General features: G+C 38.2%; 3 protein-coding genes across 3 annotated transcripts; 2 read left to right on the top strand and 1 right to left on the bottom strand.

Moving 5' to 3' along the window:
* The first annotated feature begins 35,493 nt into the window (after positions 1–35,493).
* Positions 35,494–38,436, top strand: LOC127091770 (calcium-dependent protein kinase 11). Its single transcript, XM_051030471.1, has 7 exons — positions 35,494–36,303; positions 36,804–36,947; positions 37,075–37,227; positions 37,322–37,437; positions 37,529–37,696; positions 37,782–38,006; positions 38,099–38,436. Exons 1-7 carry the CDS (start codon positions 35,751–35,753, stop codon positions 38,234–38,236), a joined length of 1,497 nt encoding a protein of 498 aa, XP_050886428.1. The 5' UTR covers positions 35,494–35,750; the 3' UTR covers positions 38,237–38,436.
* Positions 38,437–53,594: 15,158 nt separating this feature from the next.
* On the top strand, positions 53,595–55,807 carry LOC127091769 (50S ribosomal protein L21, chloroplastic). The gene is made up of 5 exons (XM_051030470.1): positions 53,595–54,000; positions 54,734–54,814; positions 55,080–55,181; positions 55,275–55,349; positions 55,539–55,807. Exons 1-5 carry the CDS (start codon positions 53,695–53,697, stop codon positions 55,626–55,628), a joined length of 654 nt encoding a protein of 217 aa, XP_050886427.1. The 5' UTR covers positions 53,595–53,694; the 3' UTR covers positions 55,629–55,807.
* A 342-nt stretch (positions 55,808–56,149) lies between these two features.
* On the bottom strand, positions 56,150–60,116 carry LOC127091768 (uncharacterized membrane protein At4g09580). Its single transcript, XM_051030469.1, has 4 exons — positions 59,579–60,116; positions 59,191–59,461; positions 58,586–58,756; positions 56,150–56,688 (listed from the first exon to the last, which is right to left on the bottom strand). The coding sequence occupies exons 1-4, from the start codon at positions 59,824–59,826 to the stop codon at positions 56,557–56,559; spliced, it is 822 nt and encodes a 273-aa protein (XP_050886426.1). The 5' UTR covers positions 59,827–60,116; the 3' UTR covers positions 56,150–56,556.
* Positions 60,117–72,089: the final 11,973 nt, after the last annotated feature.

The raw sequence follows: 72,089 nt of genomic DNA, 5'->3' as shown, positions 1-72,089 counted from the left end.
ATAGTGGACGCCCACAAGGAGTCTTCCTTGTTGGGAAGATACGAAGACCCTGCCTAGAGGAGATTCTCTTGAGATATTATTGCCCGACGAGTTTTCCCCACGATGATAGTATTCTCAAGTTGGATCAATGAATCTAGGGACCTTTTAACCCACTTTATCCGGCGGTTATGTAGTATTAACCTATGAAGTTTCAGACTTGTTGGGTTAATACGAAAGCCCCAATCAGATGAGATCCCTTGGACGTGTTACTATCTTACAGTAATATTTCCAACCTCGATCTATGACTCTGAGAACCTTGTTAGAACCTTGGACTCGAGAGTTGTGTAGTAGAATCCCCATGGAGTTTTCCTTGTTGGGACAATACGAAGACCTCACCTAGACGAGATCTTCTTAAGGATATTATTGTCCGACGAGTCTTCATCACAACAATGACGTTCTCAAGAAATACCTGTGACTCTAGGAACCTACCAACTGTAGAGCCTACCCATGGGGTTCCATTAATCATAGATACTTGTCGTTTACCCGTTATGCTGATCCATCTGAGAACACTTTGAACCTGTGATCCTGAACATGTCACTACATTCATACACATATCATGGCATCTGCATTCATCACGCATTGCATATCATTTTTCGCAAAAAAATTATATAAAAAAACTCATCCATCCTTCGTCCATAACCTGCAGTTTATTTCCCAACACTTATATCAGACTTGAAGTAACTCTTGAAAGATTATGGATCCATTGGAGCAAAGCCATATTGCACTGAGAGGAGATGTGGACTCGACTAAAAACCAGATAGACCAACTTGTTGAGGCTATGATAGCTTTAGTAAAGAGAGAGGACAGCATTCAGCAGACTGCAGTGGTTGAGAATGTTATGTTGGCTCCAGTAAATGATCCTACCCAACCTCAGCCTGTGTGAACCCCAGTTGATAACTCTGTTGTACAGGAATGTCATATTGTTTGAGATGGGGGTTCCCCATATCATGATGCTTCTGAGTATCATAGCTTTGCATTCTATGTGCCAGATTCCCATGGGACAAGTCTTGTGGTTAATACTGAACAACCACAAGATGACGAGAGTGCTAAAAGATGTCGCATGCTAGAGAAAAGACTCAAGGCCATAGAAGGACAAGATATTGTTGACCTTAATGCCTTAGACATGTGTTTGGTACCTGGCTTGGTTGTACCCACAAAATTCAAAGTACCAGAATTTGAGATGTACAAAGGGGATAGTTGTCCAAAGCACCATTTGGTGATGTTTTTCCGCAAAATGACCTCTCATGCCCACAATGATAAGCTAATGATTCACTATTTTCAGGACAGTTTGACTGGGGCATCATTGAGTTGGTATATGAAGTTAGAAAGGAGTCACGTTCAGTCAAGGTTGGACCTAGCTAATGCCTTCTTGAAGCTGTACAAATATAATTTGGACATGGCTCCAGATCGCATGCAATTAAGAGCATTATCTCATGAAAGCAACGAATCCTTCAGAGGGTATGCCCAAAGATGGAGAGAGTTAGCGGGTCACGTTGAACCACCACTCTTAGACAAAGAAGTGATGGAATTATTCAGGGATACCTTGCAAAGTCCTTACTTCGAAAGGATGATCATCAGTGCAGCATCAGACTTCGCTCACTTGGTGTCAATTGGAGAACACATCGAGTATGGCCTCAAAAGTGGAAAAATCCAATGCGCCTCAAATAGCCAGAGCGTTGATGGTGAATCTATTCCCAGTTCCCAAAAGGAAGAAGAGGATGAAATTAATGTCGTCTGGGAAGCTCCACAAGCTTCACACCAGACATCATTCTCTCCACATGGTCAGTATCCCACAAATCAAGGATGTCCCCAATATCAACGACAAATTCCACCTCAGCAGTCATACAAACGGCAGGATGTTCCACGTCGACAACGCCAACATGCTCAACAAAGGCCAAGAAAGCTAGAGAGACACATCGATCCACTTCCAATGCCATACAGTCAAGTACTTCCATATTTGATTCAGAGAGGACTGATAGTTCCAAAGGAACTAAATCCAGTAAGTCCTCCATATCCATCAGGTTTTGATGCCAACGCCCAATGTGACTTCCATGTTGGGGCACATGGGCATTCAACTGAAGACTGCAAGGTGCTCAAGATCAAAGTACAAACCCTGCTTGATTCCAAGATGTTCTCATTTGCGCCTCGAGGCCTTCAAATCAATGATACTTCTTCACCTAGTTGTGTGGGTCCATCAACCCAAATTGTGGAAGAGATTTCTGAGAATAGATCTGAAGATGATTATCATGCTAGTCTCGATCAGCAGAGCTACCACTACTCTGAAGGAGGCTAGCCCAGCAGTGAACCAGACACGAGAGAGCTTCCTCTGCACTGGCAATCATTTGGCTATTTCTAGCATTTCATTTGTTTTGTTTTTTTGCATGTTAAAGTATTTATCTTCTTTCAAATATTGTTGATTTCCTTTAATGGTAATATTAATGAAATGATCATGCATGTTTTGAACGAATCCTTTCGTATTCATTCATCTTTTCCATCTACATCAAATATATATATATATATATATATATTTCTCCCATTCACTCATCAAAATTGTCGTTTTAGCAAAATTGAAGGGAGGATGACGAAAACAAAATACCCATAATTGCTGATTGTATGCTTTCGGATAAAATCCTACTGATGATGTACAGGCATTGTTTCAAATCCCCAAATACCGGAGAGATAAGAAGTTAATCCCTAGTCAACCACTTCGAGCCTAGAAGTAGGAGTTTCTTTCGGATCTACAAACCCTTACATTTAACCTGGGGCAGGGTAGTGTTCAGTTAATATAACGACACATTTGAATTACAAGACGAAGTATCCCATCTGTGGTTAACTACATGTCATTCTTCGCACACATCTTAAAGTATCGAGGGAACCTTGAAAAATCCCAACGTTATGTCGGTTGTTCTCCAAATGACCATTGACTTGGCAATCACAAATTTTCAAAAAAGAATCAAAGAAAAGCCCGCTAAGTCGAACACCTGATAAGGAGACTTAGGCAAAAATTAGGGTAATCCCGGTGGACTAAAAGCTTCAAAAAGCGGTCCAGGCAAAAGTTAGGGATCAAAACAAAAATCAAAAGAGGTCACGAAAACCCTATGCGAAACAAAACAAGTTTCAGTGACCACCATATCAAGAATCAAAGGGGCACCGACATCCATGAAGAGCAAAATAAGGTGACTGCCATTTCAAGTGAATCTTGGATCTTCATCTTTACACCATTGAACTCTGTTAAAAGTTGAATGTGTGTGTGTTGAGTTAACCGGATATAGGATTGGGGATCATCATGAAGAAGGGGTGGGTTAAAACAAAATTTGAGCCTTATATCCTTTTGTTCAAAAACCGTGAACCATGTCACGTTACAACCCTCAAAAGACCTAATTGAAGTAGGGTTTATTCTGAAAGCATACTACAACAAGGTTGCGTAAAGTGACTCCTAAATATTTGCTAATCACCTGTATTGGCATCATATTCTCACTGTATCTTTCACACACCAGCTAAATCAGCAATGCGTTTGAACTAATGGTTCATTCATCACACACTATCACATCACTTCAGTAAATGATTTTTCAAACCTGCATGAACGTTGCATTAAAATTACCATTGATTAAATATACAATTTTAAACTCTAAGTAAGTACTTGACATCAAAGAAATTCCAACAATAAGGAACAATCGGAAGAACTTGATCATTCGTCAATGCTGACCCAAATCAAGACTGCTTCTTAAACCCTATGGATTAGGGGAATGGTATCCAATGACCATGAATTGGTCAGTAAAAATCCCCAAGCATCAGTTGATTAAGAAGGCGAATCATTTCAAAATATCCAGTCCATCTGGGGCAAGCCTTCCAAAATCTCAATCAGGGGCAAACTACTGCAAGACCCATACACTAGGAAAAATTTGGGTCAAGCCATGGTATATTCATTTCCAGGGTTTCCTTTCAAAGGATAATTCCTTCAAAGACCCTACAGACTGTGGCATAGAAGTTGCAAATATCCTTGGGGCAGAGCAAGAGCACAATTATCATGCATTGCTTACGTCGCTATGCTCACAAAATTATTTACAAGTCATCAAGACATATCAGGCAAAGAGGTTGAGATTCTCTCAAGGAGAAGCACACAATTCATAAGCAAATGATCAAACTTGGGGCACCAAGAGCATCCATATTTATCACCCAATCATCATATCTTCAAAAGATCGAGTGTCGGGAAGTCAAAACCTTTCACTAACCAAAGTCCAATCCCTATTGGCATCTCCAAACCCGAAAGCCCACTCCATATTGGCCATCACTAGAAATAAAATCCCACTTCACTGGCATCTTCATAAACTCAAATCCAATCAACATTGGTACCCAGAAAGTCTCACCTCCCAAAAGGGAGATCAATCCAAAGACAATCAATAGTCATCTTGCATTACCATATGCACTGCATATAATAAACACACATGACTTTCCTTCCAAATAAGGAAGTTGCATATCAAAAAGCTCTCTCACAAAAATGAGAAATTCTCATTAACATGCACCATATGCATACATAACATAATAAATCCTTCCCATCAACCCTTTGATGAGGATATAACCTGGCTTTTTCTTTTCCGTCAACCCTTTGACGATGACAAATTCTTCTCCGTCAACCCTTTGACAATGACAATTTCTTTTCCGTCAACTCTTTGACGATGACAAACTCTTTTCCATCATCCCTCTGATGATGATATTCTACAAAATTCATTTTCCACCAACCCTTTGGTGATGCCACTCCCTAGTGAAGTTTCTGTTCCGTCAAACCTTTGACGGTAATAGATCTTTTCCATCAACCCTTTGATGATGCCACTCCCTATTGAAGTTTCTTTTCCGTCAACCCTTTGACGATGACATTACATATATACTTCCTTTTCCCCCAACCCTTTGGTGACGACATCATTTACCTTTCCGTCAACCCTTTGACGATGTCACTCCATAATGAATTTCCTTTCCGTCAACCCTTTGACGATGACAGTAGTCTTTTCCATCAGCCCACTAATGATGACAATCTTTTCCGTCAACCCTTTGACGATGTCACTCCATAATGAATTTCCTTTCCGTCAACCCTTTGACGATGACAGTAATCTTTTCCATCAGCCCTCTGATGATGAAAATCTTTTCCGTCAACCCTTTGACGATAACATTTACCTTTCCATCAGCCCTCTGATGATGATCCTTCCCACCAACCCTTTGGTGATGCCATCCTTTACTTCTTCCCGTCAACCCTTTGACGATGACATAGTCTTTTCCATTAGCCCTCTGATGATGACAATCTTTTCCGTCAACCCTTTGACGATGACATTTACCTTTCCATCATCCCTCTGATGATGATCCTTCCCACCAACTCTTTGGTGATGCCATTGTAGCAGAGTATTCGTTACCTTTAGATTTATTGACTAAATCAAAAGTAAATCATACAATTCGAGTCGCCACCGCACTTCTATTTATCCAAAGGAAAGGTTAGAAAGCGAACAAAAACCGAGAAGTTTTATCAAATCAAAAACTAATAAAAATATCAGAGATCTGGGTAAGGGGGTTGGTTATGCAATGGGAAGGTTTTAAGCACCCAAAACATCCTTAGTACTCTAAGGGAGCCCTTTTTGAAAATGGTGTATTGTAGGTTGGTATTTGTGAAAATATTTTTGCAAACATGATTGGGGAGATGAGAAAAGAATATACAAATTATTTAAAATTTTGTTGTTTGAATGGATAAACCCATTGCCTACGTACCGTCACAAAAGGTATGATCAAAACCTCGTAGTTCGGGGAAAAAATCTCAAAATAAGTTGGTGAATTGATTTGTCAAAAGCCTTAAGGTCTTTTGTTATCAAAGGGAGAAAACTCAACCTAAATTCACAATCCACCATGTGAGGAGAGCTTCAACATACTAGTGAGGGATCCATCCTATAATAAGTATGGAAGACTTATAGTCCAATCACTAAGGATAAGGAGAGGTTTACATCAACCACTATGATAACTCAAACCTATGGCTAATGTTTATAAAAAAAGTTTTAACAAAGGTGGCCATTGGAACCACAAAAATCACTTGAAGTGAGTTGTAATTACAAATTAGAAGTATTCACAAAATGAAGTCAAAGTTGACTTAAGGTTCAATTCAAAATGAGTATTAATGAAAAGAGTTTGTAAAATCAAAGGCATAAGGCCTAGCTTTCTAATTTTGAAAACAATGTCAATGTTTGCACAAAATGAATTTGGCTTGGTTAGAGTGGAGAGAAGAAGAGAAGGGCTAGTCCTAAACATGCAAAGATGAGGGAAGAGATAAAACCCTTGGAGTTCCTTTCTTGAGATCATAAATATGATTCAAAATGCTCCTTTCCTTTGGACTTAGCAGTTAACTCAAGCAATCAAACAAATATTCATTCAAGCTCTTAGGATATCCAATTGGCTTGTCTCTCTTAACTTGGATGCTCATGACAATGGTCCTTCTTACTATCTCAAGTTTGGAATCCCTATCACACAAGAACAAACAATCAAAAAGTTCACAATGCAATAAGAGGAATGGACAAAGAATGAGTTTAGATTAGAGGTCCTTTCAAGTCAACTTCAAGATTTAAGCATTCTAAAGGCATGAGGCCTAGTTGCTCTTCAACAAAATTAGCATTCTAAAGGCATGAGGCCTAGTTGCTCTTAAAATCCATTAAGCATAGGTGATGTCCTAATTCTAAGTCCTTTCTCCTTTTTGCATTGGGTTCACACAAACAAAGACAAAACAAGCACAAGGCAATAATATATTTACACAATAATGTGCTCAAATGAGCAAAAGGAAAATGGCATAAACATAAACATGAGCTCAAGTGAGCAAAAGAAAAAGTCAATATGAATAAATGATCAAGAAATTAAATTGCATTAAAGTAAATTGCAAGAATTAAATGCTTGAATTAAATTTAGTGTTAGTAGTTAATGTTAGTGTGCCATAAGGCAATTTAGCGTTATGTTAAGCAATCGTAAGTGGACTAATGTAGTAGTCACACCTATCTGAGGCCGGTCAATAAAATTATAGGTAAATAAACACAAGTTAGAGATCATGACTAGTAAGCCAAGCTCCTACAACTTGCCATGCCAAAAGAAAAGAAGAAAGACCTTGTATGAATTTCAGGTTCTTTGCTTGACCAAGAAGCAACCTATCTTGGACACAAAGCAATTCACTTGATCTTTGATCAAGTTGAATTTGATTTGAATCAAAGAAGGTTAAGCCTCTCATACGTCAAGGCTAACCACAAATCATTAACTCATTGGTCAAAATAAAAAGAAGAAGATGAAGAAGAAAAATGAAATGGACAAAATGAGAATCCAAATGACATAATCAAAACACAATGGCCAAATGTGAATGAAATCAACATCAATCAATGATAAACAAAAGTGAAATGAAGATTAGAAGTCAAGAAAGGTCAAACATATTTTTGGTATTTTTTGGAATTAAAATAATACATAAAATAAAATGAACAAAGTAAGGTCAAATTTCAAATCCAATTCAAATCAACTTGGATAAGTCCAATTGGATCATCATAAGTCTAACATGATCAAACAAGGTTTAACAAATTTTCTCAACAACTTTTGAAACCAGAAACTATTTAGAAATCAATTAAAAGCATTAAAATATAACACAAATGAATTAAAATCTCAAATAAATCCCAAATCAATTAAGAAATTAATGAGAATATTTTATAGAATTATCATGATCCAAATGTGTTAAGAAAATATTTTTGGCATTTTTGAATATCAAAAAGCATTTTAAATGAATTTAAAAACTATCAAAAATAAAATAATTCACAAAAAATATTAAATGGAATTACAAAAATAATTAAAAATCAGATTATGAAACTAGATTTAAAAAGAAAAATTTTGCAATTGGTCTCATATTTTTGTGATTCCAAATAAAAGAGTTATGAATTTTTGAAAATAAAAGGAATTAAAGAAAATAAAACAGAAATTAGAAAATTAGAAAAAATCAGGAGCGCATGATCAACATTCATTAATTGACGTGGACAATCAAGTGGTCTAGAAGCGCGCGCACGTGGTGATCCTCAGTCAAACGCATCACACCACGAATTAAAAAAAGTCAAATAAAAGCATGGCTAGGATTAGATGACTTAATCACCATCCAATGGCTCAGAGTGGTTCCACGTGGGGACGGTGGTGGAAACCACCGTCTTCTCCGGTGAGCAAACGAATTCCGGCCACCAGTTACAAGTTTTGCAACCTCAACCAAACTACACGTGCCTTATACCAAATTAAAGCTGGGGTGATGTACATCACCCCTGTAACCTTGGATTGTTCTCAAGATCTCTATGGAAGGAGAAATCTGAGATGGAAAATCCAGGTGTTCAATCTGAAATGCATCAATTCATGAAATTAAAGCCACCATTGGCTTGCCTCTCACACGAGGACTTCAGAGAACCAAACAAACATAAGCAAATCACATCATATAAGGAGATTCAGATCAAGACAGTTGAGATGTAAACCTTTGAAGTGCAGCTTTGATGAACACGATCCAACCAAACTCTTGCTTGCAGCTTGATCTTGAGGTATGGTATGAGTGCGAGGCTAAGGAATAAGTGTTGAAGATCAATTGATTTTGTTGAAATTCAAACATGAAAAGAGAAATGAAAATTCAAAATTCCTTTAGTGTGGCTGGGATTCAATTACTGCAGAGCTTCAGGTTGATTCAAGGATGAGAAATAAATGAAGTAAGCATGCTATTTATAGATGAAGTTGATGTCAAGAGGTGAAGAATTCGTGTGCGTGAAGCTTTGGGTCCTCCATGCATGGGCATGTACAGGCGCATGTGAGGCCTAAAAGCTAATGGTTTTGAAAGTTGAGAGCATGATGAATTGATTTGGACGTGTGGTTTGAGTGATAAATGCTTGTGCGTGAAGTTTCATCATGAATTCCATAATTGAGCATAAATGTTCCCCTCAAGTTTCAATATGACCTTACAAGTTTCAATATGAATAACTTAATGTATTTGATGAACATGAAAGTTATTCATATTGTTCTTAAGAATTTTTTTTATCTTGGGGTCATATTCATTTGACAAACACATCAAAAGTTATGTCTTAGTGGATTTCAATTTAGTCAGATGACTTGACTGGTCAACTTCTCAAGTCCAAACTTCAAATCTTGATGAATGAATGATTGAGAGGCCTCACATAGGCTCATATATGCGTAAAATGATGAATGAAAGAACTTCCCTTGATTGAATTTTATCACAAGTTAAGGTTGCTTCATGAGCAAGGCACAGTCAATGCACAGTTGAATTAGGGTTTCCTTGGGAAACACTCCTCAAGCCCTTTGGTTTATCTTGATCAAATTGACAAATTGAGATGCTTGGGAGACATATATGATGATTGAGACCTTTGGGAACCATTGTCATGCTTGCTTTCATCTTCATCTTGGCCACTTCTTTGAGCATATGAGCCTTCTAAGAGTAATGGATCACATGATTGCTTGAGCTTTAAAACAAAACAAGTTAGTGACATATTTTTGTGCTTTTGGGTAGAAAACAAAATAAGAAAAGCAATAATATACAATTCAAACATGCTTGGTGGTCTCAAACCAACTCACACAAGTCCCAACCCTAGGGTAAAGGAACCAAGATGCTATGATCCTTGAGGCAAATGCAATGAGCAATGACATGATGCAATGAGGGATCTTATGGTCAAAATTAGGGTCTTACAGATGCCCTTATTTAAGGTCATTCTAGTCGGAGATATGAAGGTTAAAATCTTCGTCTCGACGTGGTAGAATGGGCTTAAATAATATCAAAGAGACGAATTTTGGTCCCTAAGAGACCTCGTGATGCAAATGTATGCATGCAAAAGTTAACACTCTGTGGGGATATATGTCCACAAAGGAAAAAAGAAATCAGGAGAAACTGAAAATCCCTAAGAGTAATACACTCACTAGGGGGACAGAGACTCTGGGGAAAATAGGGTAAAAATGCGTGAGCAGGTTACGACTTGAAAACTTGCTGGGAGACACGAAGGGATTCCATGAAAATAAATCAATGGAAAGACTCGAGCTGACGCAAAGATGTATGTATTGGGGAATATGCCAATACTGCAAAACTATCCACAAAGGATACTTCGGATAAAAATCCGGACTCAGGTGGGGATGTCCACAAAGGACTCGGCTGAGGAAAACAAAATGAGATATTACCAACATCTAGGTAATAAACTCAAAGAGACATATGGTCAAAACACCGGTATAAGGGTGAGAGAACAACACGCTCGGGGAGAAAGAATATCTAAGACTGGTATAAGGGTGAGAGATATCAATCATCCAAACATCTGAGGAAAACCTAAAAGGTATATTTCAACTCAGGAAAACCTGACTCCACATGGGACAAAAAGTCATAATAGGGAGCAGAAGGAAGGAACACCAGGGATACCGGTTACTGGGCATATAATAGGTGACCAACCAGGCGTGAATTGGAGAATAATTCCAAGACACTCATCATCCGAAAGGAGGGCTGAAAAAGCAAACTCGATTACAGGATGGACATTTGATTCAATAAGGAAATACGAATCTTACTCAACTGGGGAAGAAAAAAGCTTCAACTGAAGAGCGCATGAGATATATTATCTATTACTGTCAGAACATAGATAACATACTCACATGGAAGATTATCCACAACCGGTTACTGGGTTAATAAAGGATAGATCGACCGAAAAGAAAGGACATCGGGATACCGGTTACTGGGTATAAAATGATGACCAATCAAGTAAAAAACGATCATTACCAAACAAGGGTGAATGAAAGATGACTCGATGGGGATACATTGACAAAAGTGATGATCCCAGAGATATATCACCGGTTACTGGGTGGTATACTCAAAAATGAAGGAATATCAATACCGAATATTGGATAAAGATAACCAACAAAGAGGGGATTACATCTACCGGTTACTGGGTAGAAAACCACAGAAATAGGACTTACAACTACCGGTTACTGGGTAGAAGGCCAGAACTTCCGTCGGAGATAAGATGAACAATTACTGTTTACTGAGCAATTGATCACCTGAACCACAGGGAACTGCAGGGGAAATAACAAGAAAGGGGTCAATCTAGGAACAAACTAGAGAGACACAATGAAACAAGACTCAACCCAATGAGGATATAACTCAGGGGAGTAATTCCATCCAGATACACAATTGGAGGTAACTGAAACAAAAATCATCCATGAGGACATAACTCAGTGGTGAATATAGAAGGAAAGATAGACACTTTCAGCCTAAAGGGCTGACTCTTATATGGAGAGATCAAACACAAACATCTTCTTGGGGAAGAATATTTTACCACTAGGAGGAGATAACAAGCAAATATATATGGAAAAGAATGCAACAATGAATATATGAATGTTATAGTTATGCATGTATATGCTTGGTTTATATATGATTAATGCTGACAAACAGACATATCTAACACAAACAGGTCCAAGAAACAATGGACAGACATCCGGTATAACATCTCAAAAGAGAAAAGTCAGGCCCACAAGAGGAAATCCAATCTGGTGGGGAGCATCAAATGCCAGGAGGCGCAGACTGCAGTTGGGGATCAAACAGAGTCGCTGCCGGGGATAAAGTCCACCGCTGTTGGGGATCATCCCAAAGGTCACAACTACCAACTGCCGGGGATCTTCCAACAATAGTATGAAATTCTGTGGGGGGACAACCACCAAACAGAAGCACATCAATCAAGCATTCTCTTCTAACCGCTGAAGAAACATTTCTGCCACCGGGAGAAGGAACAAATTGCTCCACTGGGGAAGCTACAGAGTCAGGGATTTGCTGCTGAACAGACAAAAGATCCATCATAGAGGACACTCTACTGGGGAGTTCAATACAGATAAGATTCCGTCGTAGAAGAAATTCTACTAGGGAGCTCAACACGGATAAGATTTCGTCGTAGAAGAAATTCTACTAGGGAGCTCAACACGGAAAGATATGAAACTCTGTAGGGAACATCCACCAAACAGAAGTTCCAATACTCAACAAATTTCCTCTTATCTGCTGGAGAGATATCTTTACTAGGAGGAAAGAGAAACACTGCTCTGTTGGGGATGGACACAACACCTTCTCCACCAGCTCAGCTCAGAAGTTTTCCAATGTGGAAGGGAAACAAATATCAGGCTCTGATCAGGAAACTCAACTGGGGAGAACTGAAGGCGATCCAACTGGGGATAATCTGTTGCGAGCAACCCTTCCGGGGATGAATTGTAAGTCAACCTGCTGGGGAGAAGCTACAAGCCAACCTTCTGGGGATTTCTAATCATGTCTGGAATTCCTGCTCACTCTGCAGGAGATTTCCATTTATGCTGAGGGAAAGACCAACTTCCTCGGAAATAGATAGCATATCAATTTTTATCAATCTATAAGGGATTTTAGGTCAGTCCACTTAAGGGATGACAACCATATAATTGATAAAACACAGATGCTAGACTCAGACTCTATAGGGATTTGAGGATGGAGGTATACATATCTCCCAAAAGATCAAGGCCAGAACTCTAGATTCCCTGGGGACTTAATGATGCATCACCCCTCTCCACGCTCGCTGAGGAGACGACCTGAAAGATGATGAAGAGAAAACAAACATGCCAAAAGTATGAACAAATATCTTGCCCTTTTGGATATCGTACTATCCTTGGGAGAGCACTGAGGACATTCCATTTATCCTTTCAGTCATTACAAATATTCACTTTGTTTAAAACAGTTTATAAAACTTTATTTGTTTAAAACAATGATATTTATCAATTAAAACATGCAAACATTTGTTGAACAGAAACAAATAAGAGTGCAAAGAATTGGATAAAGGCTCAAATTTATTTGATAGAATGGTAGTCCGCAAATGGCAAGACTCCATGGATCTTTACAAATTTGAAATTGGTGATATATATTGGAAAAAGGGCTACATTGAACATAATGACCATTTCTCCACCAACTCTGAATCCAATGTATTTGAAGCTTCAGTTGACGATGACTGAACGAGAATCTTTGACAGAAGACAATTTGTAGAACAAAGTCTTGTCAGGATACAATTACTTGGCAAATCCCTAATTTTTGCCTAGATTGCCCAAGGGTGAGGTACTCAATCTAACGGGATATATATATTCATTTTTTTATGTCTCTAACTTTTTCCTGGATTGCCCTTTCGGGTTTTCAATCCACCGAGACGCTCATTTTTGCCTAAGTCGCCCTTTTGGGTTTTCAACTTAGCGAGCTATTCTGTTTTTATTTTTAGGCGAAGTCTTTCTTGACTGCATCTGAATTCATAGGACGAGTGAAATCCTCCCCATCTATAGTTGTAAGTATCAAAGCACCGCCTGAAAAAGCTCTCTTAACAACATATGGACCTTCATAGTTTGGAGTCCACTTGTCCCTGGAATCGGGCACGAAAGACAAAACTTTCTTGAGCACGAGGTCACCTTCTCGGAACACATGAGGCTTGACCTTCTTATCAAAGGCTTTCTTCATCCTTTGCTGATATAACTGACCATGGCACATGGCAGTCAATCTCTTCTCTTCAATCAAGTTCAATTGGTCATAACGACTTGGAACCCATTCAGCCTCAGTCAACTTGGCTTCCATCAAGACTCGCATTGATGGGATCTCAACCTCCACGGGGAGCACAGCCTCCATGTTGTATACAAGAGAGAAAGGGGTCGCCCTGTTGAAGTGCGGACAGATGTACGATAGCCATGCAAAGCAAATAGCAGCATCTCATGCCAATCTTTGTACGTAACAACCATCTTCTGGATAATCTTCTTGATGTTCTTGTTAGCAGCTTCAACATCCCCATTCATCTTGGGTCTATAAGGAGAAGAATTATGATGTGCAATCTTGAACTCGCTACACAGCTCTTTCATCATCTTGTTGTTCAAGTTAGATCCATTATCAGTAATGATCTTGTCTGGCACACCATATCGGCATATAAGTTTATTCTTGATAAACTTCACAACCACTTGCCTGGTCGCATTCGCATACGACGCCGCTTCGACCCATTTGGTGAAGTAATCAATTGCTACGAGAATAAAACGGTGACCGTTTGACGCCTTTGGCTCTATCGTGCCAATCATGTCAATTCCCCACATGGAGAAAGGCCATGGTGATGAAATAACATTCAGAAGTGTCGGGGGAATATGAATCTTATCCATATAAATCTGACACTTGTGGCATTTCTTCACATATTTGCAGCAGTCAGACTCCATCGTCAACCAATAGTAGCCTGCTCTCAACATCTTCTTTGCCATGGCATGTCCATTGGAATGAGTACCAAACGAACCCTCATGGACTTCAGTCATCAACAGGTCTGCTTCGTGTCTATCCACGCATCTGAGCAGAACCATGTCAAAGTTCCTCTTATAAAGCACATCACCATTAAGGTAGAAACTACCAGATAATCTCCTCAAAGTCTTCTTATCTTTAACAAATGCCCTAGGAGGGCAAATCTGACTATGAAGAAAACACTTGATATCATAGTACCATGGCTTATCATCTTTTACTTCTTCCACTGCAAATACATGAGCTGGTCTATCCAAGCGCATCATAGTGATATTGGGGACTTCATTCTAGAATTTCACCATAATCTTCGAAGCAAGCGTAGCAAGAGCATCTGCCATCCAATTCTCATCTCGAGGAATATGATGGAAGTCAACCTTGGTAAAGAAAGTTGAAATCCTCCTCGCATAATCTCTGTATGGGATGAGGCCGGGCTGATTCGTCTCCCATTCTCCCTTAATCTGATTAACAACAAGGGTCGAATCACCATAAACATCCAGATGTTTGATCCTAAGATCAATACACTCTTCCAAACCCATAATATAGGCCTCATACTCCGCCATATTATTCGTGCATCTGAAAGTTAGCCTTGCTGTAAAAGGAAAATGTGTGCCCTGAGGAGTAATAATCACTGCCCCAATACCATTTCCATATTGATTAACAGCGCCATCGAACACCATACCCCATCAGGAACCAGGCTCTGGCCCTTCATCGAGCGTAGGCTCATCGCAATCTTTCATTTTCAAATACAGAATCTCCTCATCAGGGAAGTCGTACTGAATAGACTAATAATCCTCAATTGGTTGATGTGCCAAGTGGTCAGCCAAGATACTACCTTTAATAGCTTTCTGAGCTCGATACTCAATATCATACTCAGACAACATCATCTGCCAACGGGCGATCCTCCTAGTTAAAGCTGGCTTCTCAAAGATATACTTGATCGGATCCATTTTGGATATCAACCAAGTTGTATAATTCAGCATATACTGGCGTAAGCGCTTAGCAGCCCAAGCCAAAGCACAACATGTCTTCTCAAGCATTGAGTATCGAGACTCACAATTAGTGAACTTCTTACTCAGATAGTATATAGCATACTCTTTCTTCCCTGACTCATCTTGCTGATCCAATACACAACCCATAGAGTCCTCAAGAACAGTCAAATACATAATCAAAGGTCTCCCTTCAATAGGCGGAGACAGAATCGGAGGCTCAGACAGATACTCTTTGATACTGTCAAAGGCCTTCTCGAAATCCTCGGTCCAATCATGACGCTGATCTTTCCAAAGGAGCTTGAATATAGGCACACATGTGGCAGTCATGTGGGATATAAATCTGGAAATGTAATTCAAGCGGCCAAGAAAACCTCGGACTTGCTTCTCTGTTTTTGGCGCAGGCATCTCTTGTATTGCTTTGACCTTAGCAGGATCAACTTCAATACCTCTTTCACTGACAATGAAGCCCAATAACTTGCCGGAACGGACTCCAAATGTACACTTGTTCGGATTCATGCGGAGTTTGTACTTCCCCAAACGCTGAAAAAGCTTCAACAAGTGCTCAACATGTTCAATTTCCGTTCTCGACTTCGCAATCATATCATCAACATATACCTCGATCTCCTTGTGCATCATATCGTGAAACAAGGTAGTCATAGCGCGTTGATACGTGGCTCCGGTGTTCTTCAAACCGAAGGGCATCACTCGATAATAGAATGTTCCTTAAGGTGTGATGAATGTTGTCTTCTCCATATCCTCGGGTGCCATTTTAATCTGATTATAACCGGAAAATCCGTCCATAAATGAGAAGACATTGAATTTAGCTGTATTGTCTACCAACATATCAATATGTGGTAGAGGGAAATCATCTTTCGGACTAGCTTTATTCAAGTCTCGATAGTCCACAACATTCGGACTTTTCCATCTTTTTTAGGCACGGGCACAATATTGGCCACCCATTGAGGATATGTAGAAGTCACCAGAAACCCCGCATCAATTTGCTTCTGAGCTTCTTCTTTAATCTTCACTGTCATATCAGGATGAGTTCTTCTGAGCTTCTGCTTCACAGGCACACACTCAGGCTTCAAAGGCAGGAAATGTTGCACGATATCAGTATCTAGACCAGGCATGTCTTCATACGACCAGGCAAAGACGTCGACGTATTCTCGTAGCAACTCAATCAACCCCTTCTTCACAGACTCTTCCAAGAGTGCCCCAATCTTCACCTCACGAACACAATCTTCAGACCCCAAGTTGACTGTTTCCAGATTCTCAAGATGTGGCTGAATGATCTTCTCTTCGTGCTCAAGCAGACAGGTAATCTCTTCAACATCATCTTCTTCGGCTTCAAATACAGGGAACTCAAAGTTGGGAGATGGTGTTGGATCATTATGTTCAATGGGTTTGATCAACCTACATAATGATTTTGGATATAAAAGAGATTTCAGATTTCAAACAAGGCAAATCATTATGCAGATGAAAAGACTGATTTTATTCTCTTTTTAGGGTTTTTTAGTGATCACCAATTTCATGCAAAAAGAAAAAAGGGAAAATAATTTGGAAAAACAAACATTTAACATGAAATTATCGAATGAATATCATTGTATTAATGTGTGCCACAAATGTCATCACTTCTCCTTTTGGCATGGGAGAAGGATTTTTTAAACAAAAGTGAACATATTACATGGCCTTTTGGACAACTGTTGGAACATCAACAGCGACCCAATTATTGCATATTCCTCCAGGGATGACGAAGTTGCCCAGATATTCCTCTGCATCTTCTTCCACTATGACAGCAGCCTCTTGATCTTCAATAGTGTAGATGAAACCTCCACTCTGGAACAGGCCACGCTCGTTGAAAATGCCTGAAGAATACCCTATGCTAGCCTAGGATTTATTGTCTTCCAGCTTAATCATTTATCCTAAACCAGTAGTTGTGTCATGCTCAATGGCCAACTTTGCATCAATGTAGGAAGCAAATGAAGAAGGTCCTTTCCTCGAAGGCTCAGCAATAGACAAGGCTTGGAATGGAGTCCCAACCTCATCCTCAGCATCTATGTAGGAAAAGGAAGACAAATGGCTTACCAAGAGAGCCTTCTCTCCCCCTATCACCACCAACTTCTTATTCTTGACGAATTTTAACTTCTGGTGTAGGGTGGATGTCACGGCGCCTGCCTCGTGAATCCATGGTCTGCCAAGCAAGCAGTTATATGATGGGTGAATATTCATGACCTGGAAAGTGATCTGGAAATCACTAGGTCCAATCTTGAATGGGAGCTCAACTTCGCCAATCACAGTTTTCCTCGATCCATCAAAAGCTTTGACTACCACTCCACTCTGCCTCATGGGAGGCCCCTGGTATGAAAGTTTTGCCAGAGTGGATTTTGGAAACACATTGAGTGATGACCCTGTGTCTACCAGCACATTAGACAAGGCATCATCCTTGCAGTTCATGGAAATGTGTAGAGCCAAATTGTGGTCTTTTCCCTCCTTGGGAAGATCAGCATCGCAAAAGCTCAAATTATTACAAGCAGTTATGTTTGCAACAATGCTATCAAACTGTTCAATTGTGACATCGTGATCCACGTATGCCATGTCCAACACCCTCTGCAAAGCTTCGTGGTGTGGCTCAGAATTCATCAGCAAAGATAGGACAGATATCTTTGATGGAGTTTGAAGCAGTTGATCAACAACATTATACTCTCTCCTCTTGATGAGCCTCAGCATCTCATCACAGTCCTCTTTTAGAATGTCATTTTGGCCGACAGGGATAGGAGTTTTAGTAGATTTATCAACAAAAAGTGTCGGATTCGAAGAAGAAGAAGTCCCACAGGACTGACAGAATTATCAACAGCAGCTCTTCTCATGTCATCTTGGGGTTTCGGCGGCGCTGAGAAAACACGACCACTGCGGGTCACACCACTGACATCAGATATACTTACAACAGAAGTGGAGGGCAACGACACCTCCTTTCCATCTTCTAACGCAACTGCGTTATATCGGTAGGGAACAACTCTATCTGAAGAGTAGGGGACAGGGCCCGCTAGCTTGATTATAAGAGATGGAGAAACCTTCTTCTTGCTGCCATCATATCTGACAATAACAGGTTCTGGTATTCTGAAAACAGGGGATATAACATTCACTTCATCCTCATCACGATTCTGAAGTATCTCGATCACACCCTGATCCAACATCTCTTGGATGTCCTTCTTGACTTGGCGGCATCCTCTCTCGTTGACAGTGCACACCCGGCATCTGTCATGGTCATGCAAATAATGATTGTATCCATATAACAGTCTGTGCATTTCGACCAATGATTGCCTGATATGACTGACATACAGGACTTTATATTTTCCAGGGTAACCCTGGACCATGTTCACAACAGCTTTCCCATGCTCGGGCAATGGGTTCTTCTTTACATTGGGACCTATGTCCTCGAAAAACAAAATCCCACTTCTAACAAGGTCTTGAACCTTGGTCTTCAGGGGATAGCAGTTCTCCACATCATGTTCGGGAGCACCGGAATGATATACACAATATAGCTCAGGCTTGTACCACCACTGAGGGTTGGTCGGTACACCAGGTGGGTCACGTGAAGTTATCAGCTTTCTATCAATCAAAGACGGATAGAGTTCAGCGTAGGTCATTGGAATTGGATCAAAAGTGACCCTCTTCCTATCGTAGCTGGTGCTGGTATTGTTGTTGTTTCGAGGTTGGTAGGCCTGCTGTTGTGGACGATGCTGTTGTTGATGATATTGTTGTTGTTGTTGATGTTAATAATGTTGAGCTTCCCTGAAGGCAGGTGCTATATAAGCCACCTGGTGCTGGTTACTAGCAGGGCGAACAGTCTTCCGCTTCACAGAGGGTCTTCATTTGGCATGGGAAGACACAACATGTGCCTCTCCCTCTTTCTTCTTTGCAAAGCCCCCATAACGCTTTGCCGAAGAGCCTTCATCCCGGGTCAAACGTCCTTCCTGGACTCCTTCCTCTAGCCTCATCCCCATGATCACCATTTCGGTGAAGTCCGAGGGAGCACTAGCAATCATCCTCTCGTAATAAAATGAACTCAAGGTCTTCAGAAAGATCTTGGTCATTTCCTTCTCCTCGAGGGGTGGAACGATCTGAGCGGCCAACTCACGCCACCTCTGGGCGTACTTCTTGAACGTTTCCTTCTCCTTCTGGGACATAACCCTCAACTGGTCCCTATCGGGAGCCATATCAACATTGTATTTGTACTGCTTGACGAAAGCTTCGCCAAGGTCATTGAAGGAGAGGATGTTCGCACTATCCAGACCCATAAACCATCTGAGTGCGGCACCGGACAGGCTGTCCTGGAAATAGTGGATGAGGAGTTGATCATTCTCGGTTTGAGTTAACATCTTGCGTGCGTACATCACAATATGGTTGATAGGGCAAGCGTTTCCCTTATATTTTTCAAAGTCGGGCACTTTGAACTTGATAGGGATTTTAACGTTGGACACAACGCATAACTCAGCATCAGATTTACCAAAGAGGTCATTCCCTCTTAGAGTCTTCAGTTCCTTGTGCAGCTCAAGGAATTGGTCATTCATAGCATCCAATTTCTCATAAACTTCTGGGCCTTCAGATGGCTCAGAATGATAAATGGTGTCATCGACTCTCGGTGACGTGTGCACAACGGCAGGTGGCACAGCAAGGACCAGGTTAGATGTCGGCAGAGAAGCAAAGGTCAGAGCAAGACCCTCAGGCACGAAGTTTGCGGGCATCCCCCAGGGAAACCCGGATGGCATAGTTGGTGGAGCGAAATGAGCAGTGGCGGTAGGCACAGTAGAGGAAGCTACCTCTGAGATGACTGCCCTCGCGGGAGGAGTTGCAGGAGTTGGAGAAGACTGGCTCTGAGCAGCCAGGAATGACTCCATCATGGTGTCAGCCTAGCTACTTCCTCTTTCAGCTCTCTATTTTCTTGTTCAAGATGATCCATCAGCTTTGGTAGATTCGCTCTGGTGTTATACCGGTGCGTCAGCTTGTCTTTGAAATAAATGAAGAACACAGAGTTAGGCCGCTGATCAAGAAGCTCTAAACAAAACCTGCTTGTGCATATGATGCATGCAATGTTTGTGCATATGATTTATTTTTATTATCAGAGGAACTTTATAGAGATCTATTTGCAAATATTTAGAAATATTAATCATTTTAGACATATAATGGAATATTCATAGCAACAATATTTGGCAAAATTTTTACACCAAAGAAGTAGTACAGTTTTGGTAACCAAATACAATACAAGAAGAAAGGAGAATGAACATCCTATGGAACCCTAGAAACAATCGTCCAAAGCTCTCGAGACCGGAAGATAAGTTGAACGAAGCCTCTTCACCTCTCTCTCATAGGTTGCCTCCATATCTGCCTTCTCCTTGGCGAGTCGATCATACTTCCTCTTCCAAAACCTGGATGATTGAGGAAGAAGAGAAGTAATCACATTGTCAGGCTCATCAATAATCTGATGCTCCAGAAATTCTATCACAGCATCCTTATCTCTGAGTTGTTGAAGTAGCTCCTCTCGCTCACGGACCCAAGCACGCGAATGGTCTTCATCTCTCAACTCCTTTACTCTTTGGTTAGGGAGGGTTGAAAGCCCAACCATAACCATAGGGGTAGGTCTCGGGTAGTCATAGGGCATGCGGTACTCAGAAGCTCTCTTCCTCACCCAAGAAGTGTAGGGTTCCAAAGCAATACAATTCTTCGGACCAAGCTCTTTCCTTCCCTTCCTATGAATCTTACGCCAAGCGCGGACCATTTTGCCCTTCAAGTTTTGGGGATCTTTACCCTCTTGAAAGAACACACCTTCCAACAGGATGTTGTTAGGTTTATCCTTTAAGGGGAATCCAAGCTGACGGCGAGCCAAGATAGGGTTGTAGTTCATTCCACCACATGTACCAAGAAGAGGCACATTGGAGAATTCACCACAAGAATCAATGATCTGGACACCATCATATACACGGTTATACCAAAAGATATCATCATTAGTGAGAGACATAAGTCTCATAGACCACCGCAGACATCCTTTGTTCTCCTTGAAGGCGAGCGTCTGAGGCAAGTGTGAAATAAACCACTTGTACAACAGAGGCAAACAGCACACAATGGTACCACCACCCTTTGCATTCCTCATATGCAAAGAGAAATAAGTGTCACCCAACAGAGTCGGAACGGGATTAAGAGTAGAAAAAATCCTAATGGCGTTCACATCCACAAAATTGTCGATGTTGGGGAATAACATTAGCCCATAGATGAGAAGTACAAATACGGCTTCAAAGGCGTCCTCACTCATGGCCTTCCCAAACAGAGTAGCTTGGGCGATGAGAAAATCAGATGGGAGACCTTGAATTCCACCTTTGGTAGTCATATGAGCACCAATATCAGATACATCTATATGCAACAGATCAGCAATCTCTTAGGAAAAAGGAACTCTCTCCAAGCCACTGAACGGAAACTGATCTAAGATAGGTATACCCACAAGATAGGCATACTCCTCAAGTGTAGGCAAAAGCTGGAAATCCGGGAAAGTGAAGCAACGGTACAGAGGATCATAGAACTGCACCAACACACTCATCAGACCTTCATCCACCTGAGTAGAAAGAATAGACAGAAGCTTCACATGGCGAGCTTTGAACTCCAAGGGGTCTAATACATAGGATGTCAAACTCCTTAACTCTTTCAAGTCGGGTTGTCTGAAACTGTACTTCTTCGTATTCCGTCTTTGCTTATCCATGTCTAAAAATTTGCAAATAGACCTCTTAAGTTCCTTGAAATTTTCTTGTTGATGATATGGATGCAAATGGATGCATAAATGCATGGATACAACAACCACACTCAAGGATCATGCAAGTCACGCCAGACAAAGGTCAAGGGATGGATCAAGTCATCCTCAATATCAATCATCCATTTTGGTGGATTATGGTTTACACCTTATCAACACCCAAGTTCCATTGATATTAAGGATATACGAGAACGGATCAACCGCGAATCAAGGGTTTGTTGCAAGTCACGAGCATGGAGTCTCGGTTAAGAACCACTCAAAGGGAGTGTACTATGGTTAAACCTGACAATCATGTTCTACAAGAGGTCCCCCTAGTCATCATCTCATCTTTCGGATACTATCGGATAAACGACTACTCGTATTCCAAAAATATTCTCAAGAGAGACTCTTATGAGTGTAGTATCGCGTAACAATCGTATCAAATCTTACACTTGAACGATCTTCGCACTACGTCCTAAAATAGGCCAAGATGGGCTAGGTAATCTAAGGTCCTTGGCTTTTAAGGTCTATATTGGAAAGAGTAATGCCTAACCACGACTACTCGTGTGACATTATTGATCCCAATAAAACCTCCACCAAGTGAATGGACTTGCAAGTCAACTTGCTAAGGAATAACTCCACACAAGTCAACAAGACTATGTCATTCTCCTATCATAAGTGCACTCGAGTTCGGGTATAGAACTCATCTCATAAGAGACCACCAATCACACAAGCAATTGATATATATCAAGCAATTCATACATTACAATCAATACAATCATCCCAAATTTGCACAAAAATATGTCACAAAGAAATATAAACATACAATACAACAAAGCAAAAAGTAGGCTAAACCCATTGGAGACTTCGATCCCCAGCAGAGTCGCCACTTTTCTGTAGCAGGGTATTCGTTACCTTTAGATTTATTGACTAAATCAAAAGTAAATCATACAATTCGAGTCGCCACCGCACTTCTATTTATCCAAAGGAAAGGTTAGAAAGCGAACAAAAACCGAGAAGTTTTATCAAATCAAAAACTAATAAAAATGTCAGAGATCTGGGTAAGGGGGTTGGTTATGCAATGGGAAGGTTTTAAGCACCCAAAACATCCTTAGTACTCTAAGGGAGCCCTTTTGGCAAATGGTGTATTGTAGGTTGGTATTTGTGAAAATATTTGTGCAAATATGATTGGGGAGATGAGAAAAGAATATACAAATTATTTACAATTTTGTTGTTTGAATGGATAAACCCATTGCCTACGTATCATCACAAAAGGTAGGATTAAAACCTCGTAGTTCGGGGTAAAAATCTCAAAATAAGTTGGTGAATTGATTTGTCAAAAGCCTTAAGGTCTTTTGTTATCAAAGGGAGAAAACTCAACCTAAACCAACAATCCACCATGTGAGGAGAGCTTCAACATACTAGTGAGGGATCCACCCTATAATAAGTATGGAAGACTTATAGTCCAATCACTAAGGATAAGGAGAAGTTTACATCAAACACTATGATAACTCAAACCTATGGCTAATGTTTATAAAAAAAAGTTTTAACAAAGGTGGCCATTGGAACCACAAAAATCACTTGAAGTGAGTTGTAATTACAAATTAGAAGTATACACAAAATGAAGTCAAAGTTGACTTAAGGTTCAATTTAAAATGAGTATTAATGAAAAGAGTTTGTAAAATAAAAGGCATAAGGCCTAGGTTTCTAATTTTGAAAACAATGTCAATGTTTGCACAAAATGAATTTGGCTTGGGTTAGAGTGGAAAGAAGAAGAGAAGGGTTAGTCCTAAACATGCAAAGATGAGGGAAGAGATAAAACCCTTGGAGTTCCTTTCTTGAGATCATAAAGATGATTCAAAATGCTCCTTTCCTTTGGACTTAGCAGTTAACTCAAGCAATCAAACAAATATTCATTCAAGCTCTTAGGATATCCAATTGGCTTGTCTCTCTTAACTTGGATGCTCATGACAATGGTCCTTCTTACTATCTCAAGTTTGGAATCCCTAACACACAAGAACAAACAATCAAAAAGTTCACAATGCAATAAGAGGAATGGACAAAGAATAAGTTTAGATTAGAGGTCCTTTCAAGTCAACTTCAAGATTTAAGCATTCTAAAGGCATGAGGCCTAGTTGCTCTTCAACAAAATTAACATTCTAAAGGCATGAGGCCTAGTTGCTCTTGAAATCCATTAAGCATAGGTGAGGTCCTAATTCTAAGTCCTTTCTCCATTTTGCATTGGGTTCACACAAACAAAGACAAAACAAGCACAAGGCAATAATATATTTACACAATAATGTGCTCAAATGAGCAAAAGGAAATGACATAAACATAAACATGAGCTCAAGTGAGCAAAAGAAAAAGTCAATATGAATAAATGATCAAGAAATTAAATTGCATTAAAGTAAATTGCAAGAATTAAATGCTTGAATTAAAGCTGATGTTAGTAGTTAATGTTAGTGTGTCATAAGGCAATTTAGCGCTATGTTAAGCAATCGTAAGTGGACTAATGTAGCAGTCACACCTATCTGAGGCCGGTCAATAAAACTATAGGCAAATAAACACAAGTTAGAGATCATGACTAGTAAGTTAAGCTCCTACAACTTGCCATGCCAAAAGAAAAGAAGAAAGACCTTGTATGGATTTCGGGTTCTTTGCTTGACCAAGAAGCAACCTATCTTGGACACAAAGCAATTCACTTGATCTTTGATCAAGTTGAATTTGATTTGGATCAAAGAAGATTAAGCCTCTCATATGCCAAGGCTAACCATAAATCATTAACTCATTGGTCAAAATAAAAAGAAGAAGATGAAGAAGAAAAATGAAATGGACAAAATGAGAATCCAAATGGCATAATCAAAACACAATGACCAAATGTGAATGAAATCAACATCAATCAATGGTAAACAGAAGTAAAATGAAGATTAGAAGTCAAGAAAGGTCAAACATATTTTTGGTATTTTTTGGAATTAAAATAATACATAAAATAAAATGAACAAAGTAAGGTCAAACTTCAAATCCAATTCAAATCAACTTGGATAAGTCCAATTGGATCATCATAAGTCTAACATGGTCAAACAAGGTTTGACAAATTTTCTCAACAACTTTTGAAACCAGAAACTATTTAAAAATCAATTAAAAGCATTAAAATATAACACAAATGAATTAAAATCTCAAATAAATCTCAAATGAATTAAGAAATTAATGAGAATATTTTTATAGACTTATCATGATCCAAATGTGTTAAGAAAATATTTTTGGCATTTTTGAATATCAAAAAGTATTTTAAATGAATTAAAAAACTATCAAAATAAAATAATTCACAAAAAATATTAAATGGAATCACAAGAATAATTAAAAATCAGATTATGAAACTAGATTTAAAAAGAAAAATTTTGCAATTGGTCTCATATTTTTGTGATTCCAAATAAAAGAGTTATGAATTTTTGAAAATAAAAGGAATTAAAGAAAATAAAACAGAAATTATAAAATTAGAAAAAATCAGGAGCGCATGATCAACATTCATTAATTGACATGGATAATCAAGTGGTCCAAAAGCGCGCGCACATGGTGATCCTCAGTCAAACGCATCACACCACGAATTAAAAAAAGTCAAATAAAAGCATGGCCAGGATTAGATGACTTAATCACCATCCAATGGCTCAGAGTGGTTCCACGTGTGGACGGTGGTGGAAACCACCGTCTTCTCCGGTGAGCAAACGAATTCCGGCCACCAGTTGCAAGTTTTGCAACCTCAACCAAACTACACGTGCCTTATACCAAATTAGAGTTGGGGTGATGTACATCACCCCTGTAACCTTGGATTGTTCTCAAGATCTCTATGGAAGGAGAAATCTGAGATGGAAAATCCAGGTGTTCAATCTGAAATGCATCAATTCATGAAATTAAAGCCACCATTGGCTTGCCTCTCACACGAGGACTTTAGAGAACCAAACAAACACAAGCAAATCACATCATATAAGGAGATTCGGATCAAGACAATTGAGATGTAAACCTTTGAAGTGCAGCTTTGATGAGCACGATCCAACCAAACTCTTGCTTGCAGCTTGATCTTGAGGTATGGTATGAGTGCAAGGCTAAGGAATAAGTGTTGAAGATCAACTGATTTTGTTGAAATTCAAAGTTGAAAAGAGAAATGAAAATTCAAAATTCCTTTAATGTGGCTGGGATTCAATTTCTGCAGAGCTTCAGGTTGATTCAAGGATGAGAAATGAATGAAGTAAGCATGTTATTTATAGATGAAGTTGATGCCAAGAGGTGAAGAATCCGTGTGCATGAAGCTTTGGGTCCTCCATGCATGGGCCTGTACATGCGCATGTGAGGCCCAAAATCTAATGGTTTTGCAAGTTGAAAGCATGATGAATTGATTTGGACGTGTGGTTTGAGTGGTAAATGCTTGTGCATGAAGTTTCATCATGAATTCCATAATTGAGCATAAACGTTCCCCTCTTTGAAAGTCACTCTTATAAAATCTAAACATAGGCATGTGAGTAATGGTTGGAAAGGTCTTGACATAAGGAACAAAAGTTATGTTGGACAAAAATCCATTTGGAGTTTGTAAATTTATGAAAACTGGCCATGAAATTTGATGTACAAAACATGTCTTTGAAAATTTTGCCAAAAGTGACCAACTTCAAGCCCTTCTGTTTCAATGATGAAAGCCTCAAATGAAAACACATTAAACATAAAAGTTGTATATATTTTCAAGATGATAAATTTGGACTTAAATTTTGCATAATTTGGATTTTTGATGAGAAAGTTATGGGCACTTGAAGTTGGACTTTTTCACATTTCAATGGCTTTGGTCCAAAGTGACCTATAATGTTTTGTATTATCACATGTGTTTATTTTTCGATTATGAAATTTTGTAAAACATAAAAATTGAAGTAGACATCTTAAGCTTTCCAATGCAATTAGTATCACCTCAAAACCATAAAAAATGAAGGAGTTAGGTCCTTGGGAAGTTGACTCAAAATTAGGGTTTCAGTCAAAATGACCTATAATGTTTTGAAATGAATGATGACCTTCCAAGTTTCAAATGAATTTTTGATAAACATGAAAGTTGTTCATATTGTTCTTAAGAACATTATTTATCTTGGGGTCATCTTCATTTGACAAACACGTCAAAAGTTAGGTCTCAGTGGATTTCAATTTAGTCAGATGACTTGACTGGTCAACTTCTCAAGTCCAAACTTCAAACCTTGATGAATGAATGATTGAGAGGCCTCACATAGGTTCATATATGCATAAAATGATGAATGAAAGAACTTCCCTTGACTGAATTTGATCACAGGTTGAGTTTGCTTCATGAGCAAGGCACAGTCAATGCATAATTGAATTAGGGTTTCCTTGGGAAACAATCCTCAAGCCCTTTGGTTTATCTTGATCAAATTGACAAATTGAGATGCTTGGGAGACATATATGATGATTGAGATCTTTGGGAACCATTGTCATGCATGCTTTCATCTTCATCTTGGCCACTTCTTTGAGCATAAGAGCCTTATAAGAGCAATGGATCACATGATTGCTTGAGCTTCAAAACAAAACAAATTAGTGACATATTTTTGTGCTTTTGGTTAGTAAACAAAATAAGAAAATCAATAATATACAATTCAAGCATGCTTGGTGGTCTCAAACCAACTCACACAAGTCCCAACCCTAGGGTAAAGGAACCAAGATGCTATGATCCTTGAGGCAAATGCAATGAGCAATGACATGATGCCATGAGGGATCTTAGGGTCAAAATTAGGGTCTTACAGCCATCCTTCACTTCTTTCCGTCAACCCTTTGACGATGACATAGTCTTTTCCATCAGCCCTCTGATGATGACAATCTTTTCTATCAACCCTTTGACGATGACATTTACCTGTCCATCAACCCTTTGATGTCGACATTCACTACCTTCCATCAACCCTTTGATGATGATAATCCCTAATAAAATAAAATCCTACAAAAAATATCCAATTACCCATTTGCATACATGCATGCATCACATGCGCCATGTGCATCAATTACATACATAATCTTCCTACCAAATAGGAACATTCACCAAGAAATAATCGTACCAATCATTGGCATACATATGCATAGCCTTATACGATTCGCATTCCTATATGCACAACCAAATATCCCTAGCAATTGCATACTTGCATGCATCTCATGCATCATCCCATGCATGGTATTTCCACCCAAAGTGGAACATCGTACAAAAATCAAACATAACAAATATCAAGATCCAAGTTCATTCATATGTACCCCAGATACCCTCCATCTAAATTCTATAAAGTTATTATCCTGCATGTGCTCGTGGAATTATTTCTTAGCAAATCATTTTTCAACTTTATGATTAATAATGATATTCCTAGCATTTTCTTTGCTATCATTGCTCCCCAAGCAGAGGTTACCCTAAAAAGTCTCTTATGAGTTTTTCCCCTTCAGAGCATTTCTAGTAAATCTCCCTCAAAATGAGTCTTTTCTTAAATATTTCTCCCAACAAACGAACAGTTGAGATACTGCTTCATTTATCTAAAGAATCTCATTTATCTGTTTGAGATACTACTTCATTTATCTGAAGAATCTCATTTGTCTGTTTGAGATACTGCTTCATTCATTTGAAGAATCTCATTTGTTTTCAAGATACCGCTCTAGTATCTTCGGAGAATCTTAGATACGATTGAGGTATCATTCCCTTGTTGGAATATCTCGATTATATCATGTAAGAAACTGCTCCGTTGATCCCCGGAGAATATCGTGTTCAAGACAGTGTTCTGCTGATTTTTTCGGAAAGTCTTAGGTTCAGTTGAGGTATCCTTCCATTAGTGGAATATCTCGATCTTGGCATTCAAGATTCTGTTCTGATGATTCCCAAAGAGTCTTGATTGTTTCATTTTACCTTCTAATAACTTTTCTTACTGTATTTCTCACTGCATTTTCTTTCTGCATTTTTTCCTTGCAATTCAAAGGACAAAATTCGGGTCTTTTTATATTTAATCATCTTCCACCATAAATGTACGAAGACTGCTGTCATTCACACCTTTTGGTTCAAGGTAATTAAATAGGGGCAACTGTCATACCCCAATTTTGTCCGGGCATTTTAAATTTTCATAAATTCGATTTAATTTTCAGTTTACATCATATGTACAGCATAACAGGCATTTTATCATTAATAATATATAAAATATCAGTCAGAATAAATTCTTGAAAATACAGACAATTTGGTTAAATCATTCCTCAAGTACGTGTAAAATCAGCGGATAAAAAGTTTCGAAATTAAACTTGCAGACACCAGTATTATTAATCTACGGTCCGCGTAGTTCAGCCTGGTGTGCTCGTTATATTTTTCGACGACTTTTTCAGCTGCATTTTAATCCGTTTGAGCCTTTTAACCGGTGAAAATTTATTTCAAAATTTGAAGAAACGCTGTATTTTTTTAATAAGTATATTTCGCATTGATCATTTTAGTGCATCCGATTTAATTTTTCGAGCAAATTTTCGCCCAACTTTTATTCATTTTTAGTTATTTTAATTTTGTTCTTTCGTCAAAATAGTCAGATTAAATAAACAGAATTTTCCATGTTATCATTTTAATTTTATCATGATTATTTAAAAAGTTGTGAATTTTGTTTAAATTGATTGATTTAATCCCCTTTAAATCAATTAAATCATTTTAAAAAAATAACATTACAATTTCGATTGTTTTGTTTTTTGGTTTACTCTGAATGGGTGATTCAAATTAATCAGTTGTCAATATTGGCACACCATGTGCGTTGCTATTCACCTATAAAAAATCAAATTAATTAATAATAAAATGAAGTGAAGAAATAATGGAGAAACTCTTAAGGCTCTCTCTCCAATCCACAAAAATCCTTTCTAAGATTTCTTCTCCGCTACACGTTTTCGCGCCTCACGCTCAGTCTCACACGCGTCCTCTCACACACTCACTCACGTTTTCTCACTCAGTACACCCCACCTCACCTATCACACTGAAATTCCCTCACTCTCTCACGCGTATCCCTCTCTCATATAACTCTCCATCACATCCACTCACAAGAGACCACCATTCATAACTCTCCACTCTTCAAAAGAAAAAAGAAAGTGAAAAAAGGAAGGAAAAAAAGGAAAAAGCCTTTCATCTTCCTCATCTCCGCCTAAACCGCTTTCGCCTCACCTCCTCTCAACCTAGTCGGCACCGATGTAAGTCCTTATTTCTGTCGCCGCTCAACCAATCTCCGCCGGCAAACCCTTCACCTCGCCGGCGATTTCACCTTCCCCCACGTCAGCAACCAAACGAACGCACCACCCCAACAGTTTTCCTCTTCACTCTCTCCCCATCAATACTCGCGCTAACCACCTTCCACCTCTTCAACCTCGTCCCTTCACCTTTTTGATTCGCCAGAAATTACCCTCAAACAACCATCATTGTCGAACTCTGTTCTTCTTCCAAAACACTCCACCAAGCTCACCACCGCGGTCCACCTCCTTTCACCTCCATGAACCAAACCGTAAACCACTTCACAACTCATTAAACCCCAACAAAGACTCTCAATGATTTGTTCCCAAAATCAGTCCATCACGCCGACATTGTTCATTCGTCCGAGCTTCCAACTTTAAAATACCTTCTTCAACTTTCCGCCACCGCGCCATTCACAACCTCTCGTCGTAAATCATATTTCTTCTTTGACATCTCTCTCCGCCGCAAAACAACATTGTATCCGCCGTTGAGCCCAAAATCTCCAGTCAATAACACATCAATTTCCTTCCTTGAATGCATTGTTAGAAGGCTTATGTGGAAAAGCAGTTTGCACTGTGGAGTTTTTGTGGTGCTGTGAGAGGATTCTTCTTCCTGTCATTGCCGACTCAAAGGTTATGATGAATTATCTTCCGTATACATTGGTTGATCTAAAATAAATTAATTAGCTAAATTTTGGTTAACTAGTTAATAAGCGATTAATCTATTTTAGTTATAAATAAAGTAAATTGATTGGCTAAATTTTGGTTAACTAGTTAATAGCGATTAATCTATTTTAATTATAAATAAAGTAAATTGATTAGTTAAATTTTGGTTAATTAGTAAATTATGATTAATCTGTTTTAATTATAATCAAAATAAATTAATTAGTTAATATTTGGTTAATTAGTTAATTCCAATTAATTGATTTTAATTTATTTGATTATTTGATTTAATTAATTAATATTGGTAATTGATTTTAACTAACCTAATTAATCAATTTAACCTAAAAATCTTAATGAATTAATTTTCGATAATTACGAATGGGTCGATTTCTCATATTATCACAATTTCACACTCATTTATAAAAATCACTTCAATTTCACCATTAATTCAAAACCATGATAAAATCATTTAAAATCACACAATTCTTGATTCAATATCAAGATCATTTTCATACCCTTGTAAGTCGATCGCTTTTAAGCATCGCCGTCAACCTCACATAGCTTACTCTTGGGCTTTCTTACAATTAGACCTATTCGATTTTAATCGAGTAGATGATTGATTCACTAAATAAAATTCAATTTATTAACGAACACAAATTTAAAACCTCGACCCAATGTCGAGTATTTTCTTTCAAACTCAATCGAAATACCCAACCACAATCAAACACCATTTCATTTGGAAATGAAAAGGGGGATGGCTTTGAGTTTTCAATTCCTCTCCTCGATTATTTGAATACGAGTTATCTTACTCGGTTAGTCAAATGGTCGTCATTTCTATCCACCTAAGAACAAACAAATCAAACTATTTCATAATAACGAAACGAAAAGGGAGATGACTTTGAGTCTTCAACTTTTCTCCTCGATTATTTGAATACAAGTTCTCTTACTTGGTTAGTCAAATAATTGTAGTTCCTCTACAAACTTCCAAACCCCGATTAAATCAAAATACTTTCATAATAAGCTAAATGAAAAGGGAGATGACTTTGAGTTTTCAACTTCTCTCCTCAATTGTTTGAATACCAGTTCTCTTACTCGGTCAGTCGAACAATTGTCATTTTTCCACAAACATACAACTTAATCAAATCATTTTCATAACAAACTGTACGAAAAGGGAGATGGTCTTGAGTTTTCAATTCCTCTTCTCAAATGCTTGGATATGAGTTGTCTTACTCGGTTATCCGAGTATTCGTCATCCATTCAAAACACCTTAATCATCATCAAATCCTTTTACAATTAAGGATGAAAAAGGAAGTGGTCTAGAGCATTCGATTCCTCTCCTCGACTATTAGGATACGAGTTGTCTTACTCGACTATCTGAGTAATTGGCATCCAAACAAAATATCTCAACATATCAATCATATCCTTTTCTCGCCCTCGCGCGACCGAAACCAATCCAACAAAACATCAATCATATTAACCCAACTTGTCACCCTCGTGTGACCAAAACTCTTTTCAGAAAGAACATTGTTTAATCCTTTCTAATGTGCACAACAAACTAGTGCTTAAGCCTCCTTCGAGAGTAGACAAGCCAACGTTTATCCTTTAGAACGCGATCTAAGCAGCTGTTCACTAAAAGACACCAACCAATCATAGTTCCCCGAACTACGAATGCTCTGATTTCCTCATTGCACCATAAGGATACGTAGGCACGAGATTGCGAGATCTTGGCGAGCACACTAATAAAAAACCTCCATTTTCCCCATTCTGAGGTTTCCGTCCATCCCTTTTCAATCTTTATTCACTCTAAGAAAATAAACAACATAAGTTAACATTCAAATCGCAAATTAAACTAAAAGGCTCCTGTTGAGTACAACGGACGTGAGGGGTTCTAATACCTTCCCCTTACGTAATCGACTCCCGAACCCGAATATGGTTGCGATGACCATTATTCTGTTTTTCAAAGGTTTTATCGATATTTTCCTATTCCTTCATTGGGATAAATAAAGTTCGGTGGCGACTCTGTTCGAACATAATTTTTCCGCGACCATCGCGAGGAATCGTATTTTTCGAGATGCGACACTTAGATTGAACAATCAATTGATCAAAATTCAATTTAAGCCATGTGTGAAAATGAAGTTATGCTCATTATTGTATTTCTTGTTCAAGTAACTTTATCTATCTCGGTTGTGATTATTTTTTTACTATTTATTGTAACTGTGATAAACATTGAAATGTATCTCTTTCAAAACCTCCACTATAGTTTTCTTTCGTTTTTTATTTGTGCATCATTTTGTAAAACCATGGTTTGATAAAAGAAAATGTTTTTGAAAATAATTTTAGGGGAACAATCTATTCAACACTTCTTGACCATTTTATTTCCATATTCTCCACCAACAGGTTGTTTATCCCCGTGTTGTTTTTCTCTTTATTGAAAGTTATTGACTATCAATTATCAATAGTCTTGTATGCATATTAGTAGATACTTCAGACCTAAAAAACCAATAATACATCATATTTCTTCTTTAATATGGTCTAACATTAAGCATTCATTTTTCTTTTAGGACAAGCATAGTAGATGGTAGGTTGGTAATGAGAATGACATTATTTATGGACTGAAAATTGGTTGGGATACAAAATCAAATATTTACACCTAGTATTTCTAATGGATATTCAATTTATATAAACTTCTAAGATCAATTCAACTATTAAAGACATCAATTGGAACATTCTTCATGGCTTATCTATTTTGATCCTCAAAACTTTGAAGATATTTTGAAGATCAACTTATCATTTGATAATATTACTGCTGATCAAATCATTTGGACAAGATCTGCAAATGGTGGTCTATCTTATAAATATGTCTACAAATGTAACAAGAGGGATCACTTTGAGCCTTCTTGTGAAAAATTCATTTGGCATTCCAACATACCTTCTTCTAAGTCTTTTATGATTCGGAAGCTAATGCATAATATTATTGGAACATAAGACAAAACTTAATTCGAAGTGGAATACATATGATTTTGAGGTGCTCTCTCTAAAATCATGATACGGAAATTGCATACCACTTCTTTGTTGGATGTATGTACTCCTTTTTTTTAACATTGATGGAGCGATTGTTTGACATGAACATTGATAAAACTAGTTATTAAAACTTGTTAGTAGAAGTTGAAGCTCTCAAATTCAAAATCTGATCATGCCTCTCATCATAATAATTATTTGGAAAACTTAGCTCACAAGAAATGATATCAGGTTTCAAAATTGTAAAATTGACTTTGGTAGAGACATTCTTCATGTAAAACAATCAGTATATGTCATGTACTTCTTTCAAGGGACACATGTATTCTTCAATTCATGAGTTTACAATTATTAAATGTGTTGATATCGAATGTCAACCTCCTCTTGCGCATAGAATCATGCAAGTTAATTCGAGTTTTCCTAACCATGATTGGATTAAGTACAACATAGATGGTGTTTTAAGAGGAAATTATGTAATATCAACTTGTGGTGACATATTAAAGGATAACTCATAATATTTTTGGGAGTGTTCTCAGTTAAGAATGGAGTTTGCATCTCCTTTCAAGTTGAATTTCATGGAATCGTCTTTGTTATTGAATATGCTAACATGAAAAATTGAAGAAATCTTTGGCTTGAAACTAATTCAATGATGATCAATCACACATTTTCTAATATGAATATTGTCCATTGGCATCTTTTAGTTAAATGGATGAATACTTTACACATTATATGTTCCATAAAATTCAAAATATCTCACAATTTTAGAGAGGAAAATGTATGTACAGATAAATTAGTCAATACAATTTTTTTATTATAACTATTAGTGGGATTCACTTTCTATTCGTACTTTTGAAAATAATTTGCATTTTCTTTAAAAAAATAATTATTTTGTAAAACAATATCCACATTCTTAATTATTATTATTACGATTTTTTTCATGTATCAACATTTAAAAATTAATAAAAAAGATGTAATTAAGAATGTGAATACTTTTTAATATTTTTGTTTTAAAAACTAGCATAAAAAATTAAACAAAAAAGAGTTTCTACCAAGTATACAAAGAAATATAATATAAATACCAAAACAAGATATTGGTTTAGAAATATTTAATTATATTAATTCCATTTTTCTTCTTTTTTTTGAATAAATAATTCAAATTTTCTTAAAGGTTATAAGTCAATTTGTCAAAAATATTTGTCCCAAATTATAAGTTAATTTGTCAAAAATATTCGTCCCCTTTTATATATAAAATAATACATAAACTTTATTTTCAAATATAGAAAATGACATCTTAGTAATAAACTTATTTTAAAAAATACATTAAAGTTAAATATAATCTACATATTTATTTCATCTATTTGACTATATCATATAAAAATATTATTATATTAAAGAAACTTATAGAGTAAGATATTGTAGAATGCTATATCACATTATCACCCTCACATATAAAGAAGTTGCTTCTCCACCAATGAATTCATTCTCTAATTCCAATCCAAACAAGAATCATTGTTCTATTGACAATTGTTACATTGGTGACGATTCTACATAATTATAGCATATAACAAATCAACAACAACAACAAAAACACACAATCTTGTTGAAGAGGATAGCTTAGGGGAGAGAGAGAGAAAGAAAAAGTGGAAGAAAAAAAAACAATCTTTAACATCTTTAGATCAAACCCATTTGAATTGAGATGCAGAAAAGTACTTTAGGATCATCAAAATCAACATCAAAATGCAGTGCTGTGTTACCCTATCAAACCCCAAGGTTAAGGGATCATTACCTTCTTGGGAAGAAACTTGGGCAAGGACAATTTGGGACAACATATCTTTGCACACACAAATCCTCAGGGAAACTCTATGCTTGCAAATCAATTCCAAAGAGGAAGCTTTTGTGTCAGGAGGATTATGATGATGTGTGGAGAGAGATTCAGATCATGCATCATTTGTCTGAACACCCAAATGTGGTTCAGATACAAGGAACCTATGAGGATTCTGTGTTTGTGCATTTGGTGATGGAGCTTTGTGCTGGTGGTGAGCTTTTTGATAGGATTATTCAAAAGGGTCATTATAGTGAGAAAGAGGCTGCAAAGTTGATTAAGACTATTGTTGGTGTTGTTGAGGCTTGTCATTCTCTTGGTGTCATGCATAGGGATCTTAAGCCTGAGAATTTCTTGTTTGATACACCTGGTGAAGACGCTAAAATGAAGGCAACAGATTTTGGTCTCTCTGTGTTCTACAAACCAGGTTGATTTCTTTGTTGTTTTTTTCTCTTTTCATGTTTTTAATAAAATAATGATTCAATCTTTGTGGTTTGTTGTTGTTGTTGAAATGAATAATGAAACTATTGTAGTTCTGTTATTGTTTGCATTAAGGTTTTAAAATGCGGTTGCGTCTGATTTTTTATAGCTTGGTTAACATTGCTTCGATATTATTGTAATTCTTTTACATCAGATTCAGTCTTTGTAAGCTGTTATGTTAAAATGAGAGAAGAAATTGTTGTAGTTATTTTCGAGTCAGCATTTCACCATTTTTGACGATTTCAATTTCTTCGAATTGATTACGTTGTGTTGCGGTCTGTGATGTATTGATGTGCATATAGCATTACCAGTCTTATCTGTTTTATTTCTTCATCGGATTCAATTTTGTTCCCTTGGTGTAAGCGCACATGTTTTTGTTGGTTGTTTATGATTATGAGTATCTGTTCTGTATGAATTTACCATCGCATTTTCTCGGTCTCTTTTCAGGACAAACCTTTCATGACGTAGTTGGAAGTCCCTACTATGTTGCTCCTGAGGTATTGTGTAAGATATATGGACCTGAAGTCGATGTTTGGAGTGCTGGTGTTATCCTATACATCTTACTGAGCGGCGTTCCACCTTTTTGGGCTGGTAACTATCGTAGTTTCTGTTGTAATTCTCTTCGTTTTATGCGCCTATTACATTTTTCTTCTCGTGATCTGCTTCTTATGTCCTTTTATTATGCCTGCACTACAATCACTTTTTCTATAACCTTCAGAAACCGAATCGGGAATTTTCAGACAGATTTTACATGGAGATCTTGACTTTGAGTCGGAACCATGGCCAATGATCTCAGACAGTGCTAAAGATTTGGTAAAACTGATGTTGAATAGAGACCCTAAGAACAGAATCTCTGCTCATAATGTCTTATGTGAGTTCCTTCGGTACTGATTCTTACTGCATTTTTACGTGCCAAGCCGTTATCATATCGAATAACAACGGAGTTTATGTATAATAATCATCAGGTCACCCTTGGATTGTTGATGATAAAGTTGCACCTGACCAGCCTTTGGACTCTGCTGTTTTGACGCGCCTAAAGCATTTCTCGGCGATGAATAAACTTAAGAAGATGGCATTACGTGTATGATTTTCAATGATTTGTATACTCTATCGACTTCTAGTTTTCATCTAACTCTCGAACTTATTATTTTTCATCTAAAAATTATTTTCAGGTCATAGCAGAAAGACTTTCGGAGGAAGAAATAGGCGGGTTAAAAGAGTTGTTCAAAATGATCGACACAGACAACAGCGGGACAATAACTTATGAGGAACTCAAAGATGGTCTAAAAAGAGTCGGCTCTAATCTTATGGAATCTGAGATTAAATCGCTTATGGATGCGGTACGCGTGTTATCATTATCATAGAATGTAATAGATAAAGTGTTTTATATGTTTTCAAGAAACTTTCTCTTGTGAACTTTTGCAGGCTGATATTGACAATAGTGGAACTATAGACTACGGCGAATTTCTCGCGGCTACACTGCACTTGAATAAGATGGAAAGAGAGGAGAATTTGGTTGCAGCTTTTGCCTATTTTGATAAAGATGGTAGCGGTTACATCACCATCGACGAGCTTCAAACAGCTTCTAAGGACTTCGGCCTTAGCGAAGTACATCTGGATGACATTATCCAAGAAATCGATCAAGATAATGTAAGGAGGCCCTGAGAGACGCATGTCTGGATTATGTGATGGTTGTTAGTCTTTAATCTATCATGGTACTGATTTTGTATACTTTTTTTCAGGATGGGAGAATCGATTATGGGGAGTTTGTGGCGATGATGAAGAAAGGTGATGGAGATATGGTTGGTAGGAGCAGAACCATGAAAGGGAATTTGAACTTCAGTATTGCAGATGCATTTAAAGTGAAAGACTCTTCTTGATATCTAACTGAGATCTTGTGTACAGTTAGGAAGAAGGAATGGTAGAAGAGATATATCATAGTCTAACTTTCATAGCCACATGATTGTGATATGTTTTGTTTTGGAACTTTGTTTATGTTGTTGAACAATGTTTTAATATATTTGCAATACATTCTTCAGAAACGGCCACAGAAGTTTAATTTGAACTTTGTTTTGGTTTTGATGGTTAGAGTTGTTACAAATGAAGCAAGGGTAGTTAGGTAGATGGTGCATTTTTTTCTTTGATTTTAGTCAAAATAAGTTTTATGTTAGTGGGATGATGCCTCATTTGAATAGTATAAGGTAGGGAAGATGGTAGGGCTCATACCACTAATAAAGAGATTTACATTTAGGGAACATCCTAGTCTCTCTTGAGTTTGGTTGAATCTACTCATCGTCCATTCATACCACTAATAAAGAGATTAACATTTAGGGAACATCCTAGCACCACCTAATGGGTTGTTGTAGCCTTTAGGTTGTTTTGTCGTCGGCGCCGCCAGCATGTGGTTGTTGGTTATACTTTGGATTCGTCGTTCTTCTCTCAAATAGTATTGGATATGATTTTGGTCTCATTTTGGTAGCTTTTTCAAGTCGTGGATTTGTGTCCTTTTTCAGATCTGAATTTGTGCCCTTTTTCAAATCTGTGTTTCTCGATTCACAATTGTTTTTCGGTTCTCCCTTAATGGACTTTAGTTTTGTTTTTGAAACTGATTGTATAACTTCATTTGGTGTTGTTTTGTGGGATGAGTTTCTTCTTTATCTTCAGTTTGTGTCTCGATTTGATTGACCAGAATTGACTATGATTACTTATTGCAGCCCAGTCCGTCAGTAAGATGTTGGCTAGTGAATTTGTTACTGGCTAGTGAATTTGTTACTGTGTTGGCGATCAAGTTCATTAACCACTTTTAAAAATTGGTTAAGTGCTTGTCAGTTTGCACGTCACATTTTTTCCAATCTAGTTTTGTTCTCGTACGCGGATTCGTTGGATTATGCACCTGATGTGTAAATGTCTATCTCTAGATTTAGATTTGTTTTTTAATTTTGTTTTCTTTATTTTTTGGGATTGACCAGAAATGGTTATGATTGTATCCAATGATGTCCATGGATAAGGTCATAAAGCTCATACGATAGGTTGGAATACAATTACTCTTCTGAAAGATATGGGAGGTTGGGTTTGAGAAATTTTAAGTACATGAACGACACGTATCTTATGAAATCGGGATGGACTTTAAAGATAAGGGAACAAACTCTGGGAGGTTGGGTTTAAGAAATTTGAAGTACATGAGCAACATGTATCTTATGAAATCAAGATGGACTTTGAAGATAAGGGAACAAACTCTTTAAACTCAAGTCCTTAATGAGAAATATGGTTGAGGTGGTATTATGAATGGGTAAGTTATGGTGAGTCCAATTGATTCAGCTTTTTGGAACTCTAATGAGTTTGTGGCAAAAACTTCAAGATAATAGATTTTGGGATTTTCAAAATGGTGCAAGTATCCTTTTCTAAGTGGTTAGATGAGAAGACAAAATTGTGAGATGTGGTTGACATGGTATCCGAGAACTTTAGCACCTGGAGATTATGTGATGTCAACACTAACGAGGGCGGGTGGAATTTAGATTTGATTCGCAATGTGCTTCCAAACAATATTATTCAACATATTAGTTATTCTTCCTCCTAGTATGGAGAATGGCAGTGATACTTGTCTTTGGCCAGGAGATAGATTGAGAAGATTTACTGTTGCAGAAACATATCATTTATTAGAAAGACATCACTTAAATGAAAATGTCCTAAATTGAAATAGAATTTAGAAGTTGGATGTTATTGAGTGAGTGAGAGTTTTCATGTGGCAAGTCCTATTCTTACTAATTGGAGGATGGCTAAGTGGAATTTGAAAGAACCTTATTGCATTCATTGTGGCCAATTTGAGGAATCAACAATGCACATCCTTAGAGATTATCCACTAGTTATGGAAATTTAGACTCATTTGGTGAATACTAATAATCGTGGAAGATTCTTCATTGGAACAATGCAACAATGAATTGAGTTTAATTTAACTCAAGAAATAGGTCAACATGGTGAGAATAAAGGGAGAGATATTTGGGTTATGTTTACCGGTGTTTTTGGTAAATAATCACGAGTTTGAAAGTCTATAAGATTAATTCTAAAAATCTCCAAAGCAATTTGTGCAAATAATTTGTGTGAACACACATGCGTGTGAATTGAATACAACGTAGCAAAAGACTTTAAATGAAGTCAAGTTGTGAGAAATGATAAGTTAAATGCACTGGTGGTGCCCCAAAAAAATCAGCAATCTTACCTATTTGGTGGGTTAACTATTGAAAACTCCTAGTCATATTTTCTATCATTGGGGTAAACATGTTACCTATCTGTTGTGTAATTGTGTGAACCATATTGTGGTTGCTTTCATCCATTAACTGACTCATGACTTGGAGAGAGTTATTGGTTAAAGACAAAGCACCCTGTAGAGGAAAATACCCCATACCTCATAGTGGTTGTCCTAATTGGCCAAAGTTGCCCATGGTGGATGCTGAAGTCAAATACGGATTAAAGGGCGATGATGTTGCCATCACACTCTCTGAATATATTAACGTACTAGGATGCATGCTTGCTATTATTGCAGTTGACATGACATACAGTTGTTCCTTTTTAGGAAATGAGAAGCCTGGATTTAGTAATTCCCTAAAAAAGGTTGGTGCAGTTGACACTTATGGTGATGAAATTCCCACATCCGATGATATAGAATACACCAATTCTTGGCTTATGACAGCGAGCATCTACTCGACTGAGGTTGGAGCCACAGAACTGCTAACACTAGTAACTGTCGATTGTTCTCCTAGATTTAGAGTATTATTTTGGTAAGGAGTTTGGTTTTTTTGAGACATACCGGGAACACGCTTACCACTCCTCAAGTGCATACAACACAGAAGACGACAAAACGGAAGACACAAAAGCAAAGCCTAAGACACTACTTTTCTGCAAAAATATTCGCACAAAAGGGTCTCATTAGGCGTGCCAATTTGTTTACCAGTGTTTTTGGTAAACAATCATGAGTTTGAAAGTCTATGAGATTAACTAGAAAAATCTCCAAAGAAATTTATGCAAATAATTTATGTGAACACACATGTGTGTGAATTGAATATCACGTAGACCTTAAATGAAGTCTGAAATTCTGGTGTAGTCAGAATTCAGATGTTCTACTCCACGTCATGACATCTGATCTAACATTGTAACTAATACAGCAAGATAGTTATTAGCCACTGTACTAATATGCACAAGTTCACAGATGTCACGACATCTCATTCTATGTCACCCTAGAATGTGTGAACACCTGGTTCTGTGCATCAGGAAGAAAGACTCAACAGAAATCAAACCTAACACTCACTTCTGTTGTTTTCTTCCACAGTTATCAGCATGATGTCTTACTGTTGTTTGTGGACATCATCTGTTACATTGTTCCAGTGTGTATATCTTTTACTTGTATTTCCTGAATTAAAGGTTGAACACGTTAATCTAATTTCCACTTATTAGATTGCTAACAACTAGGCTATTTGTTAGGTTCATTAATTGTAGGTTAGTAGTTGGTTTCCTGGTTCTTCTCTAAGCTATTGAATCCCTGAAGAATAGCCTGAGAAAAATACTGAACCAGAAAAACCAATCATCCTACACTTTAGTGCCTGCTGTTGGGAATGAATGTCACAACATTCAGTTCGACATCCAGAACATATGCTGATTCTGTTATGTTCCTGGAAACGTGCTGTGCTAAGTTTGCAGTACTGTCAAAGACCAACTAGTCTCTACTTCAGTATCAACCTTTAGTATCAACTGTCAAAACGTCCAGTTTGACAGTTTCACAATGATCCTCCAGCCAGGTCTGTTATCCTTGAAAAGAACAGACTTAAATAAATACTGAACTGAAACTAACATGCTTATTATTCAGTATACGCTGTCACTGATGAATGTTACAACATTTTGATTAACATTCAATCAGAAGTTTATATACCAGGTCTGTTATCATCTTGATAACCTGACTGGGAAACCAACTGAGTTATGACAGTAATAAATACACATGCAGAAGGAAGACAAACACAGGAAATTGTTAACCCAGTTCAGTCCAACATGACCTACATCTGGGGGCTACCAAGCCAGGAAGAAGATCCACTATCAGCAGTATTAATTCAGAGTTAAACTCACCCGTTTACAACTCTTCACTTAATCCCTACCCAATGCAATTTATACCTAGGAACTCCTAGATAGAAACCTCCAGTTTCCATTCCTATCACTACAAATACAATGTAATGTTAACACACCTTGAACTTGCTTCACAGCTTCATTCAAGAACAAAATCACTCTTGCCTACAGGCTTTGAGTTACAAAACTCTCAGCTTTTACCACTGAGAAACATATGGTAACCTTCCCACAGATTGGGAGGTTTACCTCACACACACCCCTAAATTTTCATTCTATGAGGCTTACAAATACTAGGTTACAATCAGCTATTTATAACCTAATCACCCAACTGGATTTGGGCCTTCAGAAATCGCAGCAGACTTGTTCTTTGCTGTTACAACTTCTGCAGAAAAATTCTGCTACAAACAAGGTCTTCAATCCTAGAATCTCTCCATATATATCTCCATATTTTGAGCCTATATATCTTCTGATTGAGTCTTCAAGACCTCCACATGGGAGTTAGGATATTCACCAGATATCCTTGTTGATCCCAGAATATATACTGAATTAATTAATTCAGTTTTCTACACATGTGCGATGTCACAGACCTGATGTCGTGACATCGTACATGACATGTTGGTCCAGATGTTGAATTTCTTCAACCCAACATATTAAAACAACAGAGATGATTACATTATTTGTTTTCTAAAATTAATGTCAATCCTAAGGAATCAACAATCTCCCCCTTTGGCAAATTTTAGCTAAAACAAATAAACAATACACTGGACAAAACATCCCAATTTGGGAATGCTCTTCATCTCCGTCATTGGCTCCACCACCACAAACACCAAAGTTGGTGTACATGGGGAAGAAGAGGGACAAGACTCAGTTGTACCATAACCCTTCCCTTCAACCGGAGAGCTTCCTGAAGAATATGTAATGCTGAGTACATAGACAATGTAACTCAGATCACAAGGCACAACTGTCTTCTTAACTCAGATCACAAGACACAAGTGGTAAACCCAGTTGGTGGATTTTGTGCCTGATGCCAACTTCTGTTTGCTGCCACATCCACAGTTGGCTTGCTTCTGGTACATTCTCAACCCCAGGACTATATTTATCTCCCCCTTTTTAGCTAAACATTTGTAAAGGCACCCTTCACAAAACCAGATCCAGGCGCAGCTTGCCCAAACCTTAACATACCCCATGATTCTGAGAATGGAGTGTTTTTCTTGTGAGAGGAAGAGGGCTATTGCATCCTTTAAATAGTCAAGCCCGTGCTTAGGAATTTCCGGTAGAAATAAATGCTTGGTCAAGATGCATTTATTTTTGCTGAGAAACAGTCAGAGAATCACCAACAAAATCTCAGATTATCTTTGAATACCTTTTATAGCTCTTGACTGTTTCTTTTCCAAAACAGCCGTTCCAGTGCATGGAGACTATTCCATATATGCAGTCAGACACGTTGCACGCGATGTCTTAACATTTCACGCGGCTTTTTCCTGCATTCTGCTAGTATTCAACATTTACCAAGGTTCCTGTCATACCTCCAGTAGAGACTTGACATCTGGCACTGATACAGTCAAATTCCCACACTTCAGCAGATGGTTACTCCCCCTGTACCACACAGCTGTAGCCATCTGGCTTATTCTGATTTACCAGAATTTGACACATCACCTTCATAATTCCTACTGACTTTAAGTTTTAGAAGGAATTAGCAGCATTGTCCAGGGCAATGTCATGACATTCGGTCAGACATTCTTCAGCTCACTCAGCCTTGACACAGCATCCTGATAGCTGACAAGGTGCCATACCTGGTTATCTGAGTACACATAGACCACAAGCTTGATGATTACTTGCAGCTTTAAGGCCAGAACTCCCCCTGTCATGGACACCCCACTCTCCTCTTGAAGATTGGAGATCACACATGGGCATACCCAACATCCCAAAGTTGGACCTTCACATACTTCCTGATTCATAGAGAATCCAGACCACTTGATGAATGGAAAACACAAGACGCATCTTCATGTCTTCAAGAGCACACCCTCTGTTCAACCCTCTTAGCTGAACACATTCACACTCTGTGTCAATCTCTCTTCTAACCAGAACAGAAGACCACTTCACTGGATGTTCTAACATCAGCTGGGACATCCTTCACAACAAGACAGGTACACCATCTGATAGTCTTCAGATATCACTGAGTCATCGGGTTGATCAAGAAGAACCCAGCCATTCATTGGGAAATATACATTTTCATCCCATTACAAGAGATAATCTTCCATAGAAAACACCTTCTTTAGTCTTCAACTTACTACTTTTCTACTCAAGAGTAATTTGTCTCAGACTTTCCTCAAGAATAATCAGCTGCCATATGTTGATTATCTTGATTCTTCGAACTCACTTCTGAGGTAGACCAATTGCCACTGGATGATTACCTCCTTCATGAATCCTCATATGAAAAGGTCAAATGCTGCTTTTTGACCTCCCCAAGTTTATCAGACTTCTCCCAAAGATATTCTGACCTTCCAAGTGAGACTAGACCTTCAAGCTTTTTGAAGTATCCAATCTACAACCCTGTAGACCTTTTTATCTCAAGTTGATGTGCCACCTCACTAACTAAGAATCTGATGTTGAACCAAATGTCACAACATTGTGTTTTGACATCTAGCTGTTGAATTCAGCTCCTTCTTCTGCCACTTGAAAGAACTTCCTCCCTTCCCAGACCAGAGTTCAATGTTCTCATAGACTTGATTGTGGAACCAAGTTTGAGTAAACAACCTCCATCCTGCAGGTTTGCAGTTAAGTCATCCAAGCTCACACCTTGATGAATCCCTGCTTCTTCTCCAAAGACATCAGACACTCTGATGTATGAGTCTTCAGAAGGACCAGTTAGAAACTAACCCTTCAGCTCTACCAAGGATTCCACATCCTACGGCAAGGCTGTTTCCATGATGTCAAGACTGCTGCCACTAGTTCTTGACTCCACAGTGTGCATAAGCTAATGCACTTCCTTACCTAGATCAGAAATAAACTGATCCAAGTAACCACCATCAAGACTATGATGTCTTCTTCTTCTTGTACATACCAAGGTTGAATCATGTTTCTTGCCAGGAAACCTTTTCAGAGATCATATGCTTTTGCTGCCACCAAAGAGATAGATCATAACCCAATGTACTATCCTTCCTGTGATTCTGCACAGGGTCTTGAGGAAGTGATGTTCCAACATCTTTAAGAACATCCGTTATCTTGAGCTCCAAGGATAATCAATTACACACTTGTACTTGGCACAAGTGGACATTGATCTTAAATCCTTTCCCAATTTTCCTTTCAGATACTTCCACCATAAGAATACTTTGAAAGTACTCTTCTTGTGTCAACATCTTCTGCTTGCAAGCACCTAGACAATTTTGAAAGTCTTCCCAGATTAAATTCACCCTTAGGAATGAGAGAGATGAATTCTTCCTTGCAAATGTGTCACACAACTACCAGAACCCATGTGACACAGGTCAACAGCCAACCAGACCCTAGGCTGACCAGACTTGAGGAGGTTAACCAAAACTCCCCCTCAACTTAACAATCATGGAAACTCCACATCAATAGCCATGCATTGTATAAAATTGTCTCAACCTGACATACACCATCCCTACCAGTGGCAACTAACTCTATGAGTTATACCTATACATACTCCAATCACACCAATCAGACTCCAGCTGACCATAAGTACTAGTGATACAAGACAACACCAGTCAATGGCAAATATGCATTGCTAGAGCATACTACCTCAACTAACCTCTGAATCTTCATATTCTCACTCCTCGAAAGAACGGCCACTTCTGAAACGTGGTGTTTGAATAACAAGATTCATGGTTCCACTCCTCTTAAATGGTATAGCAATCAGGTTATCCCATTATTGACTACTAACATCCAGGGGACTTGTCTTCCAACACAACATAGTACTTCAGGGAACAACTATCCAACCCTGATCAATTAACAGGAATATGCCAAACAGCAGGAGATTGCACAATGTCACATCTCAACCAGCTCAACTTCTAGAGATCAGACTTCTAAAGGTGACCTTCTTGAGCACACACACAGTTGACCCTATCCTTGTCAACTTAGCACAAACAGATGTCTCCTCTTCCAGGTCAGGAGTAGGTTCCAAACAAAAGTATCCCTTTGTTTGATACCTAAAACCATCTGCTCTTCAACCAGTAGCTGCATACTTGTTGAACAGCATGTTCTAACATCGCATAGAACATTAGTTCCACCTCCTTGGAATAAACCTTCCTTGAAGGTCTTCAAGGTCTTCATACACCCTACTCAAGTGAGTAAAAGAATCAGTGATTAAGTGATTCTTACCATCCTGAGGTGAGAACGTCATGATGAGTGGACTTGAGGAGACTCAAGTATCTTTGACATCTTCAGTAGATTACGATGAGATCTTGAATACAGCAGCCTTTCATCCACATGAGGGGAAACACCATCAGAGTTTGAGTTTTGCCAGGTATTATGCAGCGGAAATCACAATACAACTCAACCTATGAACACACACTTCACCAGATCAGCCTCCAAGACCATACCAAGTTTGAATGTGATTCAATGCTGGCACAGCTGTCCCACACACAGGCCAATTGCCACCCTCCAGAGACAGGTACATACCATTCCTGTCATGAACAGTCCATCCACCTACTTCAAGGGACCATTCAGGGAGATTACAGAACCTTTCACAGGTTCCAGCATCAGTACTAACATAACTCCTTGCAAGATACCAGAAAGTATCACCCATGGATCTCATCCAGAAGCAGAACAGGATGCCTGCTCTGATACCAAGTGAAATTCTGGTGTAGTCAGAATTCAGATGTTCTACTCCACGTCATGACATCTGATCTAACATTGTAACTAATACAGCAAGATAGTTATTAGCCACTGTACTAATATGCACAAGTTCACAGATGTCACGACATCTCATTCTATGTCACCCTAGAATGTATGAACACCTGGTTCTGTGCATCAGGAAGAAAGACTCAACAGAAATCAAACCTAACACTCACTTCTGTTGTTTTCTTCCACAGTTATCAGCATGATGTCTTACTGTTGTTTGTGGACATCATCTGTTACATTGTTCCAGTGTGTATATCTTTTACTTGTATTTCCTGAATTAAAGGTTGAACACGTTAATCTAATTTCCACTTATTAGATTGCTAACAACTAGGCTATTTGTTAGGTTCATTAATTGTAGGTTAGTAGTTGGTTTCCTGGTTCTTCTCTAAGCTATTGAATCCCTGAAGAATAGCCTGAGAAAAATACTGAACCAGAAAAACCAATCATCCTACACTTTAGTGCCTGCTATTGGGAATGAATGTCACAACATTCAGTTCGACATCCAGAACATATGATGATTCTGTTATGTTCCTGGAAACGTGCTGTGCTAAGTTTGCAGTACTGTCAAAGACCAACTAGTCTCTACTTCAGTATCAACCTTCAGTATCAACTGTCAAAACGTCCAGTTTGACAGTTTCACAATGATCCTCCAGCCAGGTCTGTTATCCTTGAAAAGAACAGACTTAAATAAATACTGAACTGAAACTAACATGCTTATTATTCAGTATACGCTGTCACTGATGAATGTTACAACATTTTGATTAACATTCAATCAGAAGTTTATATACCAGGTCTATTATCATCTTGATAACCTGACTGGGAAACCAACTGAGTTATGACAGTAATAAATACACATGCAGAAGGAAGACAAACACAGGAAATTGTTAACCCAGTTCAGTCCAACATGACCTACATCTGGGGGCTACCAAGCCAGGAAGAAGATCCACTATCAGCAGTATTAATTCAGAGTTAAACTCACCCGTTTACAACTCTTCACTTAATCCCTACCCAATGCAATCTATACCTAGGAACTCCTAGATAGAAACCTCCAGTTTCCATTCCTATCACTACAAATACAATGTAATGTTAACACACCTTGAACTTGCTTCACAGCTTCATTCAAGAACAAAATCACTCTTGCCTACAGGCTTTGAGTTACAAAACTCTCAGCTTTTACCACTGAGAAACATATGGTAACCTTCCCACAGATTGGGAGGTTTACCTCACAAACACCCCCTAAATTTTCATTCTAGGAGGCTTACAAATACTAGGTTACAATCAGCTATTTATAACCTAATCACCCAACTGGATTTGGGCCTTCAGAAATCGCAGCAGACTTGTTCTTTGCTGTTACAACTTCTGCAGAAAAATTCTGCTACAAACAAGGTCTTCAATCCTAGAATCTCTCCATATATATCTCCATATTTTGAGCCTATATATCTTCTGATCGAGTCTTCAAGACCTCCACATGGGAGTTAGGATATTCACCAGATATCCTTGCTGATCCCAGAATATATACTGAATTAATTAATTCAGTTTTCTACACATGTGCGATGTCACAGACCTGATGTCGTGACATCGTACATGACATGTTGGTCCAGATGTTGAATTTCTTCAACCCAACATATTAAAACAACAGAGATGATTATATTATTTGTTTTCTAAAATTAATGCCAATCCTAAGGAATCAACAAAGTCAAGTTGTGATAAATGATAAGGTAAAACATAGTAAATAACATTAAGTAAAGCAAAGGAAAAAGTACATGTTCCATTTAAGGAGACAACATAGACTAAGAAAAAAGGGTGGACGCTGACGCCTACATGTTTCTCGCTCAACTGTTTCTCTGTTTGACTCAGGTACTCCAGTGGTATGGAGAGTATGTATGAAATTATGCGACTTTTGATCCCATGTATGAGTCTGCTATTTATTCTATTTATAAAGTAATCTTCGACGACGGTTATGACCACTAGGAGATTTGTTACATTTTATCCACGTTCAATCATTCAAGTTATCATTAGTGCACTTACGTGTCTTCCAAGACGTTATCTTCTTGCAACCCACGTTGAATGGTAACTGCTTTCCATTTCTTCATGAATCTTTGACGATAACTGCTTCAATGTGTTGTCGACGCCGCCTATCAAGGATCCGAGACTTATAACATTACTAAGTCTTTTATACCATGGTGTTTAGTCGACTGGTCCTTGGTGGAATGAGGGCTCCCATCGATTGTCCTTCTCGAGATTCTGGACTTGTTTCCCCAACAATCCGGGTCGGATTTATCCCTGAGAGTCCTCCAAATCATGTCTCGTTGTGTTGATAGCTCGGTCAACTCTTCGTCACTGGTTTATCGACGACTTGCCATTAATGTTCCTTTAAAGACTTCATTAATGTTTTCTCATAGTAAATGTCATTTCATTGACGTTCTTTGTTGACTTTCTAGTAGCTGAAAATCCAGTTGTAACATGCTAGTACATGTTACTAGATTTGGTAATGGCAAAATGAACGAGTTCATGATGGAAATTATAAAAGTATATGGAAACCTTGGAGTTTTATCCCTGACCAAGTTAAATGGTAGACATGCAAAATGAGGAGTTTGAGCACTTCTAAACAAACAATTAATGTAACTTGGTATTCTCCTATGCATGGGTGGATGTCGTTGAATACTGATGGTGCTTCTAAGATGGATAAACAAGTTACAGGTTGTGGTGGTGTTAAGCAATGACAGGTGGATTGTTGGATTTACTCGTTATTTTTGCTATAACTCGACATATATGGCAGAATTATGGGGTCTTTATGAAGGTATGTGCTTAGCTAGATTCGATGGTGGTTGTTTAGAGTGTGACTACTAATAATATTGGTAGTGTTAAAGGGTTGAGTCTTATGAAGAAGATCAAAGAGTTATTGGAGCTGAATTGGAATGTTTGAATTGTCCACATATATCAGGAAGGAAATAAATATGTAGATTTATTAGCTAATATAAAATGTACAGCTAATTATAATACTCAGGTGATGCATGAGCCTCCTTTTAAAGTTACGAAGGTTCTTGCTAGTGATGTTTCTTTACCCGTTTAATTTCTATTTAGTTTTCCTTCTTGGACTTAGGCCCATTGTATTGTAAAAAGAAAAGGTATATCATTTAGTTAATTTTTGAATTTGATAATTTTTTTTTTGTAACAAACATTTAATAAGTGTTTTAATTATTTATTTTTGTCAAGACTAAAAATATTAATTTAAATGAGTCTTTAACTTATCAAAGTACCACAAATCATTGATAAATAAATATTAAATATATAAATCTATAAATTAATAATAAATAACCAGTGAATATATTTTGTAAGAAAATATATAAATCTTCAACATAGACTTGGTGAATTTTGGGACTTTTCAGCCCCTATGCAACTCGATTTGGCTTACGTACTCATTCAATTAGGATATATAGTTTGGTCTGTGGAGGCCTACGTTGATGCCATTATGGACCAAAACATGCTTAATGATGTTAGTGATAGTATCTTGTACCCCTGCGTTGTCCTGTCGAGCTTGTCTCCGGACTTGGTCGACATCTTGATTGCGCTGCACTAGGATCATGTTGAGGCCTTTCGGCCTTGATCATTTTCGACAACCCTATTTTCCTGGGAGTTAACCCCCTAGAGAATGTTAGGCCCTGGAGTTGGTGGCGTTGGGGTGCAAAAAAAAAACAATCCTACCTATTTGGTGGGTTAACTATTGATAACTCCTAGTCATGTTTTCTATAAGTGGGGTAAACACTTTACCTATCTGTTGTGTAATCGTGTGAGCCATATTGTGGTTGCTTTCATCCACTAACTGTCTCATGACTTGGAGAGAGATATTGGTTAAAGACAAAGCACATTGTAGAGGAAAATACCCCATACCTCATGGTGGTTGTCCTAATTGGCCAAAGTTGCCCATGGTGGACGCTGAAGCCAAATACGGATTATAGGACGATGATGTTACCATCACACTCTCTGAAAATATTGATGTACTAGGGTGAAGGCTTGTTATTATTGCAGTTGACATGTCATACATTTGTTCCTTTGTAGGCAATGAGAAGTCTGGATTCAGTAATTCCCTAAAGAAGGTTAGTGTAGTTGACGCTTGTGGTGATGAAGTTCCCACATCTGACGAAATAGAATACACCACTTCTTAGCTTATGACAATGGGCATCTACTCGACTGAGGTTGGAGCTACAGAACTGCTAACACTAGTAACTGTCGATTGTCCTCGTAGATTTGGAGTATTACTTTGGGAAGGAGTTTGGTTTTTTTTAGACATACTGGAAACACGCTTACCACTCCTCAAGTGCATACAACACAAAAGACGACCAGACGGAACACACAAAAACAAAGCCTAAGATAGTACTTTTTTGCAAAAATATTTGCATAAAAGGGTCTTATTAGGCGTGCCAATTTGTTTATTGGTGTTTTTGGTAAACAATCACGAGTTTGAAAGTCTATGAGATTAACTAGAAAAATCTTCAAAGCAATTTGTGCAAATAATTTGTGTGAACACATGTGCGTGTGAATTGAATATAGCGTAGCAAAAGACTTTAAATGAAATCAAGTTGTGATAAATGATAAGGTAAAACACAGTAAATAACATTAAGTAAAACAAAGGAAAAGTACATGTTCCATTTAAGGAGACAAAATAGACTAAGAAAAAAGGGTGGACACAAACGCATACATGTTTCTCGCTCAACTATTTCTCTCTTTAATTCGGGTACTCCAGTGGCATGGAGAATATGTATGCAATTTTACGACATTTGATCTTATGTATGAGTCTGCTATTTATTCTATTTACAAAGTAATCGTCGACGATGGTTATGACCACTAGGAGATTTGTTGCATTTTCTCCATGTTTAATCATTAAAGTTATCATTAGTGAACTTACGTGTCTTCCGATACGTTTTCTTCTTGCAACCCACGTTGGGTTGTAACTACTTTCCACTTCTTTCACTTCTTCACGAATCTTCGACGATAACTACTTCAATGTGTTGTCGACACTTCCTATCAAGGACCCGAGACTTATAAAATTACTAAGTGTTTTATACCACGATGTTTAGTCGACTAGTCCTTTTTGGTGGAATGAGGGCTCCTATCGACTGTCCTTTCCGAGATTCTGGACTTTTTTCCCCAACGATCTGGGTATTTTATGGATTTATACCTGAAAGTCCTCCAAATCATGTCTCGCTGTGTCGACAAGTCCGTTGACTCTTCGTCATTGGTTTATCGTCGACTTACCATTAATGCTTCTTTAAAGACTTCATTAATGTTTTCTCACAGTAAATATCCTTTCATTGACGTTCTTTATTGACTTTCTAGTAGCTAAAAATCCAATTATAACACGCTAGTACATGTTATCAGATTTGGTAATGGCAAAATAAACAAGTTCGTGATGGAAATTATAAAAGTATATGAAAACCTTAGAGTTTTATCCTCGACCAAGTTAAAAGGGTATCATAACTCAAAAGACATGCAAAAGGACGAGTTTAAGCACTTCTAAGCAAATTGTTAATGTAACTTGGTAATCTCTTATGCATGGGTGAATGTGTTTGAATACTGATGGTGCTTCTAAGATGGATAAGACAAATTACAGGTTGTGGTGGTGTTAAGCAATGACAGGTGGATTGTTGGATTTACTCATTATTTGGGCTATTATTTCGACATATATGGCAGAATTATGGGATCTTTATGAATGTATGTGCTTAGCTAGATTCGATGGTGGTTGTTCAATTAGATTCGATGGTGGTTGTTTAGAGTGTGACTACTAATAATATCGATAATGTTAAAGGGTTAAGTTTTGTGAAGAAGATCAAAGATTTATTGAAAATGAATCAAAGTGTTTGAATTGTCCAGGTATATCATGAAGGAAATAAATGTGTAGATTTATTAGCTAATATAGAATGTACACCTAATTATAATACTCATGTGATCCATGGGCTCCTCTTAAAATTAACAAGATTTTTTGCTAATGATGTTTCTTTATCCCCTTTAATTTCTCTTTAGTTTTTCTTGTTGGCCTTCGGTCCATTGTATTCTAAAAGATATCATTTAATTAATTTTTGAATTTGATAAAAAAAAATTTAATGAATATTTAACAAGTGTTTTAATTTTTTTTATCAAGACTAAAAATATTAATTTAAATGAGTCTTTAACTTATCTCATTGATAAATCAATATTAAATATACAAAACTATAAATTAATAATAAATAACAAGTGAATATAATTTATAAAAAAAATTTAAAAAAATATAATGGGGTTTGTAAGAGTGTGAATATATGGATAGGAAGAAGGAGAAACAGAGAAAGGATAAAGGTGAGAGAGAGGAAGTTCTCTCCTATTTCCATTTTCCAAAATGGCTTCTGCAACTGCTACTCTTTCCACTCTCTCTTCTTCTTTCCAAACCCATTCTTCAATTTCCCAAACCTCCACAAAAACTCAATTCTCCTTTTCTCAACGTTTTCCTTCTCAATCTTACAACCTCTCTTTCCAATCCACTTTCTCACAACGCTTCCCTCTATTACCCATTCCCAAATCCACTGAGTCTTCCGTCGCAGCGGTTGAGTCCGACTCTGAAGTTTCTCCAACTCAGCCCGACTCTGATTCCACTCAAATTGTTGAATCTCGCCCGTGGGAAAAGGGTCTTTTCGCAGTTGTAATGGTGAGTTATGAGTAGATTTTTTCAATGTTGGGGTATGGATTCGGTGACCCATTTGTTTGAATTGTTTAAAGTTTCATGCTTTAGGTATAATTGTTAATCTAGATTATCCTAAAAAGTTTGAGGGTGACCCAAATGAGTTTTCATATGTATATTGTTAATCATATGTCTATTGTTATATCTGTTTTATGTTTAACCAACTATCTGAAATTTTTGTTTGCGCTTAAATGTATCAATTAACCATCCAATTTGTGTTCAAATATACATGATATGATATTCATTAACTGCAATTTCTGTTCAAATATACACTTGAAAATTCAAGTTAATATGGTTAACTGTGTTGAGTTAATGGTCAATGAGTTGTTACACTTACTTACTCTGTAACAGCGACACCTTCATTTTTTCAAATTATTATGGTGTCGACATGTCAGTATCGGGTTTATGGTGTATTTGCTTCATATCTTAGTTATATCCATTAATCATCCATTGAAAGTGAAATTAACTGGATATTATGAACTACATTAACATTCAAATTTGTGTGTCAATTATCATTTCTCTATTAAAAACTATCAATTCTTAAGCATAATGGTTTGTTGAATGGTTTAAACTGTTGTTGGGCTACTTCCAGTTTGTTTTTTGGTAAATTGGTACTTGTTTTTGTGCTCGGGGTCTCTGTCTGTAAATTTTGTCTTCTGTTCTTGTGCTTTTTAACATTTTCTTTTGCTGATTTGTTTAGATCGGTGGACGTCAATATATCGTTCACCCTGGCCGCTGGCTTGTTGTTCAGAGGCTCAAAGATGCTAAGGTTAACGACAAGGTATGCATCCTGTTTGTTCTTAACCTATGTTACTTTACATGTTGCAGTTTGTATTCATTTTCACTCATTTAGCCATAGATATGCAACATTCATTAAACTCATTCAATATTTCTTTTTATTCGCGACTGTTATCATCGCCATTAGCTCCCTAAACATTGCAGTTAAAATTGCTACCGTTTGTTAAGTATTGATCTGCATGCTCATACAATATATTTGCAATGGTGGCCATTTGTTAATTATAGCTCTTGCAAATTTGGAATTGTAGATTGCCCTGCATAAGGTCTTACTGGTTGGCACAGATACGTCCTGCTACATTGGGAAACCGATAGTAACAAATGCGGTGGTATATGCAACAGTGGAAGATCAGGTACACTTCTTTCTCTATGCTTCTGTTCTCCTGTTAGGGAAAGCTAAAAGTAAAATACCTCTTCTACCTTAACCATTTTTGTTTTTAATGCAGGGTTTAGACAGCAAAGTAATTGTATTCAAATACAAAAGAAAGAAGCACTATCGCAGAACCATCGGTCACAGACAGGTATACAACTGTCCTTTTTTACTTTGCAATCTTTATAAATAAAAAAATTTAAGGTGCCTAAAGCACACATCTTGGATGGTTTACCTGTTCTGGTGTGTGATCAAGATATTTCTGAACCGCGTTATGCAGATTAACTTTTCAATGATTTATCTAAACTTGATGTTTGATTTGGTTTTCAACTTGTAACAGCCAAATACACGCATTCGGATAAATAGCATTATGGGCTATGAGGACTACCCAAAAGCTACTATGGATAATATTAATGTGGAATCATCATGAACATTTTGTGCACTATGCTATTATTGTATCTTTCTTTCATCTATAACTATTAGCCAACATTTTGCCATGTCTAATTTTTCTTTTATCAGGAATGGAGTTGTTTGCATGTTTATGTAGCTACTGTATGGTATATTGTAATATTTTGTTTTCGAATACATTGCTCTATTTTCTGTCTCCAATGAATTTAATTTTAAATGTCGGTCCTTTTGAATTGGTCTCTTTCATCTAATTGAAGTAAACATCTACTTTAAACCATTAATTAACCACAATTGGTTGACCATTGAAAAGTTTGACTTCCATCTTATAACTTACTACTAGTATTTAAGATACAAGTCATACAAATAATAAACTATGATTAATTGACAATGTACAAATATCTACCCCCACACTAGCCTCTGATTAATACAAATCAATGCATGTTTGGATTCACAACAAGTTTGTGACACAATGCAATGTGATTTTGAAAAAGACATTCATCAGATGCTTGGATAATACTAGAATTTGATGTAATGACAGGAAGATTAATCACTAAAAGTTGAACTTCTCTATTATATCTCGTAATAATTGATGATAAACAAGGAATACTACAAAGTAAAGTATGCTCCTATATGGTGCAAGACGGACGCACCAACAACATTAATAAACATTCTACTCATTGTTTTGTTCCTCATGAAATCAAAGCCATATTAGGAATAATTCAAGTGCTCCACCATAGCTCTGAATATATTGATATCACTAGCTAAGTCTACCCTAACTCTCTCCATGCAATCAAAATGGAAGAAGAGTAAAAAAGAGAGGCTCCACCATTTGAAATAAAAAGGAGCATTAGCCATTGTTTCAATTAATAATAATACTTCCCTTATCTTGTTAACTATTATCCCCTCTGATCCACTATAACGGGCCTTCGACAAATGGGTTAAGCATGATTTCATTCATATACCCGCTTCCTCTTCAAAACTGTTGGAAGTATAGAAACAAAACCAATAAGGAAAAGTACTGATAATGTCTTGAAATCATATAGATCCTTCACTGATTTTAGATCTCCAAGAGCAAGTCCAGCCTGGTCAAACAACAATGGAAGCATTAAGAGTGTGACGAAATGAAATACAGCTATCACCAAAGTTTGACAAGCCACAATAGAAGATATTTGCCTGATCATCCAAGAGTTTAGAATTATGAAAAAGGAAAATCCATGATCAGTAAAAAACAAAATAAAACCATCAACAAAAATGCTTTCCCAGAAAGTCAAATGAGTTACATAAATCAATCGATCCATTTAAATCTAGTTCTCTTCAGTCTCCTTCTACCCCTCACCTTTGAACTATACTCCATAAAATTTTACCCTCCTTTCCAGTTTTTACGAGTCTTATGCACACATGTCCAAATCGTTATACAATACATTAGCGTAGTAGTACCATTGCTTTCCTACAATGGGATTTATGCCAATGATTTGATTCCTAATTCCATCTTATCCTGCACATTCATTAACCTACAATAATGAATTATGCTAGCAACACGTTCCCTAACATACTCTTTTCAACACACACTCTAATTGATTGAAATTAAAATAGGTCACACTAAATTTCAGACAATTACATAGTGTGTTGCTAGCCCTGCTCTAATGTGATATATGAGCTCTATACTATTGAAGTTACTTTCTTGATCGCCTTTTATTGCTAAGCATTTAGTTTAATTTGACGTTGCAAGTCTTATATAATCATGAAGGTTAGTTATTCATTTAGCCTGAATGGTACTTTTCTATCTCACCCTACTTGGATGCTATGGGTGACATATACCCATATCTCCCCCATCTCATAGTATTTTTTTTACTTCAAATTGTCGCGTCATCTTTTGAATATACTCAGTAAGCACATCCAGAACTAAGAAAAGATAAAGGCTAAAAGTGGACCTTGATGTATTGTAAACCATACTATATCACACAAGCAATGAAAACAAAATAAACCAAAACACACACAAAGGATAAATGCGAAAAGCATACTAATATGTTATCAACATCAATCCAGAACAAAATGGTCAGAGAAACAAAATTTATGAGCAGTAAGCAACTGGAGCCATTCTTATCATTTTCAATTACCCAAATCACTTAAAGCAAAGAATGACAAAGCAGACATTTTAAGCAGACGCAAAAAAAAGGTTTAGATGCGGTTCTCTCATAACTCTGCAATAGGTACTAGAGAAATCCTTGTACTACTCTTCTTGATCCCGAGAACAATGCCTCCTCTAACATACGTTCCTACAACTTGACCTCAATATCCTTCAAGATCACAACTGCAATAATCCCGTGAAAATTGCTTCTTGCGGGTCTTAACCCAGGAAAGCCCCATATTCTTTTTAAAAAGTCATAATTTCTATGATATTTACGGTTCTTGCTTATTTTTGTTTTACTCTACTCAATCAGATAAGTAAGTAAATACATCATTTGTGTCTTCTTAAATATTTGCATACTTGAACAAAATTTACTTTAACATAAATAACATTGAACTGCTTCCTTTTAAAAAACCATGTTTCAATAACAGATTGAACTCAAGTTCCTGACGTTAGGGAGGAAAAACCTGCTAAATTGTCATTTGCAAAGCTTATGAACTACAAAATTATCTTAATTCCTTAGTCATTTGGGAATGTTGCTCAACTTAAGTTGATGATTATTCAATAAATTTCACAAAGACCTCCCATCCCTCTTTTATTTGATGTTTCTTTTTAAACAAGAAGACACTCATCTTTATATATATAAAAAAAAAGTTCCAAATGTATAAGCAAAAATAACTCAGGCATACAACATAATTAACACATGCAATAAAAGACAAATTAAATTTAGGTGAAAAGAATAATTTAAGCATACAACATAGACACTCAGATAGGCAAACAACAAGTTCATAGAAAATGGTAAAGAGTGAGAATATTGTAAAAATAACAGTAAGATAGGAAGAAAAACTTACTCTGACAGTAATATAAGAGGCTGGAATAAGGCCAATCAATGTGGCGAAAAAGAATATATGAAATGGTACATCAACAATTGGAGATGCCAGATTGATGAAAAGATTTGGCAACGTTGGGGTTATCCTCAGAAAAAGCATGTAGTTCAGCAGCTTATCCCTACGCTTTGCTATCTGATTCAACCCAAAAAATAAACAGGAAAAAGAAAACAGATTAGCACTCAACATAGTGAATGCCACAATTTCAGTCAAATATCAAAGAGGGGGCAAAAAGCTACAAAACACCTACACATACAAGAACACCGGACAAGAAACTAACACATAGACACCAATATTAAATTGAAAAAATAGAAGTGTTGAATATAACTACATGTAATAGTTTTAGCATCAGATACTCAAAACCCACAAGTTCCGGTGTTAGATACTGACATGCCCTTTAGCACCTACACCTTTGAAAAAATGTGTGTAATGTTGGTGTCTGAAACCGACACCGACACTGCAATTACATCTAATTTATTTGGTTTGAGTGTCGTGTTTCTGGTGTTCGTGCTTCATGTAATACTTTAATACAAAGTATCATTGCTACAAAGACAAAAAGGGGCACAAACCTCTGATTGGAAAAACCTCATCCTTTCAGGCCACAACCAAGTAACAATAGGTCTCCCAATTAACTTAGACAAAAAGAAGCAAGAAGATGCTCCAGCAGTAGCATTAAAAACAACCAACATTATTCCTCTAACAACTCCAAAAAGAGCCCCAGCTAACAACGACATGAAAATCGTTCCTGGAATCATAAACGTCTGCATAAAGATATACGTTGAACAATACACAACAATAAACTGTACTGGATTCTCATTCGCATACGTTGAAAATTGATCTCTGCACACAACCCCAAGAAAATATAAAACAGTCACCACACAGAGATCGAAACAAAGCACAGAAATCTGTTTCCAGTGAAATAAAAACCTAAAATTGAAAACAAAAGGGGAAAATTACTTGAGCGCGCGAAGATCGGAGAGGGTACGAGGCAATTTGAGGTTGGCGGAAGTTGCGGATGGCATGGTGAGGTAAATACAAACAAGACCGGTGGAGAAGACGAAGAAAACGGCAACGGCGACGGCGAATTCCCATGTGTTGAGTGGGAATCTCTCCGATTTAGGTTTTTTGGCAGCAGGGGAATCATCTTCCAGCTCCATGCCGCTCTCTTCGTCTTTTAACGCCGTCAAGTTCCTCGGCGCCGCCATCGTCGGCACGGTGGATCCGATCTGATCCAATTACCGCGATCCCATGCGGCGAGAGATTATTGAATCCAAAATTTTGAGCTGAGGGGAACTGAGATTTGTTTTTTGTTTTTTTTTTCTTTTTCAATTTTTGTTTTTATTTCATTTGGTTTTGGTGACGGAAGAGAAAGAGTTGTGAATGATTGTTCTAAGAAATGTAGGTGCAATGTAATTTATCTGAGACAGAGAGGGAAAGGATCTTTGAAGAAGGAATAAAAGAATAATTGGAAAATTTTATGGATAGTTCTATTATAACACTAATTTATTTTTGGTAAACACTTCAATAACAGCATTTTGATTTAGATAGGAATGGATAAACTTTATAAAATTTGTTTTTTTTTTACTATTTTTTACTTTAAAAATGATTTTTTTTAAAATAATCACTATTTATAAAAAAAAATCTAAATAATCAATATTTTAAAAAAAATCAAAAATAATCACCTTTAAAAACGGATGCGTCAGATGAACTGGCGCATCCATTTGCGAACAATAGGAGGCGTCAGCATCACTGGCACATGCTTTTGACGCATGAAATGGGGACGCTCAGGGTACTGGCGCATGCACTTGGCCTTTGGTGTATGCGCCAATTTATCTAGCGCGTACACCTTTGTATTATTTATTTTTAATTTAATTTGTTTTTTAATAAATAATAAAATAAAATACTTTAAAAAAATCCATTCATGATATAATAAAAGTTACATGGGATTGACAAAAATTTAATAACCGACCCGATCGAAACGTCCCCCTGTTCCACATTCAGATGTGTTAGTTTGTCTTCGAGGTCTCCCACATTTTTCCTGTGGTGTTTGGGGTGCGTGCTGACCTGATCCAATGATGGCTGGTGTGAAGGTCCGGCGGAAGTTCCAGCGATATTTTGATATATGTGTCATCATTTGTTCTCAATAGCCGGGGGGCTCTGGACAACAGCGCTTCCGTAATGGAGTTTGATGCTCATGTTATCGTAGTTAGGTAGATGTGGTTGGGTGGATTGTGGACGGTATAGTTTCCCGAATTGAGGACATTGAACCGTTTTGGAAATGAAGCAATGGTTCCTGGGGTGTACTATAGTTAAACAATGGTTTGGTGTTTTGGTGATGAGATGTTTGGGTGGTCATTGGTGAGGACTACGATGAAGTGACTCATATGAATCATCTTGGCTACAGATGGTTGTGGTTGATGCGTATGGTTGTTGTTGATGCGTATGGTTTGATTCTTGGTTTTGTGGTTGGGTGGGTGGCATGAATGGATTGCGAGGTTGGGTGTTTGGTTGTTGGGTGGGTGGCATGAATGGGTTGTGAAGTTGGGTGTTTGGTTGTTGGGTGTATGTGGTAGGTTGATGGTGTGAGGTTGGTTGTTGGGTTTGGGTTGTTTGGCAGTGGTGTTGGACGGGGACTTGTTGTTGGGCGTATGATGACGAAGCTAGTTGGCATGGATCAATCAAATATCGTGGCTCAGACACAAATTATTGCGTTGTTACCGACCTAAACCATGTCATATATCGTTGAGTTGGTATTGCACCATGTATGACTGGTACGTTTAAGATGTGTTGTCGTTGATTCCTCAAATGACAACACATCTCTTTTACGAAGTCTCTCCAGTCGGAATAATCCCATTGAGCATCAACTCTTTTTTGATGTCAATCTCCCAAACACTTCGGAGGTTTTGGAATATGTTGCTGCATGCCGAACTGCAATTTTACCCTGTCACTCAGGTGCATCTCCACAGTAGTGAACTGGATAATTGGTGTCTTTGTTGTCCAAATTGCATCATCATCACGGTTAACCTGATGATCAAGACCCAAGTATGGCCTACAGATAAACTGTACAACAACACGACACGATTAGATGATAAATAATTTGATAAGTATTTTTAAATTAAAATAGAGTTGTGTAGGAGTATTACATCGTCTGGTCCAATGTGGTCCAATAGATTGCGATAGACTACTATAATGTGTTTCAGACACCTATTGTAGTTCATCCCTCTAATTGACCACCTAGATCATAAAAAATTGGAAAATATTATTTATAGTTAATCGTAATATAAAGTATAATTAATTAAATGGTAAAGTGTTAAACTTACTTTGTTGCAAACGGGAACATGAATGAGTTCTCGTTTACCGGGGCGAGTGACGACATTCTTGACCAACCTCATGCTTGTAGCAAATACGCACATGAATAAAAAGTACAAGTATTTTTTTTGACATTTTTACACATTGCACTATATAGATGGGTCATTACAGCTGAACCCCAACTATATATGCTTACCTTATTAATGTTGTATAATAACGGTAAATACATAATATTTACTGTATTACCAGTATATTCTGGAAATAAAAAATTATCAAATAAAATCATAATATAATACTGAGCTTTAATTATTTTTTCGTACTCGGTTGATTCTTCGGTCAATATTATACTCGTATAATATTGTTTGAGATATTTTAAATTTATACCTTGCCCCCTAGCTTGACCAGATGTCTCTCCCTCAGCTTGGTCGTCATAGAAAGGGGCACCCAATAATTCATTGCAGATAGAGTTATCCTGGTAACTCTACCATTCATGGCCTTACCATCTATACGCTGACCCAACAACATGTAGACATCCTTAAGTGTGACGGTACACTCACCAAAAGGAAGGTAAAATGTGTGGGTCTTGGGTCTCCACCTCTCCAACAAAGCAAGAATGAGTTTGTAGTCCACCGAGTACGAGACTATATTGAGGAGATTTCCTCAAGTGTGACGGTACACTCACCGAAAGGAATGTGAAATGTGATTGGATGCATGCATGGCATGATAAAGGAGGCGTCATAGCCCTAAGCGCATGCTTGTAGAAGGCATCATAGCCTTAGGCACATGCATGAAATATTCACATGCAAGGTCACATGCACCAAGGCTAGTGGCGCATGCATGTGAATTTTGCCATGCAATGAAGAGGTGTCATTAGCATGGGCGCCTAGGGTGCTTTATGCGCCTAGGGAATGAGCGCCTACTTTAGACTATTAGGGCAGAGATTCTTGTGAGATTCCTTGTGTGCAGGCGCATGCTTTATGTGTGCAGAGATTCTACCAGACGCATGCATTGTATTATCTTGTTTGTGCAGATGAATTGTGTGATCAATGCATTCAACGTTTACCTATTTAATTGCATGTAGACAATATATCAATGCATTCACTATCAATACCATACAGATCAATATAAATACTAAAGTTAATTTTAAAAAAATGTCTTCCTCACAACATTCCATGATCAGTGCCCATACCGAAGGTGAAATACTTGAGCATCAATTATTCAGTTTTTATTTTCGCAACACAGAGGTAACTCGGTTTACAATAAATCGACGATCAAATTTTTCACATTTGAAACAAAGAATAGAAAAGAAAATGCAGTGCAGTACTGTGGGCCAAATCATCTATAAAAATCCGATTTGGTTTGCAAAAAATCAGGTGAAGTTTTATTAGAAGAAGATTCGAGATGATGACGATGTTCAACCTATGTTTGTCAGTCACGAACAATCTGGGTACAACGATATAGAGTTTTATATATTACCACACAACAACAAGTGTCTCAGTTCATTGATTGGTCATAAGTGTTTTGTGAAACTGATAACGACGAACAAGTTGAGGTGAATGTTGTAGATGACAAAGAAGAAGAAGCTGAGATTTTGGTTGATTCAATGGTTAACACTGCTGAAGAAGATGCGTCATTACCAGCTAGTCATGTATATTGTCCACCTCAACACATGACAAGGTTGAATTTGGGTTTCGATGAACCTTCATCAGATATATGGTACAATCCTTATGTGCAAATGCAAGGATCTTTGAAACAAGGAGACACATTTCGCACAAAAGAAGATTGTGTAAAAGCCATTAAAAAGTTTCACATGGAACTATCAGCTGATTTTAGAGTTGATAAAACTAATGCATTGAGGTACAAAATTTATTGTCTGAATGGGCACTGCCTTTTTAGGCTGTCAGCTTCGTACCAGAAGAGGAGTGATTCTTAGGAGATTGGATCCATGGGTCCAGTTCACACATGTATGCTCACAAACTCAATGCAAAACTATTAGAAACTTAGCTCTCAGCTAATATGCGATGACATATTGTCTGTCATTAGCGATACTATGTCGTTAAAGGTGAGTATAATAATCTCGCATATTGTAGTACAATACCACTACACTCCATCATATAGGAAGGCTTCGATAGCTAGGAAAAAGACTTTTGAAAAAGCGTATGACAATTGGGAGGAGTCTTACAAACAACTTCCAAAATACATGTTGGCTCTTAAACAGTATGCTCTGGGAACTATTGTCAATTGGAAACGTTGTCTGCGTATACATCAGACGGGACGTGCGCTATTGGAAATGGAATATTCCATCGTCTCTTCTGGGCGTATCAACCATGCATCATAGGTTTTTCTTTCTGTAAACCTATTATACAAATTGATGGTATATGGTTGTACGGTAAATACAAAGGAACGTTACTGATGGCAGTGGCACAAGATGGCAACAATAATATTTTTCCAATTGTCGTTGCCCTTGTTGAAGGGGAGACTGCTGAGGGATGAAGTTTTTTCCTAAGAAATCTCCGATTGCACCTTGCACCTCAACCTAACTTATGTTTGATCTCCGACAAACACCCTTCAATCATCAGTTCATATTATAACATTGATAATGGCTAGCAGGATCCTTCTTCAACGCATGTATTCTGTATTAGACATATTGCTCAGAATTTTATGTGGGAGATCAAAGACAAAACATTACGGAAGAAGGTTGTCAGCGCAGGTTACGCCTTATCAGAACCTTCTTTCAAACACTACCGCAAAGAAATAAGATTGTCAAATGCAGATGTAGTACGGTGGATCGACAGTACTCCATTGGAGAAGTGGACTAGGGCATACGACCACGGTCAACATTGGGGCCACATGACTGTCGCAACCTGAAAAAGGAGATGCGAAAAAACAACCGGCGAGAAAAGAAATGACAGAAGAGTCGCCACCGTGCGTTATTTATCCCAAAGGAGGGAAAGGAAACGCTCGGAGTAAACCTGAAAAAGGGAAGGAAAAGACAAGGTCTCGCAACCAAATCTTGGGTTCGGGAGCCGATTATGCGAAGGGAAGGTATTAGCACCCCTACGCATCCGTAGTACTCTACGGGATCCACTTTTGTTGTTCTTGTCTAAAGGGTGCGTGTATATCTAATGTACTATTTACTAAAAGGGGGGTCAAAAGAAATGACTCGCACGGATGTCGCACCCACTACATACGTATCTCATCTGAATATGAGAATCAGAGTCTTCGTAGCTCGGCTATCTATGGGTTAAAGAGGAGTGTGCTCGCTAAGACATCGCGTCTTATGCCTACGTATCTCATCTGGAATGAGAATCAGAGCAAGCCGTAGTACGGCTACCTACGGGTTAAGGGTTGTGTTTTTGGATGAACGACGTTACTACGCAATCTACCGGATGCTCGACCTTTGGAGACTTACTCGCCTGTAGTAGAAGGAGTTAACGTGTTCTTAGGAGAAGAAAAATCAATGAGTTTGTTGTGTTTTAGGAATGCTCATGCAAAAAGGAAGTCCTAGACGAAGGAACAGTGCTACCTTAATTGAGATGCAAACGAGAGACTATACGAAGCCTAGCAATCCTATGGGGAGACGATCACACCACACAAAACATGTATCTTAAAGTAAACGCGCCAACAGGGGGGCTCAAACATACATGGGTAGGGCTTTAGTCAAGAGGGGTCATATCAACCTCGACAAACAAGCCATGGAATAGGTAATCAAATGGGCTCTTAACCACTGACATTGAACGTCAGGGTGAGCAGATCAAAAGGGTAATGAAGATAAGACCTCATAGCTCTTAACCCTGGCCAGGGTGAGCTTATGACAAAAAGTGGGGATTCAGAAAGGTGGAACCCTCTCCACTGACTGACCGGACAAAAGATCTTGGGCTTTTGTTCTGAAGCATCGACACGTAGTGTGATCTTAAAGAACAACGCACTGAATAACGGGGGATTGACTACTAATCCCTTTTATCCGTCAATTGCCTCTTCGGGGAGGTCTTTAGCACTGATGCCTCTTCTTGGAGGTATTTGGGCACAAAAGTAAACAAACAAAAGAAACCATTGCCTCCTATTGAGGTCTTCCAGCTAAGAAAGCGGTAAAATGCGGGAAAGATAAAAGATCAAGAGATCTACCACACGGATAAAGATCCGAAGTAATAACAGCTAAAGAAGCAAGAAACCCAGATATCTCTCGAGCTAGCACCATCAAAGAAAGCAAGTCAATACAGGTAATCGGAATAAATCTCCAAATGGTATCCCACAAATAAAGTGGAATGCCAAGCAAGCTATCCTTTCAAGAGTCATGTGAGCCCTCACAAAAAACTTAACAAACAGGTTAGAGTGACAAGATGGGGCGCAATCAAGAGTTGCCTCAAATCAAAATGTAACCACATGAATCATGCCATTAAAATTCACAAAAAGAGCTCACAAAAAACAACCAAGTGTAGGAGGCCTAAACCTCTTGTCAAGCACGTGCATCAAAAAGGGTATCAAAATTCAAAGTCAGGGGGCAAGGATCCACACATCAAGACATGACATACATACTAAAACATGTGCCCACATGTAAAACCGAACGATACCCACTCTTCCAAATTCACCCATAATACCTCATACATTCAGAGCATTCAAATTGAAAGCATATAGTAATGGAAATAGGGCAAACCTGATTGGAGAGATCGAATGAAATTGAATTGCCCGGTTGGGTTTGCAAAGCAATCTGAGGGTTTGTATGAGATGGAATTGGTTCTTTGCAGATGAGTTCCTTTCAGTCTCTAGAGGTTGCTCTGAACTTTGTTAGCTCTCTTCTCTCACTATCTTTTTCCTAGGGTTTTTTGGGAGATGGAAGTCTAGAATTTATAACCTGATTTTTGTGACTTTGTGGGCTCAAAAGAGAGAGGTCCAAGTCCAAGATTTTTCTGTTATATTTTATTTATTTATTTATTTATTTATTTCGTTTTTCGTTTTTTTTGTTTTTTTTTTTCGTTTTTCGTTTTTTTTTCAAAACGCGTGGGCTTCGCCTAGCGAGCATGATAGTTCAAGAAATTCCTCTGAGCGTAGGTGATTCTGGTGGCTTTTCTTGGGACTCGCTAGGCGACCCATTCTGCTCGCCTGCGAGCATGACAACTCATGAACAAACTTTTTCTCCTTCAAGATTAACGTTTTGACTGATGAATAGACCCCATTTGAACATGTTGGAAGTATCTCAAGCCATTCCCTTGTGTTGACTGATCACCCAGATAAGACCCACAAAGTGTCTTGGATGATATTCAAGCTTCTTGGATCTAATTCCGATTGACATGATGAAATGCAATATGAAATGTTAAATGACCTAAAAATGAATGTATGAATAAGGGGGCAAATTTTAAGGTATTACAGCTGCCCCTATTCAATCAACTAGAGACCCGAAAAGAAGATAGCAGCGGCTTTCGCACTTTCGAGGTATCAAGGGATTGATTACAATAAAAGCCCGAAAATTTGCACTGAAGTGAAGTGAAGTAACAATGCCTGTCAGAATCGGAAAAGAGGTGGTCTTGAAAGAAGAATCCGTCTGGTACGGTGAAAGTTAGTCTGAATACCGAAAAAGAATGTTAACCTGGATACCAAAATAAATGGTAACACAGAAATAACCATGGCCTGAATGCCGCTCATCTGTCTGAATACTGGAAATGACTTCGATCTGAAAATCGGAAGATATGAGATTATAAATATCGGTCTGAACACCGAGAGGCTGGCCTGAATGCCATAAGTTGCGTCGACCTGAATGTCGGGAACTTCTTTGATCTGAACATCGGAAAACTGGCCTGAATTCCACTTCGATCTGAATATTGGAAAATTGGCCTGAATGCCACTTCGATCTGAATATCGGAAAATTGGCCTGAATGCCACAAGTTGCATCGACCTGAACGTCAGAAACTTCTTCGATCTGAACATCGGAAAACTGGCCTGAACGCCACTTCGGTCTGAATATCGGAAAATTGGCCTGAATGCCACTTCGATCTGAATATCGGAAAATTGGCCTGAATGCCACTTCGATCTGAATATCGGAAAATTGGCCTGAATGCCACAAGTTGCATCGACCTGAACGTCGGAAACTTCTTCGATCTGAACATCGGAAAACTGGCCTGAACGCCACTTCGGTCTGAATACCGGAAACTGGCCTGAATGCCACTTCGGTCTGAATACCGGAAACTGGCCTGAATGCCACAAGTTGCATCGACCTGAATGTCGGAAACTTCTTCGATCTGAACATCGGAAAACTGGCCTGAATGCCGCAAGTTGCATCGACCTGAACGTCGGAAACTTCTTCGATCTGAACATAGGAAAACTGGCCTGAACGCCACTTCGGTCTGAATACCGGAAACTGGCTTGAATGCCACAAGTTGCATTGACCTGAATGTCGGAAACTTCTTCGATTTGAACATCGGAAAATTGGCCTGAATGCCACTTCGGTCTGAATACCGGAAAAACTTCATGCCTGTCAGCATCGGCAGAAATAGGGAAAGATAATAGAGGCGGCGCATGGGCCAATGACACTTGCTAGGGATAATAAAGGTAAGTCATGAACAATCTTCAGTCTGAGTACTGGAAACAACTTCTGGCTTATCACTTGGGATACCGAGAATGTTTTATGCTTACATGCGTATGTTTGAATTTTTCAGTGGCGTAATGCTCCATGAAAATTGAAATGCTACGCGATTTGGGAGGATGCAATGCAATATGATTCTACATGCAGGGATGCGAAATGCTGGGTAGAATGCCAACCCGAGGCAAGGGAATCTGCTGGGGAAATGATCACAATATTCTAGACCCTGACAAGGCTGTTGGAGATGCACAACGCAAAGAACTCTGTGGGGAAATGACCCGCCACACGGTGTTCTAGCAATGACGAAATACCGAGACTCTGACTGGGGAGAGAACGACACTGAAAACCTGCTGTTGGGGAAAGCGATAGTGGTTCTAGCAACCATAATCTGCGAGAGAGACGACTTAACAGGGGAAGCAAACACCGATACGGTACCGAGATTCTGCTTCAAGGAAAGAGACCATGGATCTGGTGTCGAGATCATCGATCTGTCATCGAACCCTGAGGAGCAGCCGCTTCTGCTGGGAAGATACAGTCTGGCACTGTCAACTCCGCTGGGGATATATAGTCTGGCACTGTCAACTCTACTGGGGAGTGTATATTCTGAAACAACCGCTTGGGGGGGGGGGTACAGTAGTGAGAGCCTGTTGGGGATCGAAGAATCCAATGCTCTGATCAGCTCTGCAGGGATAAGATACCAACTTCGATTGTTAGGGGAAAACATTCGCGATCATCGGCTGGGAACCTTAAGGAAATGCCCCGAGGTTACCTGTTCTGAATAGACGATCTAAAGCACTTAACATTTACAACAATTTTAAATGTTTATTAAGCATGTACCTGTAAAGCTCTTATGTTTCATGATGCAATGTTTATAAAAAATTCGGACGTCATTTTTGCAAACAAAACAGTAAAATGAAAATGAAAACAGAGATATACTGAATAACATGATTTTATTGATTGAATGGCCTCTGAATAGGCATTCACATTAGGAAGCAATCCCTGGGAAGAGGTAATCGCACAAAAGATAAAAACAGAAATTAATCTAATGGCAATGTGAAATGGATTTCTATTGGGTTCCAATTCTGCTATGACTCGCTCATCTTCAAGATCCTCCAGATGATCAGCGTTCCGAAAAAGAGTGATCTGAATGTTTCCTACCTTTCGAAAGTTTCCAGTTATTGACATGGAATGAGATTCAGAACTACTCAGAACGCAGTCATTCGCTTAATCCCTAATTTTTGCCTGGATCCCCCTTTTCGGGTTTTCAATCCACCGGGATACCCATTTTTGCCTAAGTTGCCTTTTCAGGTTTTCAACTTACCGGGTGAACAATCTATTCATTTTTAATCCCTAATTTTTTCCCGAACCTTTTCATTTTCTTGGTTCGTCGGGATGCCCATTTTTGCCCGGACTATTCTTTTTACTGTCCAGCGGGTCTATTTTATGCGAAGTATTTTTTAACTGCATTTGAGTTCACAGGGGAAGTGAAATGTTCACCATCCATAGTTGCAAGCATTAAGGCCCCACCATCAAAAACCTTGGTGATAATATACGGTCCATCATAGTTAGGAGTCCACTTGCCCCTGTGATCTGTCTGAGGAGGAAGGATCCTTTTCAACACCAAATCTCCGACCTGGAAGCATCGAGGACGCACTTTCTGATCAAAGGCTCTCTTCATCCGACTCTGATACAACTGCTAATGACAAATGGCTGCCATTCGCTTCTCTTCGATAAGACTCAACTCATTGAACCTTGTCCGAATCCATTCAGCTTCGTCTAACTTGACATCCAACAAGACTCTTAGAGAAGGAATCTCCACTTCAACAGGTAGGACTACTTCCATATTATACACAAGGGAGTAAGGGGTTGCCCCAGTCGACGTACGTACTGAAGTACGGTACCCATGCAAGGCGAAGGGTAGCATCTCATGCCAATCTCTGTACGTGACGACCATCTTCTACACAATCTTCTTTATGTTCTTATTTGCTGCCTCAACAGCGCCGTTCATCTTAGGGCGATAAGGGGAAGAATTGTGATGCTGAATGTTGAAGTTCTGGCACAACTCCTTCATCATTTTGTTATTGAGATTAGAACCATTATCAGTAATGATTCTTTCGGGAATCCCATAACGACAAATGATTTCTTTCTTAATGAATCGGGCAACCACATGTCTGGTGACATTTGCGAATGATGTTGCTTTGACCCACTTGGTGAAATAGTTGATGGCAACAAGGATGAAGCGATTCCCATTGGAGGCGGTCGGCTCAATCTTTCCAATCATATCAATGCCCCACATAGCAAAAGGCCACGGCGAAGACATCACATTCAAAGGATTTGGCGGCACATGTACCTTATCAACATAAATCTGGCATTTATGACACTTCCGAGCATATTTGAAACAATCAGATTCCATGGTCATCCAGTAATAACCTGCTCTCAACAATTTCTTAGCCATTGCATGTCCACCTGCATGAGTACCGAAGGAACCTTCATGAACTTCCTGCATTAACATGTCTGCTTCGTATCTATCCACGCATCTAAGCAGAACCATGTCGAAGTTCCTCTTATACAGCACATCGTCTTTGTTCAAGAAGAAACTGCCTGCCAATCTTCTCAAAGTCTTTCTATCATTGTTGGATGCCCCTGTAGGGTACTCTTGATTCTTCAGAAAGCGCTTGATGTCGTGATACCAGGGCTTGTCGTCAACTACCAGTTCAGCAGCAAACACATACGCGGCCCTGTCGAGGCGCATCACATCGATCCTGGGAGCGTGGTTCCACCGAATCATGTTGATCATGGAGGATAGAGTGGCAAGATCATCTGCCATCTGGTTCTCATCACGAGGTATATGATACAACTTTACTGTTGTGAAGAAAGTCAATAGTCTTCTCGTGTAATCTCTGTAAGGGACCAGATTGGGCTGGAGGGTGTTCCAATCACCATTCACTTGATTGATCACTAGAGCTGAATCTCCAAAGATGTCTAGAGTCTTGATTCTCAAATCAATGGCTTGCTCAATACCCAAGATACAGGCTTCATACTCAGCTTCATTATTTGTGCACTCAAAAGTCAGACGAGCGGTGAAAGGCATGTGGGCACCTTTCGGAGTAGTAATGACAGCACCAATTCCACTTCCTCTGGCATTGACAGCCCCATCAAACAATAAAGTCCACTTTTCGTCTGGATCAGGTCCCTCCTCAACAACTGGCTCTTCGCAGTCTTTCATCTTGAGGAACATGATGTCTTCATCTGGAAAATCAAACTTCATCAGCTCATAATCTTCAACCGGCTGTTGAGCAAGATAGTCTGACAGAATACTCCCCTTGATGGCTTTCTAGGATGTATACTGGATATCGTACTCTGTCAGTACCATTTGCCAACGAGCAACCCTTCCGGTAAGAGCTGGCTTCTCGAATATGTATTTGACTGGATCTATCTTGGAGATCAGTAAGGTTGTGTGAGACATCATGTATTGTCTCAAACGCTTAGCAGCCCATGCAAGTGCACAACATGTATTTTCAAGCATCGAGTATCTCAACTCGCAATCTGTGAATTTCTTACTCAGGTAGTAGATGGAATGCTCTT

Source organism: Lathyrus oleraceus, chromosome 6, assembly GCF_024323335.1.
Source record: "Lathyrus oleraceus cultivar Zhongwan6 chromosome 6, CAAS_Psat_ZW6_1.0, whole genome shotgun sequence".
Lineage (NCBI taxonomy): Eukaryota > Viridiplantae > Streptophyta > Magnoliopsida > Fabales > Fabaceae > Lathyrus > Lathyrus oleraceus.
Note: the sequence above shows the minus strand (reverse complement) of the source record. Positions and strands in the feature narration are given on the sequence as shown.

Bases quoted from the DNA above. Each gene is read 5' to 3' on its own strand.
- LOC127091770 (XM_051030471.1), top strand. From the start codon at position 35,751: ATGCAGAAAAGTACTTTAGGATCATCAAAATCAACATCAAAATGCAGT. The intron at 36,304-36,803 runs GTTGATTTCTTT...GTCTCTTTTCAG, and splicing joins CTCTGTGTTCTACAAACCAG to GACAAACCTTTCATGACGTA. The intron at 37,228-37,321 runs GTGAGTTCCTTC...AATAATCATCAG, and splicing joins CTCTGCTCATAATGTCTTAT to GTCACCCTTGGATTGTTGAT.
- LOC127091769 (XM_051030470.1), top strand. From the start codon at position 53,695: ATGGCTTCTGCAACTGCTACTCTTTCCACTCTCTCTTCTTCTTTCCAA. The intron at 54,815-55,079 runs GTATGCATCCTG...TTGGAATTGTAG, and splicing joins ATGCTAAGGTTAACGACAAG to ATTGCCCTGCATAAGGTCTT. The intron at 55,182-55,274 runs GTACACTTCTTT...TTTTTAATGCAG, and splicing joins ATGCAACAGTGGAAGATCAG to GGTTTAGACAGCAAAGTAAT.
- LOC127091768 (XM_051030469.1), bottom strand. From the start codon at position 59,826: ATGGCGGCGCCGAGGAACTTGACGGCGTTAAAAGACGAAGAGAGCGGC. The intron at 59,462-59,578 runs GTAATTTTCCCC...GGTTGTGTGCAG, and splicing joins TCCGATCTTCGCGCGCTCAA to AGATCAATTTTCAACGTATG. The intron at 56,689-58,585 runs GTAAGTTTTTCT...TTGTTTGACCAG, and splicing joins CCTCTTATATTACTGTCAGA to GCTGGACTTGCTCTTGGAGA.